Source organism: Gymnoscopelus braueri, assembly GCF_963280865.1.
Source record: "Gymnoscopelus braueri genome assembly, chromosome: 19".
NCBI lineage: Eukaryota > Metazoa > Chordata > Actinopteri > Myctophiformes > Myctophidae > Gymnoscopelus > Gymnoscopelus braueri.
Window position 1 is genome coordinate 48,737,734 of NC_137621.1, and position 72,089 is coordinate 48,809,822.

Below are 72,089 nucleotides of genomic sequence, written 5' to 3' on the forward strand. Positions count from 1 at the left end.
GTTACTGGTATGAAAAACAAGAACAAGAGATATGTACAATAAACAGTTCGAGTAGGGGGGGGGGGGGGGGGTTAGGTTAAGACTTTGACAAGGGGATCCCTCACCATTACCAATGATTTGCTGTACTCGCCACACGCAATGCTTTTCAATGGATAATATTGAAGGTCTGAATAATAACCTCAAATCATTAGGAACAAAGTATATACATACAGTATGTGGTGTATTTGTGTACTTACAGTATATATGTGATGTCACGTGTTTATGTATTAGTAGTTATAGAATTTGAGTAGTTTTAGTGTACTTCACGTGGGACACAGAGACACAAGGATGTCATTCATTCTTCTTTTTGTGTCCATCTGCTCACTGTGTCCATCTCTTAAAGGACAACCATGACCTGTTCTGACCTTTTAAAATGAGATCCCTTGACTACAGCTGTGTACCCACCTTTCCATGCTAAAATGCCCTATAATTAAAGCTAGTCTATTGTTTTGGAGTTCTGTTTCATTTCGCTGTTGTGGACGTTTCGGCCGGGATGGACTCCATCCATTCATTTTAGATGTTTTAAAATAAAAGCATTGATTGTGACAAAGAAAGACTGACTTGTAAATTTTTCTCTCCATCCGAAAAAATATATGACACATACTCTCAACAACAATGCAGAATTTTACCACAGAAGAAGCAAGGGCCCAGCTCTCTCAAACAGGGTTGGTCTGTATGTACCCTGAGAGAGATCATTATGACTCTCCCATATACTTCTGTTGTAAATTAAGACTATTCATAATAGGCCTGGAATTTCTTCATTTTAGGGGCAAGGCCACATGGCCTTTGGTGTTGTCCATTTGTTGAGGGCACAAAGGTCAAATGCCAGGGCAGGAAGGCCATCAAATAAAACAAGATTTTAGTCCACTGAAAGAATTAATTGAATTTAAGGTTAAGGATGATTTTAGATTTAATATGTAGACTATCTGCAGTGAAATAAATAAATTATGGTATTTACAATCTGATCCATGCTCAGCCCTGCACCAATCAAAGTCACTGGATTGGTTTCAAGATGGGGACTCAGGGGAGTTAAGAATTCAGAATCTCAACACAAGACACTGGTGTCTACATGAAAAGAAAGAGACAGAGGAGAAAGTGGTAGAGGCAGCTGGGGCATTAAGGCCACTGTGGCCTCAGGGCATGCCATTGTTTTGAGCGGCACAAGGCCAAACTGAGGCGCAACGACGGCCATGGCCTTCGTGGCCTCCCTGACATTCCTGCCCTAATTCATATAATAGGCAATATTCAATAATGTATTGCTAGCTTACAGTTAGTCCTGACCTACTGTAGACAGTGTGCCTTCTCTCTGTGTGCATTTGGACCTTCCTTTTGTCCTATGCACCTGTCGTCAACCTCTGAGGTGCGCATCAGTCTTTTTTCAAGTACAATATGCAAATAAGATAAGAAGGAAGAAACTAAAAAGGCACAAAAAACAGCAATAATAAATGAAAGTAATAAGAGAAAGATGAAAAATGGCGACGGGGACGGGGGGTTATTGTAGTATCTTAGTTTTAGGCTACTGTTGCATTTCATGTATTTCCATGACCTATTTACTCATGTTTCTTTCACATTCCTCTCAGCTTATGTTTGGCTCTTGAGCAATTGGCGAAAATAGTCACTATTTTCTCACACGGCAGTGCGTTGTGCGCTTGTAGGTTGGCAATGCATCTTCATCAGATTCATGAAGGAATAAAGCACTGGACTGGAGAATCTCAGACATCTTGAGTTACCTGACATTTTAAAATGGTTACACAATTAATTTGGTTTTATTGTACTTAAAATCAAACTTATGAACTTGTGAGCTCTGAATTAACTGAAGTAAAGTAACCCTTGACTTGACAGCTTAACTCTTCTAGGTGACAAAGCACAAATCTGGAAAAAAAACATTGCACAGTAAATACAATACTGATACATAAATATGATTTCTGTTGCCTTGCTCAATAAATCAATTCTTTCACATGAAGACGGAGTGCCTCAGTACCTTTTTCCCTACTGTGTGCCTCACCAGTAGCAGAACTTTGGGTTATTTTGCTTCTAAATTATAATAAATTTTTTGTTTCTCATTACAAACAAATATCTATCTTCAACCAATATCATTTCTTAAAGGTATAACTATCAACTTGACTTCCAACAGCAAGCTGGGATAAAGTCAAAGCCATGAATTGATGCATGAATGCTAGAATGTTGTTCAGCAGCCCTTCAAAAGTTTGCCCTGGTATGTGCAGGTATGTGGTTGGTAGTGTGTGCAGTTCTACAGATAAAGCGATATTAAACCAAGGTTACACCCACAAGGGTGCAGACTTTATACGGTGTCTTGAGATCAGCTGGTTTTAGAGATCTAGATGTTTTACATACAGTCCACATGGACACCGTTCACTGGACTTCCTAGGGCCGCGTGGATCACTAACAAGGACCCAATGAATATGCTGGATGGAAAAGTTATTTAGGAGCATTTACTGTAAGTATGCAGGCTTCCTTTAAATTATTCTACATGTGCAAACAGGTTATGGGCTTACTGTACCAAGTCACATTTTTAATCAACCTCAGTCCTGAACCAAGAATGCTGCAAGCAGCTCTATTGAGAGTCTATTGAGCCTATAGTATGTCTAAAAAGAATAAAATAATGCCAAGGCTCGACAATACAATACCTATATTTGGGGCCTGTATTGTTTTCATGGATAATTGATCTTTAAAATCTAAGAATGTTAATTCAGTTCATCACTTAAATAAAATGCTGAGCTGTTCCTACACAGTATAGCTTAAAGGGATAATTCACCCCAAAGTGACTTTTTTTCCTATCGATTCAAGTCTCCATGGGGTGACTAATCGATAGAAAAAAATACGTTTTGGGTGAACTATCCCTTTAAGTCAATTAAATGTAAGATGCCCACAAGTCAATAACAATTCTGTCCATTGCATAATGAACACCTTGTTCTATTGCCCATTGACTCATTAGTAGTTTTCAGACTGTGATATAAAGTACTGTATGCAAGGGAGGATTTTACGGCTTGATAGAGAGAAATGTTGCAACTTTAATTAAGATGAACATTTCTCCATAATGTCTTCACTATCCACCACTACAGTTATTTGGTGAAACGGTCCAAATTACTTTTATTACCCCATGAGAGCCCTGTATTTCTTCGGGCTAAATGTGTTTTTTGTCTAACTGAAAGTGAATCTATGCGACTGGATTAGGTTTTCATTGTTTGTGTTCTTCCTTGTTTGTCAGCCAAAAATACATGTTTGTCATATCTTTAAATACGTCAGGCTTGGTTATATCATTTGTTTGCTGTATGTGGTTTTGATTCTTGATCTTTTGACACCTAGCTACTTTGTAATTGTTTTCTTTAAAATATACTTCTGTGAGCATTTACACTTTTTTTTGTTGTCTAGTGTTCATGCCACTTACTCCGATCTGGCACTTTGTAAATCAGCGTATACTAAATTGTATTTGTAATAATGAGTATTTGAGTTTTGAGGTCCGATGACACACACTCTTGTGTCCTTACTGCTGCAATGCTTCATCTGTCATATCCTCACTGTCAGGCAGAAACCTATCTCCATTTGTATACCCTATGTTATACTTGTACATTATGACAGTGGATTTTTATTTATGTTTTTCTTTTTAAGTTTTGAAAAGCCGCAGGGTAAAGAAACTCTTCCTGAGTCTTGAGCCCCAGGCTTTGAGAATCCTCAGCCGCTTTCCAGTCCACATTGTCACAGTTATAGAAAAACTGCCAAAATGTTCAATAATAAATAAATAAATGCATTCTAAAAAGTTCAAAACGAGTGAAAATAGCTGATCTACAAGATGTAGAGCAGCTACTTTGGCAACTGTTCTTTTTACAAAACACTGTCTGACGTATAGTATAAAATATGCCGTTATATGAAAAATATATTTTTTAAAGCTGTCATATAAAGATACTGTCATGGTCTTGCCTTTTTTCGGCGAGGCGGTCGTACAACTCAATAGTGTAATGACCGGTGGGTTTATCGTGCCTGGAAGACTTTAATTCACAGCCTTATCATTTCATTTCATCTTTATTTATTCCAATTATGGTTTTATATGATTACATTCATGCACTTTTTTTCTCTTTTTTTCCTTTACATATTCCACAAATGAAAAGGAGCAGGAAGATTAATCGTATTATATACCTGCCCCTATCTTCAAATAAAAATCAAATAGATGATCTGTCCAATGGCTACCAACCAGTACATCACTACATACAGTATACCATACAATTTATACAATGATTCATCAAATAAAGAGGGGGAAAAAAACGAAATATGAGTGAACAAAAAATGTAATTAAGAATTAATTATCCAATTCATATTTTTTCCTGCATGTTTTAAACACTTTTTTTAAACTGAAACATTGTTGTACAACTCTTCAACTCCTTGCTTTGAGAACTCCATAACTTACCTGTAACATCTTCTGTGGTCCTCTGAACTAAACTGAAATAACTGTTCTGGTAATACTCTTGTACTTGTTTTATTTTCTTACATTTTATATCCCACAATTTTGTAACCCTTTTTTATTACCCGGTGCCAATTTAAGTGATCCTGGGCGCTACACTCCCCCCACAGCCTAGGTAGCCCAGGGCCGAGCTCATGCCTCCTTCAATGCATGAGAGCCAACGGACCTTCTTGTCACCTGACAGGGGGGAATTTCCCCGGTAGGACACATGGAAGGAACACGTTATTCCAACCAGTTCCCTTCCCCTCCAGCTGTCATTGGGGAGGCGGCATAGCGACCAGGATTACTACATGTTTTTGTGAGGGTATTAACTACCCTAGGAGACACAGGCAGAACATGCAAACTCCACACAGAGTAGGCCCGTTCGCCAACTCTTTGTACTTTGAACACAAATAATGTTGGTAGTTCAACTAAATTCATAATCTTCAATATAAACCTAACCTAACATAAAAAGTCTGTTGTAGATCATTCTTAAAAGTTTTTTTTGTAACAAAACCAAATTAATGATATATACGTGTTTCTCCCCTGAACAAGCAGACAGACTTTTAGCTCAGTAGTAAAATGTCACTTGCATGGGGGACCCAGGTTGGAATCCAGGGGGAGGATGTGAAAAGCACACGTAATAAATGTCATATCTTTCTTTCAAATTCAGATTACAGTTTCATTATCAGAATAAAAAAGAATAACATTGAATAAAAGTAACAGGAGAACATTAAGTTCAAAAGACTAAACACTTGAAATGTATCATTGAGTCAGTAGCAAAAGGATAGAATTACATTTACAGAACATGCACACACATTTGGCCTGATCCAAGCAAAATATATTTTAAGGCACGTATACCATGTGAAAAATTACAAGCTAGATTTTTAATGCTTACAAGGATAGCACTGGTGTTTCTTCACAATTATTTCCATTGATATAATCCATAACATCATAGGTAAGTAAAATAAAAGGTGATGAAATTATACATCATGGCCAATTGTTTTTGTTATGTCTATATAAATGTTGTGAGTTATATGGCAGATTAGTGCATCTTGTAACATTGTAAACTCTAATAACACGCATGTCTATTTATCAACATTATAAGTTTTGCCATTTAAATGTTTGAACACAATCATGTTTACAGGCTCGGGTGATGCTGATAAGAACCCAGCAGACCTTACGTGAAGTGGAATTGGAAATGTTGCACATTTTTGCCATGTAATGAAAAGAAAATATAAAAATACAATACTAGATAGAGATAGTCATTTAACCAAATGAACAATAGTGTCCCTGTTCTGGGCATGTCACAACAGACCAATGTCTGGCAAAAATTGATTTAGCGTTTAGCAAAAATGCATGAACATGAAAACAATAAATAGTCAAACATCTTCTTATGTTAAAATTGGCTTAAGCGAGGAACGGCGGGCCACCACGTTGTCACGCCCATGTCACTCAGCCATAACCATATAAAGAGTTCCAAAAGAAACTACGCCCAAATATGGAGTGTGTTCCATACATCCGGTTTTGAAAATGAAGTCCAAAATGAGATGCAGAATTGCCTACTGTAAGTTCTCATTAATGGCCTCGCAGGTGTCACTATTTCCCCTCCTGCTAACTGCAGAAGGATTACCGGGCCATTGATTAAGTTAAACTAGAAAATGTGCTCCTCGGAGCACAAGTCTCCGCCAGCAGACCCGTGCTATTTTAATCAAATGAAATCACTTACCCTAACTTTAACCATAGTTTTCTGGGAATGTTCTGTGACTTACCAACCTTTCCTCTAACAGGTGCAAATCCTGCGGTTCTCGGGGTATGGCGTCCAGTAATAAGTTGTTAGCCCAAGCCTGTGTAGGGAGTTCCCCTAGTTTAATGGAGCGATGACATGTGTGGCGTGTTCTCAGATGTGTAGGTGTTCTCAGAGGGACACACACACGCACGGACGGGTGATTTGTACTGGAAGGTACTGTTCCAATCAAGTCTGATAAATCCTGTCTTAAGTGACACACCTATTTATAGGATTTTATTTCGTCATGCGTCCCTCTAGCCAATCAAAAGCACTGGTGTCAACATATTGTCACGTGTCACGTGGAGCTTGACCAATGTTAGCTTGGCTAGGGGGGGGGGGGACACACAGCGGGACAGAACGAAAACATACTCTCCACCTCCGGCGGAGACAAATATAATAAGTGGGGAAGGAAAGTCTGAAGAGGTGGGTTTTGAGGATGCTTTTAAACAAGAAGGAGTTGGGAGAACTTTGTGTGTTGGGAGTGAGTTTCAGAGGGAGGGGGCGGCCACAAAAAAGGCCCGGTCACCCAAGGTTTGGCGCGTTGTCCTGGGGACCACCAGGAGGGAGGGGCATGGTGGTATTGGAGGTCAGATAGGTAGCTGGGGGCTAGGTCATTGAGGACCTTGTAGGTGGTGAGCAGTATCTTAAAATAAATTCTGTATTTGGCAAGATGCCAGTATAGGGCATGGAGGACTGGCCTGATGTGAACTCTAGGGCGGGTTCGGGTGAGCAGCCAGGCAGCTGAGTTTTGTAAATACTGTAGTTTCCTGAGGACATGGTAGTGGCACCGTAGAGGAGGCTATTGCAGATTACAGTCTCTTCAGCAGTGCTGGATAATGTGGGACAAGGTGGAGAATGTTGCGGAGGTGGAAAAGGGCGGTTCTAGTGATCTGGTTGACATGGGACTGGAAGGAGAGGGAAACCATCGTTAAGGACTTGGGTGGAGGAGGTGACAATGGAGCCATCAATGTAGAGGACCAAACGCCAAAAAGGTTGATTTTGCTGTTAACAATGCACTCCTGAACATAACTGGTTGCCTGAAGCCCACCCCTGTGTACTACCTGCCAGTCCTAGCGGGAATTCTCTCGAATCTGCACAAATCACACAAATGACTTATTTTGGATTCAAATAGGCGATTTTCACCAAAAAGCAATACATTTGCATGCCTGCAGACAGAGCAGCATGCAAGTGCAGGGAGCTTGAGCATACTGCCCACCATACAATCACAACCCCCCTGTATAGACCAACTTTGGAGATGACACTAAGATTGGATATCTGATGATGGTACACGAAAGAATACAGACAAAAGAAGAAAGGAGAGAAGTTTGTCTCAACATGGTGAACTGTCAGTGGTAGGTGTTCTCTCTTGTATGAATTTTCTGGTGAACTTTGAGTTGCCTGGTCCGGCTGAACGATTTCCCACACTGGTCACAGTGGTAGGGTTTCTCCACTGTGTGAATTATCTGATGATCTTTGAGATTATTGTTCCGGCTGAACGATTTCCCACACTGGTCACAGTGGTAGGGTTTCTCCCCTGTGTGAATTCGCTGGTGATCTTTGAGATGACTGCTCATGCTAAACCCTTTCCCACATTGGGCACAGTGGTACGGCTTCTCTCCTGTATGAATTCTCTGGTGAATTTTTAGACTACTCTTCAAACTGAATCCTTTCCCACACTGGGCACAGTGGTATGGCTTCTCTCCTGTATGATTTCTCTGATGTTGTATGAGTTGATCGTTTCTGCGGAACATTTTCCCACACTGGTGACAGTGGTAGGGCTTCTCTCCTGTATGAATTCTCAGGTGAGTTTTGTGATGATTGCTCTGGGTGAACCCTTTCCCACAATAGTCACAGTGGTAGGGGTTCTCCCCTGTATGAATTCTCTGGTGCTGTTTGAGGACACTCTTTCTGCTGAACCTCATCCCACACTGCTCACAGTGGTAAGGCTTCTCTGATGTATGAGTGCTCTGGTGCTCTTTGAGATTACTTCTGTAGTTGAACCCTTTCCCACACTGGTCACAGTGGTAAAGCATCCCTCCTGTATGAATTCTTTGATGACTTTTGAGATTGCTGCTGTGCGTGAACCCTTTCCCACACTGTTCGCAGTGATAGGGCTTCTCTCCTGTATGAATTCTCTGGTGATGTTTGAGATTAATCAGATGGCTGAACCTTGTCCCACACTTTTCACAGTGATATGGTTTCTCTCCTGTATGAATTCTCTGGTGAAGTGTGAGACAACTGCTTGTGCGGAACCCTTTTCCACACTGGTCACAGTGGTAGGGCTTCTCTCCTGTATGAATTCTCTGGTGATCTTTGAGATCACTACTGTCGTTGAAACCTTTCCCACACTGGTCACAGTGGTGGGACTTATCTCCTGTATGAATTATCTGATGACGTTTGAGATTACTGCTGATATTGAAACCTTTACCACACTGGGAACAGTGGTAGGGTTTCTCTCCTGTATGAATTCTCTGATGACTTTTGAAACTTTTACTAAAGCTGAACCGTTTCCCACACTTGTCACAACTATAGGGCTTCTCTCCTGTATGAATTCTCTGGTGTCCTTTTAGATCACTGCTGCTGTTGAAACGTTTACCACACTGGTCACAGTGGTAGGGCTTCTCTCCTGTATGAATTCTCTTGTGAACTTTGAGACTACTGCTGCGCTTGAAACGTTTACCACACTGCTCACAGTGGTAGGGCTTCTCTCCTCCATGATTTATCTGGTGACATTTGAGGTGACTGTTTTGGCTGAATGTTGTCCCACTCTGGTCACAGTGGTAGGGCTTCTCTGCTGTATGAATTCTCTTTTGTATTGTGAGTTTCTTGTTTCTGAGGTTTTTACCACCCTGGTTACAGTGGATAGATTTCTTCACTGGTAGTTGGGCAGGAAAGACATCTGGGATGGAGAATGAGGGGAGATAAAACAACCATAAAATATTTGATGATGATTCTCTCACTTAGGCTACTATAGTAGTATAGCATACTACCTAATGAAAAAGAGACATTTCTAATGACTTCCTATAAGCAAGCATGCCAGAGAAACAAGCATACTACATCACAGAAAGTGCTGGGAATTATTTAGTTCCTATAAATTTTTTCCCCTTTTACTTAATAAAGATAGCTCAAACATGGCATGGAGTCAAAAGAGTAAAAATAATCACACCCGGTGTGAAGTGAGCGGTGCTATTTATGAGTTATTAATTTCATCATGCATCTCGGTAGCCAATCACAGCACGTCCTGCGAAGTGACGTGCTTACATTTTTTACATTATTATTAATTTCATCATGCATCTCACTAGCCAATCACAGCGCGTCTGCGAAGTTTGAAGTTAATTTCATCATGTGTCTTGTTAGCCAATCACAGCACGTCCTGCAAAGCTTAGCCGTGTTTTCCACAGCATGGCGTCACAGCGAAAGACAAATGTTCACGACGGAAAGAAAAACTTTCACCACGGATGGGTCCTAAACCCTCTTATCCACCTGTTTCCTAGGCTTTTCACTGTGTTCCACTTCCTGTCTTTTGATCCAATGAAATCCAATGAAACCGGTCAGATGACTAATGATATCCAATGAAATCCGACAGAAAGTGGAAAACACACAGCCAAGAAACAGGTGAATAGGAGCGGTTGTACCGCTCAAAAATTAATAGATTCTTCCTGTTTCAGAAAAGTGAGTTAGCTATGCAAAACAGACATATTATTGTCTGCCTTTCATTATTTTCAAAGCAAAAAGCAACCCCTTGTCAACTCTCTGCCTTTCAATTATTGTGAGACGCAAGTATAATTATTAATGCATAATTATACATTTTACTTGCTTTAATATGCATATAGTCTTGATGCACATCATTTCTAAATGTCTTAATATTCTTGTATATTAATAAAATATACTGTACGTGAATGGAAAAACTGAAAGTAGCCCTACCTTTGAAATGGCATTAATATAAAAAGTGTACATGTAATAGAAATGTATTTCAGAGTATTTAAGTTTTAGAGCTGAGAAGTGAATGTTTTTTGTTGTTTGGTCATAATATTGTGTATGGAAACTGTGTCTTTTAGTTTTCACAGTGTTTGATGGTGCTCAGTGGTGTTTAGTGTTCGTTGGAGAAATAAATAGGGCTGTAACAATCATGGCATTTAATTGATGATTAATTGTCTGTCAAATAATTGTGTTTTTGTTATTGAACTTTGGAACAAATAAAGACCACATTTCTCTTTGCCCTATAGGCAGAGATAGGGACTCGAGTCAGGGACTCGTACTCGAGTCACCACAAATGAGACTCTAGACTCGACTCGGACTCGCCCCTCAAAGACTTGAGACTTGACTCGGACTCAAGCTCAAAGACTCAATCTTTATTTTGTGTTTTTTTTTTTACACATTAATGAATGAAATGCCCAAAAAAATCCCTGTCCCCTCCCTTTCCCCTCCTGCAAAGGAACCTCCGGTGCGCGCTGCGCGGAGCTGGCTTCCAACCGGCTTCAGTCAAGCTGCTTCATGCTGCTCATTAACGTAAACATGGAGAGGCGAGCGCAACAGTTGCTGCGTGTGTGGCCGCCGTGGCCTTTCATCATAAAGTTTAAATATAAAAACTTTGAAATTATGTTTAGCTCAGCATCAGCTATATAACCTCAGTTATCTTGACATATGCTTACATTTTTTATAAGATGATCGGATCAACACGCAATGACGCGGTGCGTTGATAGCTTGTATGTCTGCTATTTTGGGTAGGTGACGCACATCATTACGCGTCGTAGCAATGTATCTGGGTTTGAGAGACTATGATTGATGTACATTTACAATAGCCTACTAGATTATAGCTGGCAGTTGTCATATTATTGTAGCTCTGTTCGGGATTATTGAACAAAGGTGGATGATGAAAAAGTTGCACTTTGCGAAAGGGGAGAATACTTGGACGTAACTGCGTCACTTCAGAGGAAACTAAATGGAGCTACTTCAGAGATGTTTACACACCCCTGGAATCCATTAGAATGGTGGAAATGGAACGTTAACAATAACTGACAACGTGAGTACATAGTACCTTTCCTGAAACTGGCCATATTATCTACTGTATAATGTGACTGTGTACTACCGCCCGGCCCGGGGGTCGGTCGGGGGAGGTCCATGGCTGTAGTGCGTTCTCATTACGCTCTAGGGACAGCACAGCACTGCACACTAGATGTAGGCTATACCCAAACACGTTGACATGTCAATCTTCCTTAATAAAACATTATGTAGACTAACTAGCAGCAGTAGCCTTGGTTAGGCTGTGTGTGAGCCTGTGCCTTCCACAGTTGAGCTGCGCTATAAGATGCAAAGGACGGAGCCTAAATTAACGTATCCTACTATTTTGATAAACATTCATTCTGTGTATTTCTCATTTCGGATTGGGTTTGTGGACCATCATAACTGTATTTCAGTCTTAGGCCACATCGTATAAATAAATAATTAAATCAATTAAGAATAGAACCCCCAAAAAATTACAAATTTTTTAAGAGACTCGAGACTAAAGACTTGACTCGGACTCAACCCTCAAAGACTCGAGACTTGACTCGGACTCGAGGCCAAAGACTCGAGACTCGACTCGGACTCAGAGACTCGTGGGCATCTCTGCCTATACACGAATCCACGGAGCGCTGCCCTGGGCGCAGCCATTGCTGCGGTGTCAATGCTCCGCGGACGCGACACCGCAGCAATGGCCGCCTACAGGCAGCTACAGGCAGAGCGTCTGTGGATTTGTCTATAGGCATTGTAAACAAAGATTGCATAGGGCAGATATGACAAATAACATAAAAGAATACAAAATACAATATAAATACATAGATAAATGACTGAGATGTTGAGATGTTGACACACGTTGTGAAGATCTGCTGTTTGCACTATTCTTGGAAAATGTTTTGGAACACAGTTCTAATATGACGCGAGTTAAGGCAGCTTTCCACCGCACGGGTAGAGAAGAGGAGGGAGAGAGTGGGGTAAAGGTTTGATCCGAGCTGTCTTCGATGTTGCTAGATTCTGTGAGTGAAACCAGTGACCAGGTCTATGAAAACCTACATTCACTGTCTCTCTCAGAGTCAGAGTGAGTGAGTGAGACTACGTTTTCACTCACAATTGTTTGTCTGAAGATCCATTCTATATGTCAAGTTATGGTTTAAACTTTTAAGGACAGCACAGTTCAGACCGGCTCAGACCTGCGCTAGAGTGACAGCCTAATTGATATGACCTACTTTTGCGCTGTGCGCTGGAATGATTATTGGGAGCAGGTGTGTAAGAAGATTCCAATAGTATAAACATTTTAAATGTCTTTCATATACTCTTAATATATTTTTTCAAATGAGATTTGGCCTTATGGATCAAAATGTGCTCAGTTTTGGTTATTTTCTGGGTGTTAATTTCAATAAATGAATTAATGTATTTATTTTTGATTATTTGAATAACCGTTTTAAAAAATGTTGTGTACACGTCAGCAGTGGTGGAAAAAGTACTCAAATGTTACAAGTAAAAGTCGGGAATTAAAAAATGACTTGAGTAAAAGTACTAAAGTATTGGTATCAAAATGTACTTAAAGTACCAGAAGTAAAAAAAGTACTAAAATGTTTGAAAAAAGCAGAACAACAAGCTCACAACATGTCGCTATGCGACGCGTTGTGAGCTTGTAGATCGGCTATTTTCAAATATCCTAGGTATAAAATAGGGATAAAGTGGTTAATGTATGTTTTATAATACAATGATTTATATCTGCAAACTAGTTACTAAAATGTTCAAATAATTGTAGTGGAGTAAAAGTACAATAAATGCCTCTGAGATGTAGTGGAGTAGAAGTAAAAGTATATGCAACTGGAAATACTCCAGTAAAGTAAAAGTACAAAATAGACCAGTACTTGAGTAAATGTACATAGTTACTTTACACCACTGCACGTCAGTGAAAAGAAAAGCTGGGAACATCCCTATTTACAAGCGACTTTACAGGGAAACAAGCCCAAAGTCGCCTATAATAAGCAGACCTGGCAACACTGCACAACAATGGGCACATCGGTCGACAGTTTGTGCTGAACTAAATGCGAACTTTTGCCAACCGACTACCAGTCTGTAGTCTGTTCGGTGAGAAGCTACCTTTCAAAGACGTCTGGGATTTTGAATGAGAAAAACAATCCCATGACCAGGATTATTATAGTTAAAGGACCACTTCACCCATTTTCAACCTATCTTCATAAAATTGGTCATCACTAATGCTTATTATATTATAATATAATTTGTGTCTACTTGGTCTGTGTCTCAGAGGAGGGCTATGGAAAGTTCAGAAACCTGCCTACCAGTGACATCAGCAAGTAGGTTTGGTCATTTCAATGTTTTTTTAATATGCGAGAACAATGGTTTCAATTCTGTTCTATCATGTTCCACTTTCCAGGAATAGAAAGCCTGCAGTTTTTATATACCATATCATTATAAGCATAGTGAGAATCAATTATGTGAAGATAGGTTGAAAATTGGTCCGGGCACAAAAGTCACATCGCGTGATGACGAGATGTCAAACAGTATCAAATATATCAAACAGTACTTTGTTGACTGACTTTCCTTTCAGGAAAAACAAAACTTATGTTATAAACGAATATCCTTTCTTTATCTTCATGGAGAAAACTACCTTCACATCCCTCACTTCACTGTGCATTGCATGTGGTTTTGTTTTGGTTGTTCCAAATCTATCTATAAGGATTTTGCTAACTTGAACATGCCGTCTGTGGCCGATTCTGTCGAAAATTCACAATGGTAGCGGTAGTGACGAAGCACATCCGGAAATACAAAAAAAAAAGGAAGTTAACGAGGGGGGGAAAGGCAGCCGGCATTAAAACACTTCTTTATTGAAAGATATGGATTATTAGATGAGTTAACATTTTTAAGATCGTTGGAGACAAACAATTGCAACTTCTGGTCATATAGGTCAACAAGTTTCTTTATCTTTATCTTTATTATTTGGGGTGTGGGGGTAAGCACCTTTTTTTTGCATTTGCATATGTTTGGAGCCCATACGGGCTAGGAGCTGAAAGTCCATTTGTCCATGGGGGATATTCCCTACGGCTCTCCTAGATTGAAAACGTCAGAATCATAACTACGTCTATGAGAGTTGTATTCTACGGCTACATGATTCATGTTGCGTGTGGCCATGACACTATTATTCATTGACTCGTTCACTAAACCCCACTGTCTCTCCTCTCACTCAGGCTGGCACACCTGCAGCTGATCTGCAATTGCTGCCGCCCCAATCAAGGCTAGAGCCATATGAAATCCGTTTTATTTTTTTCCCAATTCCGTTTTATTTTTTCCCAAATTCTGTTTTTTCCATTTTAATATTTCTGAATTCTGTATTTTGCTTTTTATGCTCATTTTTACCATAAAAAAAGTGTCTGGTAAGTGGAAATGAATAAATGTCCACAATTTAATAAGATATAACAGTCCATACATGTCTCTGAAAGAATACGCAAAAATGTTACCCAAAAGAATTCGGTCTGAGCATGCGCAAAATGGCGTCGCCCATGTATTATTATCATTTCTATCGTCTTTTTAAGACGATTTCTACGTGGATTTTATTGTTATAAAGTAGGATGTGGCCATGCAAAATGGTGGTGTCCCGTGGATTTGTAAAAATTCGCATATTTTTTATATTCCAAATTCTGCAATATTCCGTTTTTTATTCCAATTCCATTTTTATTGGTCATTTCCGTGATTCCGTCCGCGATTCCGTTAACATGGATTTCATATGGCTCTAATCAAGGCACTATAAAACCAGCCAGCTTCAGTTCTTCTGGAGACACAGACCCAGCAAGACCTCAGTTCCCACACCTTGTTGATTTTGGCTAAAAAGCCTTTTTCTTTAAGTATTTAGTTTATTTAAGTTTGGCCTGGAGCTGGCCGGCAGTTCCCTCTTTTCGTTTACTTTTTAGTTCAGTAGTCCCTGGTTTTGTTAGGTAGGGAGGGGGGAGCAGCTTCGGCGTCCCTATAGGGGGTGGCCTGGTCCCCCCTCCATTCTCTTTAGTTTGCCGGCATCTCCAGGCCTCCTTTTCGTTCTTCATTTGGTAAAGTATTTTGTATTTAGTTTCCATGTTTGCTCCACAATCTCATATTTTGTATTGTGGGAAGTAAATAAAAATGATCTAAACCTTCGCCAATGTTTGTGGTGTCCATCCTTATGTTAGGGTCTCCAATTTGAGCCACTGATTGCGTAGTATTGTTTGGAGACCGTAACACATATGACAAGAGAATAATAAATAACAAAAGGATGTGGTTAATGAGTAACACGGTCCTCCAAACTGGATCGCCCATAAAAGCACAATGGCTTATCTAAAATGAGATCCCCACGCACTCAAATCATGATGACATTTAAGAAAACAGACAGATCTACAGTCTCACAACGCACAGCGCCACAATGTGAGCTTGTAGATCTGCTATTTCCCAAAATGTATGCCAAATGCATATTGATTTGGGGGTCCTTGACATGAATTCATGAAATTGAAAACCACTACCGTCAATAACCCCACCTGGTGTTTTTGGACCTTAGGTGACACCAGAAGATATGGAGGCCTGTTGGGGGTCGGAGGAGGTCTGTGAGGGGCTGAAAAAGCAGACACCAGTATATGCGGTGCACCTGATTCGAATGCTATCAATGCATTGAATGGGAGATTATCACGTTTTATCAGACCTTTGAATGGGCGAAGTAGGCGACCTACTTACCTACCCGCGATTTATCAGACCATTCATTGGGTGTTATCAAGACATACTGACCTACCAACTGACATGACTTAATAGTTCAGTTTAGGTTTCGCTTTTGGTTTCGGACCATGACGGAGGCGCGCAGTCACAGGCGAACTGTCACCCCGTGAAGGACCACCGAGGGAGTTAAGGCGACAGAGTTGCCGTCCTGAACGGTGTGACGTTCGCCTGTGCCTACTCAGCGCCGTTCGAGTTATGTACCGATAGGCACAGAATCGTAAATATTGTTGTGGGGACTGCTCCGCCTCCAAGTAGGTCAGTAGCTCCTGAATGAATGGTCTGATAAATCGCGGGTAGGTAAGTAGGTCGCCTACTTCGCCCATTCAAAGGTCTGATAAAACGTGATAATCTCCCATTCAATGCATTGATAGCATTCGAAGCCGGTGGTATATGAGGCTGTGCAGGGCAATGTCCTAAAACAACAAGACAGGGTCAGGAAGAGGAAGCTGGAGCAGGGCTGGGATGACAAGTTCACAGTTGGGGATGTGGTGTTAAAAAAACATCCGAGAAGAGCAGAGGAAGGGAGGGAAGCTGGCACCGGAGATGCTTGGCCCCTATTCCATCACCGAGATAAAGGGGAAAGTGGTGTACTTGGTTGGGGACAAAAATGAGAAGCTAATTGCTAATTTGTACCAGCTTAAACGCTACATAGAGCCAGAGGAGAGGATTCCAGCGAAGCTTTTAAAGCTAGCTGGAACCTTTCCTTTGGCTTGCCCCCCTCCACCACTTTCCCCTTTATCTCATCCTCCTGCTCTTCCCCCCCCCTCCCCAACTGTCACCCAGTCCCTCCAGCCCTCTTCTTGGCCGCCCTGCACAGCCATCATTCAGCCCCTTCGGGCCTCCTCCTGCCATCCACCACCCACCATCCTCGGGCCCCTCCACTGGCTCCCCACCTGCCAGAGGGAGATCAGCAGAGGACCAGATCACTGGTAAATCCCATTCACTAATGTGACATGAAGAATAATAATGCCATGTACAATTTTGAATGACTGAAAAAAGTAAGGATAATAGTTCCTTTTAAAAGTGCTGGTTACAGTCGCACCATGTTAACAAATTAAATTATCACTTAACTTGCAGATTGATGTCCTGGAATGGGAAGTTATAATGGGGGCAGTATGTAAAAATGGGCACTATACACTAGTAGTAAGTTTACTTTAAAGGGATTGTAGGCGATTCAGAGATAAACAAAGAAAAGAAATCCAGCAGTTCGTTTCCCCGACCACCAGGGGGTGTCGCACGTAGGACTTCCATAGAGTTAAGCAGACTTCTAAACCGTCCATGCCGAATATAGGTTACTTTATTCGGATACAATTCGCGGAACTGCCCGCCCCTGCCGGTTCTCTGAATTTTTATTTTTAAATAGGCTCTTTCATGACAAATTGACCACATATGAAGTTAAACAACTAAATTCTATCAAAACGCTGTCTGAAAAGTAAATTATGTGCATCAAAAACGAAGTTTGAGAGCATTTTAAAACCGAAAGTAAAAAGTCCACACGGACACGGACGAGCACGGATGCGCACATGCGTGCGTGAATTTACAGACCGGGTACCCGGATGTGTAACATAAATAGTAGGGAAAATACGGATTTCAGAAAGAGGAGTGTTTTTCAATGCAGGAAAACACCCCAGCATCATTATATAGTGGCTGATAGAGGGGAAAAAATGAAAAATATATATATAGAGGTATTTTTCAAATATAGGCTTAATGTTGCCAACTATACCTTTAATCAATGCAAATTATGCAACTATATTTACAACTAAGCTATGGAAGTATTAAAGTATTCCATCTGCCGAAGGTTATGTATCCACATGACCTACATTGTGTCTTTGTGGACCCGCTGAATGCTTCCCCAAACCAAGTCGACCATTGTCGTAATAGTACAAGGCAAGTAAATCATAGATTTATTGTGCTTCATTGCAAGTATGTTCAATGGTTTCTGATACGCAAGTAACCAACGGTTTCGTTTTTTCTTCAGAGCTTATATGCGGAGGATGAGGGACACAATCTCACAGTGGACCTGTGAGACTGTCTCTCATCCCCGCCAAATGGATACAACGTTGTGTGGGGTGATTGTGTGCAAAGTGAGATTATATAGCCTAGAATATCTATCCTAGTAACAATTTAATACATTCTAAAAGGACACTGCTAACACTAACCTGTATTTTAAGATAGCAGAGATGCTGGTGTTACGCACTGCTGGGGTGGAGCAGGGTCTGCTAGGCAACATTGATGTTGTACGGCAAAATATTGGCCGACAGCTATTGGAGGATTCTGGTAGGCTTCAATCAAATGTTTATCAGCCTCACCAAGACCAAAAAATTGGACTTCACTGAACTCAAAAATATGTTTTCATAGATGACCAGACACATCTGTGTCGCTCCTGTGGGGAGGTGAGCACTGGGTCAGGAAGGTCCGCATCCGTGGATGATTGGGTACGAAACCTTTAAAGTTCTTTACATGGAGGGCACATTTTTTCTGTAACTAACTAACTAAATACATAACATTGTATCCATCTTCTTTCAGATTGAATGCTAATCATGTGCATTGTGGTTCCACTGGGTGTGTGTAGGCAGGCCTAACACCAGTGAGGACTACTTGTGCCCAGCCTGCACATAACCCAGTGGAATCACAATGCACATGGATCTCCACACCTGAACCCTAAGTGTGATGCCAGGATCATCAGCACTTTTTTTTCTTTTTTTGTCGTTTTTTTTTACCTCATTGTTACTATAAAGTGAAGATGGACAGGAAAGATATGCAGCAAAGGTCGTCGGGTTGGAACCCACAACGTGCGGTCAGGCTGCATTAGAGCCAATGGTCTGCGCCTGGACTGGTATGGGAACTCTTTATGATTTGGTTTTGGAATCCTGTATGAGCATAGTTGTTTTTTTTAGCCCCAAAAAAAGATGACCTGTCTTGCTGCTCTTGACGTAGTCTGGATTCAAAGGTTAAATTGCAATTTAGATGGCATGATATTTAGACAGATGCTTATCTTTCTGCATTTGATGCATGTTTACCTTGCTTATTGTAAGTCACTCTGGATAAGAGCGTCTGCTAAATGCCTAAATTCAGTTCAACCTACCAAAGTCAATTATGGGGCATTTCTACACTGCCAACCAATGTCACCTGCTCCATCAGCATGCACAGGCAAGGTTACAAACCCATACACAGGACCATACGGGCAATGTATCACTGTTATTACTGTCCTGAGCTCAGTGGCCTTGTAACCTCCGTCCCAGCCTCACTCATCTGCAAAAAGAAGATGGTGGCCTTGTGGTTAGAGTGTCCTCCCTGAGACTGGGAAGTTGGGGTTTGATTTCCGGTCAGGTCATACCAAAGACTTTTAGAAGGGTACCCTGCCTCCCAGGTTAGAACTCAGCATCAAGGGTTGGATTGGGGTAAGTCCCTGTGACCTACTAGAGTCAGATCCAGAGGGTGTGCATCACGCTAAGGAAACAGGAGATGGGATCCTGCCCTATAGGGCTCGGCAAGGCCTACTTAACTGTATTGAGGTGATCAGGAGCAATCTGAAATCATACAATTTGCCAGTTTGTGCCCTTTTGTGACTAGTTATTGTTACACTAGAAGAGACGATAAAGCCAAGAATTTCACTCTTGTGTATGAGATGTGACAAATAAAAAAACTTGACTTTTAAATCATGTGGTTGGCTGATTTACTATGCCTCTTTCTTTGCTCTTTGTGTTAATGGTATGGGGGTGTTTCCCCTTGAGGGTGCCATGTTGTACACACAGAGATTTTAGGGCTGTCCTGAATATTAACTTGACTGCAAGTCTCTGTAAAATTGACTGGTCAATAATCACGTCAGTGTAACGTGGGTTCAGACACTTTGACATATTTTGTCTATGAGGTCATGTTATAAACAAAGTGTTTATGTAACCTATCATGCGTCATATTTACTATTACTAAGTAGCCTGTATAACATAATGAATAGATGATGATGATGGTGGTGAGAGATTTTAGAAACCAATCTGTATTAAACAGCCGTGTTGGAAATCAGTGTGGTGAATGAGGTCTCAAGGTAATCTAGAGACCATATCTGTTTTGTGTTTTAATGGCTGGTTTTATACTCCATGATTTGTTGATTTGTTTATGGATACGTGTGGGTAGAATGGTGCACCGGAGTATGCTCCAGACGGGTGTATTTCTGCCAACATTGCGAAGAGTTCGAATCCAGTGAAAAGCTAACAAAGTATTTATTATTTATTTAGAGCTTTAAATTGGCTGACTAGTGATTGTACCTTACACATGTTTACTCCGACGGCGAATAGCTGCATTTATAAAAATGTATTGTTCGAGATTGTACCAGGAAGAAGTGGTTGTCTTCTAATAAACTGTTGATCTAACCTATCATGTGTCATATTTACTATTTCTAAGTAGCCTCTAACATAATGAATATTAGATGATGATGATGGTGATGATAGATTTGAGAAACAAATCTGTAGTAAACAGCCGTGTTAGAGAGCAGTACAATAAAATCAGTGTGGTGACTGAGGTCTCAAGTTAAACTAGTGACCATGACTGTTTTGTTTTTTAATGGCTGGTTGTATACTCTATGAGTTGTTTATGGTACCCATTTGTTGTGAGAAGAAGGCACACCGGAGTAAGCGCCTGTCTGGTGTATTTATGCTGACATTGGGAAGAGTTCAAATCCCAGGAGGGAATGAACATTTATTTATATATTTATTAATTCCTTGATGTGTTTATTTGCACGCTTTCAATGGGCTGAATAGTGATTGTACCTTACACATGTTGACTCCGACGGCAAATAGTTGCATTTATAAAACATGTAAATCTATTGTTAGAGAGACTGACACAGGAAGTGGTTGTCTTCCTGTTTCTCAACAACAACAAAACCAACGGAGAGCCGTTAACATGAGTGTTTGCCTGTCTGGCGTTTCTTCATCCAAACAAGAATCAGATCGGTATGTTTTGGCATTGTGATATGGAAAAAACAAACGGCATTGACGAGGACAGCTACGCGTTCTATCACCGGGGACAACATCTAGACAACAGTCGATGCGGTCTATTTCACGAAAGCGGAATTAAATTATCCTGGTTTAAAAGGCAAATCCAGGTTTGACAAGCCTGCGCTGTTCAGCCTGGTTTATTCAGTTCCACGAACGCCAAGCCGGGCTGAGAAGGAGTGGCTTTGTCGAGCCAGGATCGTTAAACCAGGCTGAATGTGCGTTCACGTATTCCTATAAAAGACCATGAAAGTCGATAGCAGAATCCTTGAACTTGAACCCAAAACCAGAGCGGCGTTCTTCTCTGTGGCTGAACAGCAGCACTGCAGCAGCTCATGGAATCATACAAGGAAGTAAAATGTATAATAAGCAAGTAAGGAAACACAGCCGCAATAAATATAGATCCAGGGAGAAAGCGTGGCAAAGTATTGCCGACAAATTAAATGCACAAGTTGTCCAAAAATATTATTTGTTGTAGATCTTCAATTTTCGCATAAGAATTGAATAAGTGTGGAAAAAATTGGAGTCATTGGACTAACAGCTATTTCACAAAACTTGAAGAACAAGGCACTGGATTAATAAAGCTTGGCTGTTGAAATTGCCATGGTAAGTAAGGTAGGATTGCTTCCATTTTCTTCCGTGAAACCGAGTTATGGATAAAAATATCCAGGTTTACTGGCTAAGTTAATCTGCCGAGCTAACTCAGCTTTCGTGAAACCGATTCATGGTCCTGGATAATTTAAGCCAGGATAGCCGATTAAACCCGGTTTATCCCTAATCCAGGTTTCGTGAAACGGGCCCCTGGTCTCGTTTTAATCTTTGTCACCGGAAACATGCCCTCATGGCTTTTTATTTGATCCTTTAGCACGATTATATAATCCTGTACTTTTTTACAAACTGTTAATAAAGTAGGCTATTCAATCAATCGTGGGCTACATCGCTCTGCTTTGAATCTGTTTTTGTTAGGATTTTTGCTTCTCCTCGACATGTTTTCTTTTGTCTCAAGTGTTAAATCTCTTCTCCTTGACCCCCTCTTTCATCAACAATAGATCATTACCTATTCTGCGTAACTTGACCACAGGTTTCAGCATGGCTTCCAGCAGTCTGCGTCCATCATGGTAGATCTCTGACTGCTGTTCCTCCTCTGGCACCATTGTTGTTGAGAGGCTTTTAAAAACCCCAAATAGTTCATCTTCGGTCCATTTTGATAGTCGATGTTTGAGGCAAGGTTTTACCAGCTGGGATCTAAATGTAGGCCTATTTAGTGACATTGTGCTTCCGAGATCTCACACAAACACTATTTTCATGCTAAATGAAGAGACTCACTGTCCTCACGTGACAAGAAAGCCTGTGTTTTTATTGGTCGAAAGTGGACAATAAAGCCCGATTCTAACCATAGAGAGCAGTGTTGCCATGTCTGCTTATTATAAGCGACTTTGGGCTTCTTTTTATGTAAAGTTGCTTGTAAAAAAAATTGGTAGTTGCGGGGTTTTTTGGGCTTGTTTAAGTTTTTAAAGTGTAGTTGCTGATTTAGGCTTGCTTCCAAATGTTTTAATTATTATTTAAACCAGTGGTTCGTTCGCAAATATATTCATACATGTTTAGTGTCAGGGAGCATTTGTGTTGTTAGAATGTTTCAAAAACATTCCAAATATTCCACATTTTATTGCAAGCGTTTTTGAAAATAGTAGACCTACAAGCTCACAACGCGTCGCATGGCGACGCGTTGTGAGCTTGTAGATCTACTATTTTCAAGTCTAAAGTGCTCATGTAGCCTAGTTGCTTCTTTTGGACTTGTTTTCCTAGACCTGGTTGCTTATTTCTCTCACAACATATGGCAACACTGATACAGAGATTGGCAGATCTACAAGCTCACAATGAGCTGCGATGGTGACGCGGTGTGAGCTTGTAGCTCTGCTGTTTTCAACGCGCGACACGCTCGTACGACGGAGCATAAATTACGCTGAGCTTAATGTCCCAGAATGCAATGCGGCAGCAGCTGCGAGAACAGAATCAGAATTTATACCAGAATCAGAATTTAAATTATATGGCGCTCAACTCTATGGCAAAACCCCGTCGCACTTCTATTAAACACATGTAGATATTTGTTGAAACAGATTATGTAAAACAAACAACCTGCTATAATTACACTTCTATTGAACACATGTCGATAGTTATATGTAAAATAAACAACGTTAACTGCTTTATTTACAAAGTGATGAAACCATGACGAGAGAACATAATGCGTAGTACCTCTCTTTTGTCACAAGATGGGAAACTTTCCTAACATAACGTGTGGTCATTTTCTAAATGAAATGTAGTAGGCCTACTATCAACTAGTAGTCTTTTGATTGAATATGTTTGTTTGTTTGTTTGTTTGTTTGTTTGATTGATTGATTGATTGATTGAATACTTTATTTAGAAAAGACATGGAAACAGTACATGGAAGTACAATTCACAATACAAGGTCCTCTAAAATGGATCGCTCATAAAAGAACAATGGCTTATTTAAAATGAGATCCCCATGCACTCAAATCATGATGACATTTAAGAAACAAAACAGACAGATACACGTTACTATGTAGAACATCATACAGTCAGCTTACAGTACTGGTATGAAAAACAAGAAATATGTACAATAAACAGTTCAAGGAGGGGGGTGGGGGGCGGGGTTAGGTTAAGACTTTGACAGGGGCCAGTTTGGAATTGCAGCCTCCTTAAGGTGTTTTTTAGGGCACTTTTGAAAGTGAGTAGGGTTTTACACTCCTTTACTCCTTTTGGTAGGGCATTCCACATTGTTTTTGCCTGTTTTGTCTTTTGGTCGCAAAAAAAGACCTAGTCTACTTTGGATCTGATGGATAGGGTTCTGTGCCTCTGTGCAGACTGCAGTCCATTTGGAAACAATTGGTTGGACCCTACCTGGTCGTAGTGTCACTGTTGCCTGGTCCATTGCTCCTGACATTATCAGAATGGCAGCTGCTAAATCCTTTGATCTCTGATGACCGTAACATTCTCAGTGTCCTCCTCTTCAATACCTTCGGTTTTGGTCAAACTACCCCCCAACTTGGAAGCACCAGGAGGTTGTTTGTTTATAATTATTCACAACGAATCTTTGGATTGATGATAAACTCCCATGGTCGCTTGTTTGAGTCGTGGCGGGAGTCTATCACTTTCTGTTTCTTTTTCCTCGGTAGCTTTCACTGTTTTAAAATACTTGCTTAAATATGCACACAGCTATAGCACAGATAGCTCTTGTATCCTCTCATTATGTTGTTGAGCTCCTGATTATTTTTTTCCCCCAAATTCGACATGTAAACAACCCGGTGAATGAAATCACATGGTGGCCGGGATATAATACAAGAATGCCTCGTCCCAAAACACACTCGCCCCGGGTATATCCGGCGGCCTCGGTCGGCGAAAGAAATAGGGGCGAGTGTGTTTTGGGGCGAGTGTATTTTGGGGCTGTGTGCGTTTCTCGTTAATGAGTATTGCGGAAATAATATGAATACTATTATGGGGATATGATATAATCCTATAGCCTACGCTAATATATTGGAAAAAATATATAATAGCAGGTTTTTTTTTTTCTCTCTCGAATCTTTGATTCGCGGGACATTGTTCCGTTTGTGCGGGACGCGGGACAGACGGTCCAATTTCGGTACTGTCCCGCGAGATGCGGGACGGGTGGTCACTGGTCTCGACCCTGTGACATCACTAATCCCGACCCCTATAGATTCAGTTTTTACCTAGGTGTAATGATAGATAGTTAATCAGCGAGCCAGGTGCAGATTCTACCGAGTTAGCTAAGGGCTGTTTTTCAACCTGCAACTTGTCCCTGTCTGAGACCAGCAGAGCCGAGTCATGTCATTTACATATATTAGGAACAGTAAAGGCCCTAGTATGCTTCCTTGTGGAACGCCACAGCTCACTGGGAGGGGGGGGGGGGTGGATTACGTTCACCTCCAAGACAAAATTCAAAGAACACATCCTTTATGTCCACGCACACACGCACGCACGCACGCACGCACGCACGCACGCACGCACGCACACACACACACACACACACACACACACACACACACACACACACACACACACACACACACACACACACACACACACACACACACACACACACACACACACACTAAAAAAGAAAAGAGGGGGGAAAAATGATTTTTTTTTTGCATTGTTCTTCCACGCACTTCCTCCAGTCTGTATTCTAATGTGATTGTTGTTGTTATGCCTGATGAAGATGCCTATGCATCTTCATCAGATTCATGAAGGAATAAAGCACTGGACTGGAGCATCTCGGACATCTTAAGGTACCTGACATTTAAAAATTGTTACACAATTCATTTGGTTTTATTGTACTTAAAATCAAACGTATGAACTTGTGAGTTCTGAATTAGCTGAAGTAAAGTAACCCTTGACTTGACTGATTAACTCTTCTAGGTGACAAAGCACAAATCTGGAAAAAATAATTGCACAGTAAATACAATACTTATAAATACATATGATTTCTTCTCAGATTAGCTGTTGCCTTGCTCAATAATTCTATTTTTTCACATGAAGACGGAGTGCCTCAGTACCTTTTTCCCTACAGTCTGCCTCACCAGAAGCACGAATTTGGGTTCTTTTGCTTCTAAATTATAATACATTTTTTGTTTCTCATCTCATCTTCAACCAATATAATTTCTAAAGGTATAACTATCAACTTGACTTCCAAAAGCAAGCTGGGATAAAGTCAAACAATGAATTGATGCATGAATGCTAGAATGTTGCTCAGCAGCCCTTTAAAAGTTTGCCCTGGTATGTGCAGTGTGTGCAGTTCTACAGATAAAGCGATATTAAACCAAGGTTACACCCACAAGGGTGCAGGCTTTATACGGTGTCCTGAGATCAGCTGGTTTTAGAACTCTAGATGTTTTACATACAGTCCACCACATGGACACCGTTCACTGGACTTCCTAGGGCCGTGTGGATCACTAACAAGGACCTGATGAATATGCTGGATGGAAAAGCTATTTAGGAGCATTTACTGTAAGTGTGCAGGATTCCTTTTCATTATTCTACATGTGCAAACAGGTTATGGGCTTACTCTACCAAGTCAAATTTTAATTAACCTCAGTCCTGAACCAAGAATGCTGCGAGCAGCTCATTGTGGGAAGTATTTGTACACAAGTACAATGCAGAGTCTGCCTAACTCAATAAGACTTGAGTAAATGTACTTAGTTACTTTACCCCACTGCACGTGCCGGCCATACAGGCCGTTCTTCTATTGACATAATCGGCTATTTCTAGTGAAAATGACTTCACTGCCAAACTACGATGGTGCAATGTTGTGAGCTTGTAGATCGTCTATTTTCGGTGCGCGACCCTGTCGTATAACAAAGTATAAATACTTCCAAGTGTTGAAAGTATTTTTGAGCCACACACGGACCCCAGACCTGCATAGCATACGTCATAACTTTGCGCAGTGGGGCATGCTTAAAAAGAACAGATCTACAAGCTTCCTGTACATCGCACAGTGTTGATAGCTTGTAAATATGTTCTTTTTGTGCATGACACAGACACCGCTCATAGACCGAAACAGGGAGGAGAGAGAGAGAACAAAAACGGTTGGTTTGTGTTAATACATAATAATAACAATAACAATAATAATGATGATGATAACAATAATAATACATAATACATAATACATAATACATAATAATAGCAATATTAGCAATATTAGCAATACTATCAATAATAGCAATAATAACAATAATACTAATATAGGATAATAATAATAATAATAATAATAATAATAATAATTAATAATAATATTAACAGTAAACAATAATAATGTATGGAGTATCTGCTGTAGGCTATTTGTTTCAATGAAGTTGACAGGCCTAGAGTTGCCCTACGTTTGGCTACCTGCATATTTAAACAAATACAGGTTATGATGATTAAGCTATATGATGATAATAATTGGAGAGACTGCGTCGTGCACCACTGGTGCTGCCGTGTGCGCACGAGGCACTCCATGGTCGGAATATTATAGGATGGCGGAATTATGGGTTTTAAATGGCACGATCGGAACATTGGGATTTCGGGATTATGGGTTTAATATAGTCGAGAAAACGGCATGTCAGACCTATGGGATGTCGGTAATATGGGCATTTTTCGGAATTATGGGAGGTTGGAGTATGGAGAGGTCGGAATAATGACATGGCACCCCAAAGGCTCGACAAAACAATACCTATATTTGGGGCCTGTATTGTTTTCATGGATGATTGATCTTTAAAACCTAAGAATGTTCAGTTCATCGCTTAAATAGAATGCTGGGCTGTTCCTTCACAGTATAACTTAAAGGACAACTTTGTTTTTTTACAACCAAGGTTTATGTTTTAGATTGTAATTAAAGTAAATAAAAGATGAGTGTTAAAACATTTTAATTTACTGCTTTCTATAGTTTAGCGATCTTTTTTTACAGTGGGTGGGGGCATTCTGTCCGGTGGCTAGATATGTCTTTTTTTACACAATAACCCGGCGTTTTCTTTATTATTATTTACAGTAGCTCTTCTAGCCCCCAATAACTCACATCTGGCCATCAAATACCACAGGACCTTTTTTATTGTGTAAAAAAGGCATATTTAGCCACCGGACAGAATGCCCCCGCCCACTGTAAAAATATCGCTAAAATTGCTAAAACTATAGAAAGCAGTAAATGAAAAAAAAATAACACTCATCTTTTATTTACTTTAATTACAAGCTAAAATATAAACCTTGGTTGTAAAAAAACTAAGTTGTCCTTTAAGTCAATTAAATGTAAGATGCCCACAAGTCAATAACAATTCTGTCCATTGCATAATGAACACTGTGTTCTATTGCCCATTGACTCATTAGTAGTTTCAGACTGTGATGGGGAAAGTACTGTATGCAAGGGAGGATCTTACGGCTTGATAGAGAGAAATGTTGCAACTTTAATTACGATGAACATTACTCCATAATGTCTTGACTATGAGATCCACCACTACAGTTATTTGGTATAATGGTCCAAATGACTTCGGGGTAAATGACTTTACTCCATGAGAGCCCTGTATTTCTTCAGGCTAAATGTGTGTTTTGTCTAACTGAAAGTGAATCTATGTGACTTGATTATGTTTTCATTGTTTGTGTTCTTCCTTGTTTGTCAGCCAAAAATACATGTTTGTCATATCTTTAAATGCGTCAGGCTCGGTTAAATTATTTGTTTGCTGTATGCAGTTTTGATTCTTGTTGTTTTGACACCTAGCTACTTTGTAGCTGGGGTAATTGTTTTCTTTACAATCTACTTCTGTGAGCATTAACCCTGTTTTTTGTTGTCTATAGTGTTCATGCCACTTGCTCCGATCTGGCACTTTGTAACTCTGGATAACAACGTATATTAAATTGTATTTGTAATAATGAGCACTTGAGTTCCAATGTAACGAGAAACATTTATGTAGGTAACAGTCTGGGAACAAACACATGTATTCCCTCTATTATTGACAGGTAATATAAAAAGATGTTTCAGCCACTTGCACCTGTATGACAAGGGTCCATGGAACTTCACATTATGTAATCAAATGCAATAAAATGCTTATTTTTCTTCCATTTTGCTTCTATTTTCCACTGAAATGGAAGCTAACATTGGACCTTGTTTCTGTCTTTTGGGAAATTCAGGAAAGCAAGAAAAAAATGATGAAAAATAAATGATGTGGATACTATTTTTTATTTCGGGTTTAGCGTCAACAGGTGAGTGTGCAACATAATTACTATTGTTGATCATTTTTATTTATGGATGATTGAAAAATATGCTTCTAAAATCAGTTTCATAAGTGTGAATTAAGCTTAGTACCATAAAAAACTATAAAATAATACAATCTTTGAAATCCAGATTTGTGCTTACCGTGTACTTTATCCCAAGTGGTTGATGTCTAAACTGAACTATTTAACACGGATGTTATGATTGTACTAATCTTACCTTTTCAGATTCCCGGTCTTTGGATTTCCGTTCTTTTGGGATTAAAGTGGCTTTTGGTCAAATGCATATTAGGGAGCAGATATTATTTGATGGAGTCCCTGTTTCGTATTGTGACAGCTTCAAAAAAGACAGTACACTATTTGGAATTTGTGAAAAAACATATGCATTTTTGTATTATTCTTTCAATGATATTCAACAATTGGTCAACATAACAGTCGGTGAGTTGTCAAATTCCTTTATTGATAAAAAATCACACAATACTTTTTGATAACAAATCACACAATACTTTTGAAGGACAGTATTAAATGATTTTTAAATAACATAATTACACTTTTCAGTGTACTGTAGGCTACTGTGTTTTACTCAAAAACAAGTTATATTCCATCCAGTAATTCAAGCTATAGTTACTGTGTACAAAAATCATGGGGTGAATAGATAATGTCATCTTGTTTTGTAGATGTTATCCAGCGACAGCGTGGATGTGTCAATTCAACTAATGGAACCATCTCTGCTTTTGAAAAATGGGCTGTGAGTGGGATAGAGTTCTTAACCTTTGAACCTGACTCGCTCAAATGGACGTCCCAGTCTCCATCTGCAAACCCAGTTGAACAGAACTGGAACAAAAGAGAATGGAATCATGAATTTAGTAACTTTCTCAAGGAGCAATGTCCCTCAATGATGCAGGGCATGAAATTAACATCAACAGACCAAAATACAGGTAGGTAAGAATGACAAGCATAGTTCAGGTGCTGTCTGGAGAAAATGCGCACACACACACACACACACACACACACACACACACACACACACACACACACACACACACACACACACACACACACACACACACACACACACACACACACACACACACACACACACACACACACACGCACACACACGCACACACACACACAGAAAACCCAAGAGTTGTCATATGGTTGAAGCTGCTGTGTGAGCTCCCCCTATGTCTCCCCAACCACTTCCCAACCACAGATATATTTTGTCCATGTTTGCACTCAGACACTTGGTTTATTTCTTGATCACTCCATTTTACTATTGTATTTGTCTTGCAGACGTGCGCATCTTCGCAAAGCCCATTCCTAACACAGCAAAGGTGTCACTGAGGTGTCACGTGACAAGCACTGACAGAGCACTGAAAGTCTATCTGACTGGAGACGGGGCTCCCATGGTGAACCAGGTTGGACCGCTGCCAACTGCAGATGGAGCTGTGATCTTCAGACGAACTGCAGAGATCTTCACCAACCAAAACAGGAAATATGTCTGTACAGTGCAGACACGAAATAACAACTTCTCAACTTTCTGGGGTGAGAGCTTTTCAGGTTAAAACTGTTGCACAGATGTGTTGATAATTATTTGGATGGATACATCATTATTTACATGATCTATTCTTTCCCATTGCAGATGGCCACACCCTTGATGGCAGCCGCATTACCATCCAAGTCGTTGCCCCGGAGAAATGGATTTCACTTCCAAACCTTACAATGATGGTCCTTAGTTTCGGTGCCGTGGCGCTTATCATCGTTGGATTATGTTGTTGCATGAATCTGCTGATCAAGATGGGTGAGACGTTTTAATTGTTTTAACAGACGTTTTTTAAGTAGCCTATACTACTAGCAATTTTTATTATACTATCATTTTTATTATTATATTTTTATATACTGGCAAAATGTTTTCCTGTTGTAATTTTTATCACTATTTCTTTGTTTGTTTATAGTGAAGGTGAAGCGCACACCTGTTCCATCAGTTGATCCACGTTTGAGAGAACAGTTTATCAGTATAATTAGGGATGAAATCAACCCTGAATTAAGAAATGTTATTGCTGCGTTACTGTTTGGTTCAAACCTGCCAGAGGAACATGAAGAGGCTCATCAGCATTGGGTGGAAATGGTTGAGATTATCTGACTCTATGTGAGATACAACCCAAAAAGGTTGTTAAATTATTTATAGCATTTACTTATTATATCAGGACACCAAAGAGAGAGAGGAAGGTGATTTCAGAGAGGAGGGTCGTGATGCAACACAGGTCTAGAGCTGGGAATCGACCCAAGATGAATCAGTTATGTCTGACGCATCAGATCACCCTATAGCAAAAGTTCTTAATCTGCAACACGTTCAGGTTTTATTGATTTTACAGTACCCTACAAAAGTACACAAAACCCTACTTGGTTTAATATGGACTGATAATTATCATAATGATCACGCCCCCAGCATGTAATTTGCCCAGGGTGAGAAGACTAATTAAAAGATATGTGCACTGCCACTTGCCAGGGTAGTTCTGCATTTTCAAATTAAAATTTATTTCAGCCAACATTGCAACTGTCCAGTATGTTTTTATACACACACTCTATTGTACCAAAAGATTAGAGTACTTTACCATTTACAAGTTATAAGTGGGTTGTAATTGCTTTTGTTTTGTTACACACATGCAGAAATGTGATGTTGTTATTGTCTTCTATTGTACATTGGTTGATTATTAATTGTTTAGCATTTTTATCTATGATCACGTTTGACAAATCCATATCTGGCATTTGATGATGTAATCATCAGTGCTGAGGAGGCTGTAGTTGAACTGCATTCCACAGAAGTTTGCTTGCAGTTGTTGTGATGCATTCTCAACAGTTTGTAAATGAATCTCAATGCCTGTTTGCTATGAAAGTAGCTTGAAATCAGGTGTTGCCCCTGTCTGTCTGTCTGTCTGTCTGTCTGTCTGTCTGTCTTCATCCGTTTTCCAGTCCACATTGTCACATTTTTAAATGCATTCTGACATTTTTAAAATCAGTGAAAATAGCTGATCTGCTAAATGTAATGCGGCTATTTTCTCATTATTATTTTTTTACAAAACACTGTTGTACGAAGTATAGAATAGGGCATTATTTATGAATAAAATAAAAAGCCGATGTATAAGGATACTGTCATGGTCTTGCCATTTGGGTCCTAATTGCTGCTACTCACTCGTAACAGATAAAAGATGTTTGCCCGACAGCAATGATGCTGGTCTACCAGATGTAGGTCAGAAGTGCAGCATAACAACACATCTGCACAACAGGCTAGATCACTGATCAGGGACCTGATAGCATGTTTGGCTGTCTGTCCCTCTCTTGTTGTTCTCTTACTGTTTCTCAATTGAAAATCATTATCTTTTGAGGGCGAGGCGGTCGTACAACTAAATAATGTAATTACCGGTGGGTTTAATGTGCCAGAAACACTTTAATTCACAGCCTTATCGCAGTTTGTTACCAACAAACTCTTTACATCTTTACAATTTTTTTTGTAAAGATCCATATTCCTGAATTCCAAACCATTCAAGTGAAGACAATTGCATTTCTAATCATTTGTACTTTGAAATAAATATCTCTCTTTGCAGTTGAAAGGTTTGAAATGCAATGAAGTAAATAACATGAATGTAAAAGAAGTTAAAGCCACACTATTTAACTTTTTTGTGTTTAAAATACTATTTTGGTGGAGGGTACAATTTCATGTATTTATGATGAGATCTGTTGTCTACGGCCTGAGTCCTTGAACTCTATAAAAGCTCGTTGGGAGGTGGACTTGGGGGAAGAAATAACTGAAGAGGTTTGGGATGCAATTCTGCGGCGTGTACATGGGTCCTCTATTTGCGCGAGGCATGCTCTCATTCAATGTAAGCTATTACACCGTATCTATTACACTAAGGCCCGGTTGTCAAGGATTTATGATACTGTATCTCCTGATTGTGATAGATGTCAACGATCTCCGGCAGACCTCATTCATATGTTCTGCCTTTGCCCCTCTATGCACAAATATTGGACAGAGGTCTTTCATTCTATATCAGGGATAGTGGGGAGCAGGGTGGAGCCTCCTCCTTTGGGTGCACTGTTTGGGGTTCTCCCCTCACTGCCCTCGCTTTCTGAACTGGAAAAGGATGTTTTGGCTTTTGTCACTCTATTGGCAAGGAGACTCATTTTAACACAATAACCGCCAAGGTATTAAACATCGTTTGTTATCCCCTTGCCAGCGTAATTACCTTCATCCGACGAATTTTGAAACGCCGTGGAGGCGACATTGTATTCCAAAAAAAACAAAAAAGGCGGAGGGAAGGGGTAAGAGGAGGGATCTGTGTATTCAGACGGACCACAACATTCCAACCGCGATCAGCCATTTTGGGGCTGGGGCTCGCTGAAAACAGTGGTTTTCAATGCAAAAAACAGCAGATTTTCTGAAAATCCCATAGTCAGGGCGGGCGGAAGTGATTTTTTTTGGAATGAGCTCACATCCACATACTTCTTCTCTCATTGACGATGGATCATCCCAGAGCTGTGTTACGGTGCCTAAAACAGCGTGCCTAATTTTTTTAATAGAACGCATTTATGCGATTTGGCGGACAAGTGCGCTATTTAATAGAACGCATTTAAGCGCGATTGGCAGGAAATTAGTTAATTAATTGGAAATCACCTTCGTCCCCCTCTCACACTCATTGGATAAGAGACATCTTGCACTGTCTAAAATTAGAAGAGATAAGATTCTCATTGAGTGGCTTGGGAAGGTATGGGGTCCATTCTTTCAATTTGTCCAGAATTTGAATCCATCTCTGATTGGGGATACGTGAGGTCTGGTAGATCGTTGATATGATGGGCTTGCTGTGGCACAGTGGTGGGGGTGTTGTGCTGTATTGCGGATTTTAAATGTGTCATGGATATGTACTGTTTGACAGATTCTTTTTTTGTTTGGTTCTGCCTGTGTTTATCGGTTTAATCTGTTTTTATTTTATTTTGTACCTGTATTTCCTGTATGTTTTGGGGTGATAATTCAATGTGTTTACTGATTTTTTTTGTATTTGATGGATTGCACTGGAGGAAGATTTTAAGTGTCTGTTCATGTGCCGACTTTCTGATGCTGAATGCTTCTGTGGAACATTCAATAAACAAAGTTTAAAAGAAAAATAATAATACTATTTTGATCCATCTACATGGCAGAGTATGTTAACCCATTAAGACCTGAGGCGATTCTACAAATGTCTTCTAAATCCTTATGTTGCGACAGTATATCAGTTGTTCTAAAACTTTTTAGAACCACTTCGGACCCCCGAAATTATATGTATTTGGCCGCTGACCCCCATCTCAAAAATATTTTGTTCCAGTGACCCCCAGAAGCAAAGATTTGAGTTAAAAAAAATATATGATCAAAGATGCACATATTTCACAAATTTTCAAAAATAGCAGATTTTACTATACAAGCACATAGTGCAGCACAAAGTGGTGCACTATGAGCTTGTATAACTGCTATTTTTCTATATAAAATAAAGTGGTTAAAATTATTGTGATGCTATATTAACTACTTTTGCTGGGGACCCCCTATTATAACTCTATGATCAAGACCCAAAGAGTGAGTGGGGCGCATGGGGAAGGAGTTTACTTCCTGAAGAACACTAAAGTTAGGGTAAGTTGTATTTCTTTTATATAAAAAAAAGTGTTATGTTAAAAGGTTAAAGCTTTATATTCTGATAGTAATCGCCGCTAGTGTGTTTGTGCAGTAGTAACAGGGGTGTCTCCCCGTCTCTCCAGCAATTTAATAAACAGAAAATAAATTTCAGTTGGGTGGCAAATTTCAGCCAATCAGGAAAGAGTACCCATTTAGCAGCCTAAACGTTTTAATAGTGTTCCAGTTCCAACTTGTTTTCTACTCACGTCTTTGTGCATCACCTACAATGTCACTTGTTTAATCTGTATCCTGTGTGAGTTCTCTCTCCTGCATTCTGTTTACTAAAGAGCATGAGCGGGGAGACTCCTGTCAATGAACAAACACTATAGCAATGAGTACTGTCAGAATAACACACACACACACACACACACACACACACACACACGCACACGCACACGCACACACACACACACAGTGGTGTAAAGCATCTAAGTACATTTACTTTTAGGAAAGTGTCACCATCACAGGTTTACAGGAGTAAAGAAGTGGCTGAAAGCTGTGCAAGCTCCAGAGGGGGCAGAAAGAGGGAGAGAAAGGAGAAACCATAGGAAAGAAATGGGTAAAAAGAACGAAAGAAAAAACGAATGTTCATTTGTATAGACCTAGCCTAAAAAGTAGTCGTTATTTACAGAGGTTAGACAGAAGGTGCTTAAAGTAGCAGGTTATACATGAGGTTAGACAAAAGGTTCAAACATAGCAGGTATGTACAGGTTAGACATAAGGTGCAAAGCAGGTGCAGTACATGAGGTAGGCCTACAGCACTAGAACGGTATTAAAGTACAGTGTTATGTGTTAGCCTATACTCCACATGAGGTTAACAAAAAAAGAAAAGAAGAATTAATCGGTGAATGCACATAGGAAGGTAAAATCCACATGGTAAATCTACATACCGTAGGAAAGTAGTCCAACAAATCCACACGATGGCAATCCAACGTACTGCAAAAACAGCCGGTCAAAGGAAAGTGTGGCAGGCCAGCCTGGTGACAGGTGATGTTCAGGCCTTGTTCACCAGTGATCATAGCCGGACGGGGTTGGGATCTTAGCATTTAGATTCCATAAAAAATGTTTATTTATTTATTTAACTAAAATTTGCCATTTATTTTTAACCCATTTTCTCCCCAATTTAGTCGTCATGCCAATTAATCCCTCCCCACACACACTCATGTGTTGTCACTGCTGTTGTATCCTACTGACTCACATGCCAAGGGAGGACTTAGGGCCTTCGTCCTACTCCTCCCGCCCAACACTCCCTGCTGACAGGTGCCGCACAAGCCTGTAGGAATACATGCCAAATGTGACAAATATCACTGTCTATCAGTGCGTGTGTGCGTGCGTGTGTATGTTTGTTTTTCTGGAAAATCTCTTAATACAATCTAACGTACACAATTGGGGAGGTAGCATTTGGTCTGCCTGCTCCTCTATTGAGAAATGTATATCCTGTGGTCTGGTTTGACAACTACCAGTTGACAAATGGTACTGCCTGAAGGTCAAAATAAAATATATCCCCTGAACAAGCAGGCAGGCTCTTTTAGCTCAGAGGTAAAAATGTCAGTACTTGACCCAGGTTCGAATCCAGGGGGAGGATGTGAAACGAATAGTATGTATAGTATAGATTTAACGTAAGAAAATGTCTTATCATTCTTTCAAATTCAGGTTACAGGTTAAGTATCAGAATAAAAAAACCCTACAAGAATAGGATGAAAATAACAATAATAAAATATAAGATGAAAAAGAGTAGGTGTACTAAGTTCAAAAGACTAAACACTTGAAACGTATCTTTGAGTCGGTAGCAAAAGGATAGAATTACATTTACAGCACATGCACACGCATTTGGCCTGATCCAAGGCAAACCCTATTTTAAAGCACGTACACCAAACAGATAATATATAGTTAAATAATTTTTGATGCTGACAAGGATCGCACAGGCATTTCTTCACCTTCTCTTTTACCCCATGAGAGTCCTGTATTTCTTCAGGCTTAATGTGTTTTTTGTCTAACTGAAAGTAGATCCATGTGACTTGATTATGTTTTCATTGTTTGTGTTCTTCCTTGTTTGTCAGCCAAAAATACATGTTTGTCATATCTTTAAATGCGTCAGGCTCGGTTATGACATAATTTGATTGCTGCGTGCGGTTTTGATTCTTTGTTTGTTGTTTTGACACAATTATAGCTACTTTGTAGCTGGGGTAATTGTTTTCTTTGCACTACTTTTGTGAGCATACTAGAGTCTCGGGGGGCTACCCCCCCCTCGACCCCAGCCGCGCACGGGGCTTTGCGTTTGTTGGTCCCTCCGTGTCCCTGTCTCTGTGTCCGTGTCGCTGCAGCACAGAGTGGGCAGTAGAGATGGGAATTATGGCTCTTTTAAGGGAGGCGGATCGTGGGGTTGCGTTCCTTGCAAAGAGGCATTGTGAATACTGGCTCATTTATGGCTCAGGTATTATAGATACGGAAAAATATATATAAATATGTATGTATTGATATGTCATAATAGTATGTATGTTTGTATTGTAGGTATCATTTATATGTGACTGTAAGTATGTGTTATTGTGTACTATAATACAGCATATGACATGATATAATAATATATTATTATATGTAATAATATATAATAATAATATATAACATCATTAATACAATATTTATTATTGTATAACATATAATATACTTAATAATACATATTATTGTAATGTGTAATATTATGATATGGAACAGTTTATTGCAATAATAATTGTAGTGTGTAATTTATTTATATATAATAACATATATGGAATATATATAAATAGCCATATAATATTCATATGCTTGTTTCTCGCGCACAATCTGGCAACACTGAATGTGCGCGCGCGCGCACGCACGCACTCTCTCACACACACAGAGTAAGGGTAGCTTGTTTACTCTGTGACGCGATGGGAAGCAACTTCGGCACGCCAGCATACACCCACAAAGCAAACAGGCTCACGCACGCGCGCGCACGCGCACACACACACACACACACACACACACACACACACACACACACACACACACACACACACACACACACACACACACACACACACACACACACACACACACACACACACACACACACACAGTTTTGCGAGCGAAGACCGCTGATTTCAATGGCCGCCGCTTCGTGTTGTTTCGGCTGTGGCGGCGGCGTTCGGTTGTGCTGACGGTAAACGGTGCGAAAGTGTTTCCCCGTCCGGTGTGGTCGTAATGTGGTGAGTAGAATTAATTATGTTGCGAGGTGGAAAATGTGTAGTGAGAAGTACCCTACGCCACCCGTACATTTTGCGTGCACGTTGTGGCTGGTGTTGTGGTGAGATGTCAGATGTAGTTGTTGTGTTTAGTCGAAATCAATGCTGTGGGTATGGCGTCAGCAGGCGAGAGGTCCAAATGAATGGAATGGCTGTGGGCGTCAGCGGCGAAAGTAGCAATTCTCCCTTTATATAAGTAGATACCCTGTTTTTTTGTTGTCTAGTGTTCATGCCACTTGCTCCGATCTTGCACTTTGTAAATCACTCTGGATAACAGCGTAGACGTAGAGTATACTAAATTGTATTTGTAATTATGAGCACTTGAGTTTTGAGGTCCGATGACAGAAACTCTCCATTTGTCTACCCTATTTTATACTTGTACATTATGACAGTGGATTTTTATTTATGTATTCTTTAAGTTTTGAAAAGCTGCAGGGTAAAGAAACTCTTCTTGAGTGTTGAGCCCAAGGCTTTGAGAATCCTCAGCCGCTTTCCAGTCCGCATTATCACAACATTGTTATAAAAAATGCCAAAATGTTTAAAAATAAAGAAATAAATGCATTCTGAAACTAGTGAAAATAGCTCATCTACAAGATGTAGAGTGGCTGCTTTTTTTTTACAAAACACTGTCTGACGTATAGTATAAAATACGGCGTTATATGAAAAGAATATTTGAAAAAAGCTGTCATATAAGGATACTGTCATGGTCTTGCCATTTGGGTCCTGCTTGCTACTCACTACAAAGATGTTTGCCCGACAGCAATGATGGTAGTCAAGCAGAATGCTACCAGTTGTAGGTCAGAAGTGCAGCATAACAACACATCTGCACAACAGGCTAGATCACTGATCAGGGACCTGATAGCATGTTTGGCTGTCTGTCCCTCTTTTGTTGTTCTCTTATTGTTTCTCTGTTGAAAATCATTATCTTTTGTGGGCGAGGCGGTCGCACAACTAAATATTGTAATTACCGGTGGGTTTATCGTGCAAGGAACGATTTAATTCACAGACTTATCATTTAATAATAATCTTCATTTATTCCACTTATGGTTTTACATGATTACATTCATTCACTTTTTCTTTTCTTTTCTCCTCATCCTCTGAACTAAACTGAAATAACTGTTCTGGTAACACTCTTTGTACTTTGTACACAAATAATGTTCGTAGTTCCACTAAATCCATAATCTTCAATAAACCTGATAACATAAAAGGTCTGTTAGTATGTGCTCTAAAATCCTCTTTGTAATTAATTCTTAAAGCTCTTTTTTGCAACATAACCAAAGGAATGATATTACTCTTATACGTGTTTCTCCCCTGAACAAGCAGGCAGGCTCATTTAGTTCAGTGGTAAAACGTCCTTGCATGGGGGACCCAGGTTAGAATCCAGGATGAGGAAGTGAAAAGTACCGTACATACCGGTAGTATTATAGCTTAAATGTAAGAAAATGTCATATCATTCTTTCAAATTCAGGTTACAGTTCAATTATCAGAATGAAAAAGTATAGAATAAAAATAACAATAAAAAAAAGAAAATAGGTGTGTAAGTTCAAGAGACTAAACACTTTACCATTTAAATGTACAAACATAATCATGTGCAAATGATTATGAATTTGTGTTTACAGGCTCGGGTGATGCTGATAAGAACCCAGCAGACCTTACGTGAAATGGAATTGGAAATGTTGCACTTTTTCGCCATGTAATGAAAAGAAAATATAAAAATGCAATACTATATAGAGATAGACTTTTAACTACATGAACGATAGTGTCCCTGTTCTGGACATGTCACAACAGACCAATATCTGGCAAAAATGTATTGAACATTTAACAAAAAGGCATGAACATGAAAAGAAAAAAAAATAGTCAAACATCTTCTTACATTAAAATTGAGGTGTTGCTATTTCCCCTCCTGCTGGCTGCAGAAGGATTATCAGGCCATCGATTACAAGTTAAAATATAATAAGTGGGGAAGGAAGGTCTGAAGAGGTGGGTTTTGAGGACAGGTTTAAACGAGGGTGGAAGAACTTTGATGTGTGTTGGGTGTGAGTTTCAGAGGGAGGGGGCAGCAACAGAAAAGGCCCCGTCACCCCAGGTTCGGCGCGTTGTCCTGGGGACCACCAGGAGGTCGGCATCACCAGACCTGAGGAAACGGGAGGGGGCATGGTGGTATTAGAGGTCAGAGAGGTAGCTGGGAGATAGGTTATTGTAGGTGGTGAGCAGTATCTTGAAATAAATTCTGTATTTGGTAGGATGCCGGTGAAGGTCATGGACTGGACTGATGTGGTCTCTAGGGCGGGTTCTGGTGAGCAGCCGGGCAGCAGAGTTATGTACATACTGTAGTTTCCTGAGGACATAGTAGTGGCACCTCAGGAAACCGTAGAGGAGGCTATTGCAGTAATCGAGTCTGGATATGATGACGCCGTGAATTAGTGTCTCTTCAGCAGTGTGGGATAATGTGGGACAAAGGTGGGCAATGTTGCGGAGGTGGAAAAAGGTGGTTCTAGTGATCTGGTTGACATGGGACTGGAAGGAGAGGGTGGGATTCAGGATGACACCATGGTTACGGACTTGGGTGGAGGGGGTGACAATGGAGCCATCAATGTAGGAGACCACATGCCAAAAAGGTTTATTTTGTCATTAACAATCCACTCAAATCCACCGTGGTGCATCCGGCTTTGTCGAGTGTCTACGCGAACACAATTGGCCCGTGTTCGGGGGAGGGAAGCCGGGCAGGAAGGGTGATGTCTGTCATTGCACGTACTCCTACGGGCTGGGGCGGCAGCTGTCAGCGGGGAGTGTTGGGTGGGAGGAGTAGGACTCTACGTCCTCCTAGTGGGGGCTCCTCACTGGCAGGTGAGTCAGTAGAATACAACAGCAGCGACAACACAGAAATGTGTGTGGGGAGGAATCAAATTTAGGAAAAAAAAACAGGAAGTAAACAAAACAAAACAAAACAAAACAGTGCACTCCAGATCATACCTAGTTGCCTGAAGCCCACCCCTGTGTTCTACCTGTCAGTCCTAACGGGAATAGCCACTGCCAGCCTTTTCTCCTCTAATCTGCACAAATCATACAAATAACCTATTTTGGATTCAAAAGGGCAATTTTCACAATAAAGCGATACGTTTGCATGCCGTTCAGTAGTGCTTACGGTTCGGGCCACTATATGCATGCAACTGCATGTGTGCATCTGATCCCACTGACATGACTGCACAGTCTGCACAGAAACACAGCACTGTCATTCACAATCTAATTGCACCATCTTCTTTGTAATATGATAATGTGTAGAAGTAATAAATAACTAAAATGTATAATGTAAAGTTATTTTATCGATAATTATTTCCACAAATGCAATATTTGATACAAAGCAGTATTAGTCAGTACACTCACATGACTATCGATTGTTGGAAATTGATAGTCATGAGTGAGTCTTTAACTTAATGTAGTTCATGAATAGTAGCTGTAGCATACTACTTATTTGCATCTTCTATTCAAACTAAAACATGTTAATTGACCAGTACATCTGCACGCACACGTTAGGCCCGGAAACAGGCCCTCGTGGCGTTTTGTGTTATCGTTGTATAATCCTACCGCTGTACTTTTTCACAAACTGTTAATAAAGTATTCAATCAATCGTGGGCTACATCGCTCTGCTTTGAATCTGATTTTGTTAGGATTTTCCTTCTCCGTTTTTTTGTCTCTAGTGTTTAATCTATTCTCCTTGCCCCCCTCTTTGCATGTCCTGAAACCTTGCTGCACAAAAACTAATTTCACCCACTTCTTCACCCTGTGAAGTAAACATGTATTAAATGTGACAATAAGGATGATTCTGATTCTCAAACAGCTCATCATTACCTATTCTGTGTAGTTTGACCACAGGTTTCAGCATGGCTTCCAGCAGTCTGCGTCAGCAGTGTTCAGTCAGCAAATATAACGGAGCAAATATAAGACTTCCGGTGGACGATCTCTTCAGAATAAGAGTACCCTCTAGAGCAAAAAGGAGCCATTCAAAAACGGTTAATTTGCACATTAAAACTATAAATTAAGCATTTAAACGACAAATTATGTTTCTACACAACACATATTATGTTTCTGTGTAACAAAAACGTTTTTTTAAACATTAATAATTTATTTAAATGGATAAATGGTCAGAAAAGGTCAGAAAAGTGCCGTTTTCAGACAACAGTGGACACTGGACAGGCGCCGGCGGACACTTCTGACATACGCACGCGTGCGGGGACACCTCCCCTACAACGCCACACTCTCGGATAAGCCCGAGAGGTTTAAAAAAAAGTGTGGCGGACCGTCCAGTGAGGTCAGAGGTCAGAAAAGTGCCGTTTTCAGACAACAGTGGACACTGGACAGGCGCCGGCGGACACTGCCGACACTTCTGACATACGCACGCGTGCGGGGACACCTCCCCTACAACGCCACACTCTCGGATAAGCCCGAGAGGTGTAAAAAAAAGTGTGGCGGACCGTCCAGTGAGGTCAGAGGTCAGAAAAGTGCCGTTTTCAGACAACAGTGGACACTGGACAGGCGCCGGCGGACACTGCCGACACTTCTGACATACGCACGCGTGCGGGGACACCTCCCCTACAACGCCACACTCTCGGATAAGCCCGAGAGGTGTAAAAAAAAGTGTGGCGGACCGTCCAGTGAGGTCAGAGGTCAGAAAAGTGCCGTTTTCAGACAACAGTGGACACTGGACAGGCGCCGGCGGACACTGCCGACACTTCTGACATACGCACGCGTGCGGGGACACCTCCCCTACAACGCCACACTCTCGGATAAGCCCGAGAGGTGTAAAAAAAAGTGTGGCGGACCGTCCAGTGAGGTCAGAGGTCAGAAAAGTGCCGTTTTCAGACAACAGTGGACACTGGACAGGCGCCGGCGGACACTGCCGACACTTCTGACATACGCACGCGTGCGGGGACACCTCCCCTACAACGCCACACTCTCGGATAAGCCCGAGAGGTGTAAAAAAAAGTGTGGCGGACCGTCCAGTGAGGTCAGAGGTCAGAAAAGTGCCGTTTTCAGACAACAGTGGACACTGGACAGGCACCGGTGGACACTGCCGACACTTCTGACATACGCACGCGTGCGGGTACACCTCCCCTACAACGCCACACTCTCGGATAAGCCCGAGAAGTGTAAAAAAAAGTGTGGCGGACCGTCCAGTGAGGTCAGAGGTCAGAAAAGTGCCGTTTTCAGACAACAGTGGACACTGGACAGGCGTCGGCGGACACTGCCGACACTTCTGACATACGCACGCGTGCGGGGACACCTCCCCTACAACGCCACACTCTCGGATAAGCCCGAGAGGTGTAAAAAAAAGTGTGGCGGACCGTCCAGTGAGGTCAGAGGTCAGAAAAGTGCCGTTTTCAGACAACAGTGGACACTGGACAGGCGCCGGCGGACACTGCCGACACTTCTGACATACGCACGCGTGCGGGGACACCTCCCCTACAACGCCACACTCTCGGATAAGCCCGAGAGGTGTAAAAAAAAGTGTGGCGGACCGTCCAGTGAGGTCAGAGGTCAGAAAAGTGCCGTTTTCAGACAACAGTGGACACTGGACAGGCGCCGGCGGACACTGCCGACACTTCTGACATACGCACGCGTGCGGGGACACCTCCCCTACAACGCCACACTCTCGGATAAGCCCGAGAGGTGTAAAGAAAAGTGTGGCGGACCGTCCAGTGAGGTCAGAGGTCAGAAAAGTGCAGTTTTCAGACAACGGTGGACACTGGACCGGCGCCGGCGGACACTGCCGACACTTCTGACATACGCACGCGTGCGGGGACACCTCCCCTACAACGCCACACTCTCGGATAAGCCCGAGAGGTGTAAATAAAAGTGTGGCGGACCGTCCAGTGAGGTCAGAGGTCAGAAAAGTGCAGTTTTCAGACAACGGTGGACACTGGACCGGCGCCGGCGGACACTGCCGACACTTCTGACATACGCACGCGTGCGGGGACACCCGAGAGGTGTAAAAAAAGTGTGGCGGACCGTCCAGTGAGGTCAGAGGTCAGAAAAGTGCCGTTTTCAGACAACAGTGGACACTGGACAGGCGCCGGCGGACACTGCCGACACTTCTGACATACGCACGCGTGCGGGGACACCTCCCCTACAACGCCACACTCTCGGATAAGCCCGAGAGGTGTAAAAAAAAGTGTGGCGGACCGTCCAGTGAGGTCAGAGGTCAGAAAAGTGCCGTTTTCAGACAACAGTGGACACTGGACAGGCGCCGGCGGACACTGCCGACACTTCTGACATACGCACGCGTGCGGGGACACCTCCCCTACAACGCCACACTCTCGGATAAGCCCGAGAGGTGTAAAAAAAAGTGTGGCGGACCGTCCAGTGAGGTCAGAGGTCAGAAAAGTGCCGTTTTCAGACAACAGTGGACACTGGACAGGCGCCGGCGGACACTGCCGACACTTCTGACATACGCACGCGTGCGGGGACACCTCCCCTACAACGCCACACTCTCGGATAAGCCCGAGAGGTGTAAAGAAAAGTGTGGCGGACCGTCCAGTGAGGTCAGAGGTCAGAAAAGTGCAGTTTTCAGACAACGGTGGACACTGGACCGGCGCCGGCGGACACTGCCGACACTTCTGACATACGCACGCGTGCGGGGACACCTCCCCTACAACGCCACACTCTCGGATAAGCCCGAGAGGTGTAAATAAAAGTGTGGCGGACCGTCCAGTGAGGTCAGAGGTCAGAAAAGTGCAGTTTTCAGACAACGGTGGACACTGGACCGGCGCCGGCGGACACTGCCGACACTTCTGACATACGCACGCGTGCGGGGACACCTCCCCTACAACGCCACACTCTCGGATAAGCCCGAGAGGTGTAAAAAAAAGTGTGGCGGACCGTCCAGTGAGGTCAGAGGTCAGAAAAGTGCCGTTTTCAGACAACAGTGGACACTGGACAGGCACCGGTGGACACTGCCGACACTTCTGACATACGCACGCGTGCGGGTACACCTCCCCTACAACGCCACACTCTCGGATAAGCCCGAGAGGTGTAAAAAAAAGTGTGGCGGACCGTCCAGTGAGGTCAGAGGTCAGAAAAGTGCCGTTTTCAGACAACAGTGGACACTGGACAGGCGCCGGCGGACACTGCCGACACTTCTGACATACGCACGCGTGCGGGGACACCTCCCCTACAACGCCACACTCTCGGATAAGCCCGAGAGGTGTAAAAAAAAGTGTGGCGGACCGTCCAGTGAGGTCAGAGGTCAGAAAAGTGCCGTTTTCAGACAACAGTGGACACTGGACAGGCGCCGGCGGACACTGCCGACACTTCTGACATACGCACGCGTGCGGGGACACCTCCCCTACAACGCCACACTCTCGGATAAGCCCGAGAGGTGTAAAAAAAAGTGTGGCGGACCGTCCAGTGAGGTCAGAGGTCAGAAAAGTGCCGTTTTCAGACAACAGTGGACACTGGACAGGCGCCGGCGGACACTGCCGACACTTCTGACATACGCACGCGTGCGGGGACACCTCCCCTACAACGCCACACTCTCGGATAAGCCCGAGAGGTGTAAAGAAAAGTGTGGCGGACCGTCCAGTGAGGTCAGAGGTCAGAAAAGTGCAGTTTTCAGACAACGGTGGACACTGGACCGGCGCCGGCGGACACTGCCGACACTTCTGACATACGCACGCGTGCGGGGACACCTCCCCTACAACGCCACACTCTCGGATAATTCCGAGAGATGTAAAAAAAAGTGTGGCGGACCGTCCAGTGAGGTCAGAGGTCAGAAAAGTGCAGTTTTCAGACAACGGTGGACACTGGACCGGCGCCGGCGGACACTGCCGACACTTCTGACATACGCACGCGTGCGGGGACACCTCCCCTACAACGCCACACTCTCGGATAAGCCCGAGAGGTGTAAAAAAAAGTGTGGCGGACCGTCCAGTGAGGTCAGAGGTCAGAAAAGTGCCGTTTTCAGACAACAGTGGACACTGGACAGGCACCGGTGGACACTGCCGACACTTCTGACATACGCACGCGTGCGGGGACACCTCCCCTACAACGCCACACTCTCGAATAAGCCCGATAGGTGTAAAGAAAAGTGTGGCGGACCGTCCAGTGAGGTCAGAGGTCAGAAAAGTGCAGTTTTCAGACAACGGTGGACACTGGACCGGCGCCGGCGGACACTGCCGACACTTTTGACATACGCACGCGTGCGGGGACACCTCCCCTACAACGCCAGACTCTCGGATAAGCCCGAGAGGTGTAAAGAAAAGTGTGGCGGACCGTCCAGTGAGGTCAGAGGTCAGAAAAGTGCAGTTTTCAGACAACGGTGGACACTGGACCGGCGCCGGCGGACACTGCCGACACTTCTGACATACGCACGCGTGCGGGGACACCTCCCCTACAACGCCACACTCTCGGATAAGCCCGAGAGATGTAAAAAAAAGTGTGGCGGACCGTCCAGTGAGGTCAGAGGTCAGAAAAGTGCAGTTTTCAGACAACGGTGGACACTGGACCGGCGCCGGCGGACACTGCCGACACTTCTGACATACGCACGCGTGCGGGGACACCTCCCCTACAACGCCACACTCTCGGATAAGCCCGAGAGATGTAAAAAAAAGTGTGGCGGACCGTCCAGTGAGGTCAGAGGTCAGAAAAGTGCAGTTTTCAGACAACGGTGGACACTGGACCGGCGCCGGCGGACACTGCCGAAACTTCTGACATACGCACGCGTGCGGGGACACCTCCCCTACAACGCCACACTCTCGGATAAGCCCGAGAGGTGTAAAAAAAAGTGTGGCGGACCGTCCAGTGAGGTCAGAGGTCAGAAAAGTGCCGTTTTCAGACAACAGTGGACACTGGACAGGCACCGGTGGACACTGCCGACACTTCTGACATACGCACGCGTGCGGGGACACCTCCCCTACAACGCCACACTCTCGGATAAGCCCGAGAGGTGTAAAGAAAAGTGTGGCGGACCGTCCAGTGAGGTCAGAGGTCAGAAAAGTGCAGTTTTCAGACAACGGTGGACACTGGACCGGCGCCGGCGGACACTGCCGACACTTCTGACATACGCACGCGTGCGGGGACACCTCCCCTACAACGCCAGACTCTCGGATAAGCCCGAGAGGTGTAAAGAAAAGTGTGGCGGACCGTCCAGTGAGGTCAGAGGTCAGAAAAGTGCAGTTTTCAGACAACGGTGGACACTGGACCGGCGCCGGCGGACACCGCCGACACTTCTGACATACGCACGCGTGCGGGGACACCTCCCCTACAACGCCACACTCTCGGATAAGCCCGAGAGATGTAAAAAAAAGTGTGGCGGACCGTCCAGTGAGGTCAGAGGTCAGAAAAGTGCAGTTTTCAGACAACGGTGGACACTGGACCGGCGCCGGCGGACACTGCCGACACTGCTGACATACGCACGCGTGCGGGGACACCTCCCCTACAACGCCACACTCTCGGATAAGCCCGAGAGATGTAAAAAAAAGTGTGGCGGACCGTCCAGTGAGGTCAGAGGTCAGAAAAGTGCAGTTTTCAGACAACGGTGGACACTGGACCGGCGCCGGCGGACACTGCCGACACTTCTGACATACGCACGCGTGCGGGGACACCTCCCCTACAACGCCAGACTCTCGGATAAGCCCGAGAGGTGTAAAGAAAAGTGTGGCGGACCGTCCAGTGAGGTCAGAGGTCAGAAAAGTGCAGTTTTCAGACAACGGTGGACACTGGACCGGCGCCGGCGGACACTGCCGACACTTCTGACATACGCACGCGTGCGGGGACACCTCCCCTACAACGCCACACTCTCGGATAAGCCCGAGAGATGTAAAAAAAAAGTGTGGCGGACCGTCCAGTGAGGTCAGAGGTCAGAAAAGTGCAGTTTTCAGACAACGGTGGACACTGGACCGGCGCCGGCGGACACTGCCGACACTTCTGACATACGCACGCGTGCGGGGACACCTCCCCTACAACGCCAGACTCTCGGATAAGCCCGAGAGGTGTAAAGAAAAGTGTGGCGGACCGTCCAGTGAGGTCAGAGGTCAGAAAAGTGCAGTTTTCAGACAACGGTGGACACTGGACCGGCGCCGGCGGACACTGCCGACACTTCTGACATACGCACGCGTGCGGGGACACCTCCCCTACAACGCCACACTCTCGGATAAGCCCGAGAGATGTAAAAAAAAGTGTGGCGGACCGTCCAGTGAGGTCAGAGGTCAGAAAAGTGCAGTTTTCAGACAACGGTGGACACTGGACCGGCGCCGGCGGACACTGCCGACACTTCTGACATACGCACGCGTGCGGGGACACCTCCCCTACAACGCCAGACTCTCGGATAAGCCCGAGAGGTGTAAAGAAAAGTGTGGCGGACCGTCCAGTGAGGTCAGAGGTCAGAAAAGTGCAGTTTTCAGACAACGGTGGACACTGGACCGGCGCCGGGGGACAATGCCGACACTTCTGACATACGCACGCGTGCGGGGACACCTCCCCTACAACGCCAAACTCTCGGATAAGCCCGAGAGATGTAAAAAAAAGTGTGGCGGACCGTCCAGTGAGGTCAGAGGTCAGAAAAGTGCAGTTTTCAGACAACGGTGGACACTGGACCGGCGCCGGCGGACACTGCCGACACTTTTGACATACGCACGCGTGCGGGGACACCTCCCCTACAACGCCATTCTCTCGGATAAGCCCGAGAGGTGTAAAAAAAAGTGTGGCGGACCGTCCAGTGAGGTCAGAGGTCAGAAAAGTGCCGTTTTCAGACAACAGTGGACACTGGACAGGCACCGGTGGACACTGCCGACACTTCTGACATACGCACGCGTGCGGGGACACCTCCCCTACAACGCCACACTCTCGGATAAGCCCGAGAGGTGTAAAGAAAAGTGTGGCGGACCGTCCAGTGAGGTCAGAGGTCAGAAAAGTGCAGTTTTCAGACAACGGTGGACACTGGACCGGCGCCGGCGGACACTGCCGACACTTCTGACATACGCACGCGTGCGGGGACACCTCCCCTACAACGCCAGACTCTCGGATAAGCCCGAGAGGTGTAAAGAAAAGTGTGGCGGACCGTCCAGTGAGGTCAGAGGTCAGAAAAGTGCAGTTTTCAGACAACGGTGGACACTGGACCGGCGCCGGGGGACAATGCCGACACTTCTGACATACGCACGCGTGCGGGGACACCTCCCCTACAACGCCAAACTCTCGGATAAGCCCGAGAGATGTAAAAAAAAGTGTGGCGGACCGTCCAGTGAGGTCAGAGGTCAGAAAAGTGCAGTTTTCAGACAACGGTGGACACTGGACCGGCGCCGGCGGACACTGCCGACACTTCTGACATACGCACGCGTGCGGGGACACCTCCCCTACAACGCCACACTCTCGGATAAGCCCGAGAGATGTAAAAAAAAGTGTGGCGGACCGTCCAGTGAGGTCAGAGGTCAGAAAAGTGCAGTTTTCAGACAACGGTGGACACTGGACCGGCGCCGGCGGACACTGCCGACACTTCTGACATACGCACGCGTGCGGGGTCACCTCCCCTACAACGCCACACTCTCGGATAAGCCCGAGAGGTGTAAAAAAAAGTGTGGCGGACCGTCCAGTGAGGTCAGAGGTCAGAAAAGTGCCGTTTTCAGACAACAGTGGACACTGGACAGGCACCGGTGGACACTGCCGACACTTCTGACATACGCACGCGTGCGGGGACACCTCCCCTACAACGCCAGACTCTCGGATAAGCCCGAGAGGTGTATAGAAAAGTGTGGCGGACCGTCCAGTGAGGTCAGAGGTCAGAAAAGTGCAGTTTTCAGACAACGGTGGACACTGGACCGGCGCCGGCGGACACTGCCGACACTTCTGACATACGCACGCGTGCGGGGACACCTCCCCTACAACGCCAGACTCTCGGATAAGCCCGAGAGGTGTAAAGAAAAGTGTGGCGGACCGTCCAGTGAGGTCAGAGTTCAGAAAAGTGCAGTTTTCAGACAACGGTGGTCACTGGACCGGCGCCGGCGGACACTGCCGACACTTCTGACATACGCACGCGTGCGGGGACACCTCCCCTACAACGCCACACTCTCGGATAAGCCCGAGAGATGTAAAAAAAAGTGTGGCGGACCGTCCAGTGAGGTCAGAGGTCAGAAAAGTGCAGTTTTCAGACAACGGTGGACACTGGACCGGCGCCGGCGGACACTGCCGTCACTTCTGACATACGCACGCGTGCGGGGACACCTCCCCTACAACGCCACACTCTCGGATAAGCCCGAGAGGTGTAAAGAAAAGTGTGGCGGACCGTCCAGTGAGGTCAGAGGTCAGAAAAGTGCAGTTTTCAGACAACGGTGGACACTGGACCGGCGCCGGCGGACACTGCCGACACTTCTGACATACGCACACGTGCGGGGACACCTCCCCTACAACGCCACACTCTCGGATAATTCCGAGAGATGTAAAAAAAAGTGTGGCGGACCGTCCAGTGAGGTCAGAGGTCAGAAAAGTGCAGTTTTCAGACAACGGTGGACACTGGACCGGCGCCGGTGGACACTGCCGACACTTCTGACATACGCACGCGTGCGGGGACACCTCCCCTACAACGCCACACTCTCGGATAAGCCCGAGAGGTGTAAAAAAAAGTGTGGCGGACCGTCCAGTGAGGTCAGAGGTCAGAAAAGTGCCGTTTTCAGACAACAGTGGACACTGGACAGGCACCGGTGGACACTGCCGACACTTCTGACATACGCACGCGTGCGGGGACACCTAAGCCCAAGAGATGTAAAAAAAAGTGTGGCGGACCGTCCAGTGAGGTCAGAGGTCAGAAAAGTGCAGTTTTCAGACAACGGTGGACACTGGACCGGCGCCGGCGGACACTGCCGACACTTCTGACATACGCACGCGTGCGGGGTCACCTCCCCTACAACGCCACACTCTCGGATAAGCCCGAGAGGTGTAAAGAAAAGTGTGGCGGACCGTCCAGTGAGGTCAGAGGTCAGAAAAGTGCAGTTTTCAGACAACGGTGGACACTGGACCGGCGCCGGCGGACACTGCCGACACTTCTGACATACGCACGCGTGCGGGGACACCTCCCCTACAACGCCACACTCTCGGATAAGCCCGAGAGATGTAAAAAAAACGTGTGGCGGACCGTCCAGTGAGGTCAGAGGTCAGAAAAGTGCAGTTTTCAGACAACGGTGGACACTGGACCGGCGCCGGTGGACACTGCCGACACTTCTGACATACGCACGCGTGCGGGGACACCTCCCCTACAACGCCACACTCTCGGATAAGCCCGAGAGGTGTAAAAAAAAGTGTGGCGGACCGTCCAGTGAGGTCAGAGGTCAGAAAAGTGCCGTTTTCAGACAACAGTGGACACTGGACAGGCACCGGTGGACACTGCCGACACTTCTGACATACGCACGCGTGCGGGGACACCTCCCCTACAACGCCAGACTCTCGGATAAGCCCGAGAGGTGTAAAGAAAAGTGTGGCGGACCGTCCAGTGAGGTCAGAGGTCAGAAAAGTGCAGTTTTCAGACAACGGTGGACACTGGACCGGCGCCGGCGGACACTGCCGACACTTCTGACATACGCACGCGTGCGGGGACACCTCCCCTACAACGCCACACTCTCGGATAAGCCCGAGAGATGTAAAAAAAACGTGTGGCGGACCGTCCAGTGAGGTCAGAGGTCAGAAAAGTGCAGTTTTCAGACAACGGTGGACACTGGACCGGCGCCGGCGGACACTGCCGACACTTCTGACATACGCACGCGTGCGGGGACACCTCCCCTACAACGCCACACTCTCGGATAAGCCCAAGAGATGTAAAAAAAAGTGTGGCGGACCGTCCAGTGAGGTCAGAGGTCAGAAAAGTGCAGTTTTCAGACAACGGTGGACACTGGACCGGCGCCGGCGGACACTGCCGACACTTCTGACATACGCACGCGTGCGGGGTCACCTCCCCTACAACGCCACACTCTCGGATAAGCCCGAGAGGTGTAAAAAAAAGTGTGGCGGACCGTCCAGTGAGGTCAGAGGTCAGAAAAGTGCCGTTTTCAGACAACAGTGGACACTGGACAGGCACCGGTGGACACTGCCGACACTTCTGACATACGCACGCGTGCGGGTACACCTCCCCTACAACGCCAGACTCTCGGATAAGCCCGAGAGGTGTAAAGAAAAGTGTGGCGGACCGTCCAGTGAGGTCAGAGGTCAGAAAAGTGCAGTTTTCAGACAACGGTGGACACTGGACCGGCGCCGGCGGACACTGCCGACACTTCTGACATACGCACGCGTGCGGGGACACCTCCCCTACAACGCCAGACTCTCGGATAAGCCCGAGAGGTGTAAAAAAAAGTGTGGCGGACCGTCCAGTGAGGTCAGAGTTCAGAAAAGTGCAGTTTTCAGACAACGGTGGACACTGGACCGGCGCCGGCGGACACTGCCGACACTTCTGACATACGCACGCGTGCGGGGACACCTCCCCTACAACGCCACACTCTCGGATAAGCCCGAGAGATGTAAAAAAAAGTGTGGCGGACCGTCCAGTGAGGTCAGAGGTCAGAAAAGTGCAGTTTTCAGACAACGGTGGACACTGGACCGGCGCCGGCGGACACTGCCGTCACTTCTGACATACGCACGCGTGCGGGGACACCTCCCCTACAACGCCACACTCTCGGATAAGCCCGAGAGGTGTAAAGAAAAGTGTGGCGGACCGTCCAGTGAGGTCAGAGGTCAGAAAAGTGCAGTTTTCAGACAACGGTGGACACTGGACCGGCGCCGGCGGACACTGCCGACACTTCTGACATACGCACACGTGCGGGGACACCTCCCCTACAACGCCACACTCTCGGATAATTCCGAGAGATGTAAAAAAAAGTGTGGCGGACCGTCCAGTGAGGTCAGAGGTCAGAAAAGTGCAGTTTTCAGACAACGGTGGACACTGGACCGGCGCCGGCGGACACTGCCGACACTTCTGACATACGCACGCGTGCGGGGACACCTCCCCTACAACGCCACACTCTCGGATAAGCCTGAGAGGTGTAAAAAAAAGTGTGGCGGACCGTCCAGTGAGGTCAGAGGTCAGAAAAGTGCCGTTTTCAGACAACAGTGGACACTGGACAGGCACCGGTGGACACTGCCGACACTTCTGACATACGCACGCGTGCGGGGACACCTCCCCTACAACGCCACACTCTCGGATAAGCCCGATAGGTGTAAAGAAAAGTGTGGCGGACCGTCCAGTGAGGTCAGAGGTCAGAAAAGTGCAGTTTTCAGACAACGGTGGACACTGGACCGGCGCCGGCGGACACTGCCGACACTTCTGACATACGCACGCGTGCGGGGACACCTCCCCTACAACGCCAGACTCTCGGATAAGCCCGAGAGGTGTAAAGAAAAGTGTGGCGGACCGTCCAGTGAGGTCAGAGGTCAGAAAAGTGCAGTTTTCAGACAACGGTGGACACTGGACCGGCGCCGGCGGACACTGCCGACACTTCTGACATACGCACGCGTGCGGGGACACCTCCCCTACAACGCCACACTCTCGGATAAGCCCGAGAGATGTAAAAAAAAGTGTGGCGGACCGTCCAGTGAGGTCAGAGGTCAGAAAAGTGCAGTTTTCAGACAACGGTGGACACTGGACCGGCGCCGGCGGACACTGCCGACACTTCTGACATACGCACGCGTGCGGGGACACCTCCCCTACAACGCCACACTCTCGGATAAGCCCGAGAGATGTAAAAAAAAGTGTGGCGGACCGTCCAGTGAGGTCAGAGGTCAGAAAAGTGCAGTTTTCAGACAACGGTGGACACTGGACCGGCGCCGGCGGACACTGCCGAAACTTCTGACATACGCACGCATGCGGGGACACCTCCCCTACAACGCCACACTCTCGGATAAGCCCGAGAGGTGTAAATAAAAGTGTGGCGGACCGTCCAGTGAGGTCAGAGGTCAGAAAAGTGCCGTTTTCAGACAACAGTGGACACTGGACAGGCACCGGTGGACACTGCCGACACTTCTGACATACGCACGCGTGCGGGGACACCTCCCCTACAACGCCACACTCTCGGATAAGCCCGAGAGGTGTAAAGAAAAGTGTGGCGGACCGTCCAGTGAGGTCAGAGGTCAGAAAAGTGCAGTTTTCAGACAACGGTGGACACTGGACCGGCGCCGGCGGACACTGCCGACACTTCTGACATACGCACGCGTGCGGGGACACCTCCCCTACAACGCCAGACTCTCGGATAAGCCCGAGAGGTGTAAAGAAAAGTGTGGCGGACCGTCCAGTGAGGTCAGAGGTCAGAAAAGTGCAGTTTTCAGACAACGGTGGACACTGGACCGGCGCCGGCGGACACCGCCGACACTTCTGACATACGCACGCGTGCGGGGACACCTCCCCTACAACGCCACACTCTCGGATAAGCCCGAGAGATGTAAAAAAAAGTGTGGCGGACCGTCCAGTGAGGTCAGAGGTCAGAAAAGTGCAGTTTTCAGACAACGGTGGACACTGGACCGGCGCCGGCGGACACTGCCGACACTTCTGACATACGCACGCGTGCGGGGACACCTCCCCTACAACGCCACACTCTCGGATAAGCCCGAGAGATGTAAAAAAAAGTGTGGCGGACCGTCCAGTGAGGTCAGAGGTCAGAAAAGTGCAGTTTTCAGACAACGGTGGACACTGGACCGGCGCCGGCGGACACTGCCGACACTTCTGACATACGCACGCGTGCGGGGACACCTCCCCTACAACGCCACACTCTCGGATAAGCCCGAGAGATGTAAAAAAAAGTGTGGCGGACCGTCCAGTGAGGTCAGAGGTCAGAAAAGTGCAGTTTTCAGACAACGGTGGACACTGGACCGGCGCCGGCGGACACTGCCGTCACTTCTGACATACGCACGCGTGCGGGGACACCTCCCCTACAACGCCACACTCTCGGATAAGCCCGAGAGGTGTAAAGAAAAGTGTGGCGGACCGTCCAGTGAGGTCAGAGGTCAGAAAAGTGCAGTTTTCAGACAACGGTGGACACTGGACCGGCGCCGGCGGACACTGCCGACACTTCTGACATACGCACACGTGCGGGGACACCTCCCCTACAACGCCACACTCTCGGATAATTCCGAGAGATGTAAAAAAAAGTGTGGCGGACCGTCCAGTGAGGTCAGAGGTCAGAAAAGTGCAGTTTTCAGACAACGGTGGACACTGGACCGGCGCCGGCGGACACTGCCGTCACTTCTGACATACGCACGCGTGCGGGGACACCTCCCCTACAACGCCACACTCTCGGATAAGCCCGAGAGGTGTAAAGAAAAGTGTGGCGGACCGTCCAGTGAGGTCAGAGGTCAGAAAAGTGCAGTTTTCAGACAACGGTGGACACTGGACCGGCGCCGGCGGACACTGCCGACACTTCTGACATACGCACACGTGCGGGGACACCTCCCCTACAACGCCACACTCTCGGATAATTCCGAGAGATGTAAAAAAAAGTGTGGCGGACCGTCCAGTGAGGTCAGAGGTCAGAAAAGTGCAGTTTTCAGACAACGGTGGACACTGGACCGGCGCCGGCGGACACTGCCGACACTTCTGACATACGCACGCGTGCGGGGACACCTCCCCTACAACGCCACACTCTCGGATAAGCCCGAGAGGTGTAAAAAAAAGTGTGGCGGACCGTCCAGTGAGGTCAGAGGTCAGAAAAGTGCCGTTTTCAGACAACAGTGGACACTGGACAGGCACCGGTGGACACTGCCGACACTTCTGACATACGCACGCGTGCGGGGACACCTCCCCTACAACGCCACACTCTCGGATAAGCCCGATAGGTGTAAAGAAAAGTGTGGCGGACCGTCCAGTGAGGTCAGAGGTCAGAAAAGTGCAGTTTTCAGACAACGGTGGACACTGGACCGGCGCCGGCGGACACTGCCGTCACTTCTGACATACGCACGCGTGCGGGGACACCTCCCCTACAACGCCACACTCTCGGATAAGCCCGAGAGGTGTAAAGAAAAGTGTGGCGGACCGTCCAGTGAGGTCAGAGGTCAGAAAAGTGCAGTTTTCAGACAACGGTGGACACTGGACCGGCGCCGGCGGACACTGCCGACACTTCTGACATACGCACACGTGCGGGGACACCTCCCCTACAACGCCACACTCTCGGATAATTCCGAGAGATGTAAAAAAAAGTGTGGCGGACCGTCCAGTGAGGTCAGAGGTCAGAAAAGTGCAGTTTTCAGACAACGGTGGACACTGGACCGGCGCCGGCGGACACTGCCGACACTTCTGACATACGCACGCGTGCGGGGACACCTCCCCTACAACGCCACACTCTCGGATAAGCCCGAGAGGTGTAAAAAAAAGTGTGGCGGACCGTCCAGTGAGGTCAGAGGTCAGAAAAGTGCCGTTTTCAGACAACAGTGGACACTGGACAGGCACCGGTGGACACTGCCGACACTTCTGACATACGCACGCGTGCGGGGACACCTCCCCTACAACGCCACACTCTCGGATAAGCCCGATAGGTGTAAAGAAAAGTGTGGCGGACCGTCCAGTGAGGTCAGAGGTCAGAAAAGTGCAGTTTTCAGACAACGGTGGACACTGGACCGGCGCCGGCGGACACTGCCGACACTTCTGACATACGCACGCGTGCGGGGACACCTCCCCTACAACGCCAGACTCTCGGATAAGCCCGAGAGGTGTAAAGAAAAGTGTGGCGGACCGTCCAGTGAGGTCAGAGGTCAGAAAAGTGCAGTTTTCAGACAACGGTGGACACTGGACCGGCGCCGGCGGACACTGCCGACACTCCTGACATACGCACGCGTGCGGGGACACCTCCCCTACAACGCCACACTCTCGGATAAGCCCGAGAGATGTAAAAAAAAGTGTGGCGGACCGTCCAGTGAGGTCAGAGGTCAGAAAAGTGCAGTTTTCAGACAACGGTGGACACTGGACCGGCGCCGGCGGACACTGCCGACACTTCTGACATACGCACGCGTGCGGGGACACCTCCCCTACAACGCCACACTCTCGGATAAGCCCGAGAGATGTAAAAAAAAGTGTGGCGGACCGTCCAGTGAGGTCAGAGGTCAGAAAAGTGCAGTTTTCAGACAACGGTGGACACTGGACCGGCGCCGGCGGACACTGCCGAAACTTCTGACATACGCACGCGTGCGGGGACACCTCCCCTACAACGCCACACTCTCGGATAAGCCCGAGAGGTGTAAAAAAAAGTGTGGCGGACCGTCCAGTGAGGTCAGAGGTCAGAAAAGTGCCGTTTTCAGACAACAGTGGACACTGGACAGGCACCGGTGGACACTGCCGACACTTCTGACATACGCACGCGTGCGGGGACACCTCCCCTACAACGCCACACTCTCGGATAAGCCCGAGAGGTGTAAAGAAAAGTGTGGCGGACCGTCCAGTGAGGTCAGAGGTCAGAAAAGTGCAGTTTTCAGACAACGGTGGACACTGGACCGGCGCCGGCGGACACTGCCGACACTTCTGACATACGCACGCGTGCGGGGTCACCTCCCCTACAACGCCACACTCTCGGATAAGCCTGAGAGGTGTAAAGAAAAGTGTGGCGGACCGTCCAGTGAGGTCAGAGGTCAGAAAAGTGCCGTTTTCAGACAACAGTGGACACTGGACAGGCACCGGTGGACACTGCCGACACTTCTGACATACGCACGCGTGCGGGGACACCTCCCCTACAACGCCAGACTCTCGGATAAGCCCGAGAGGTGTAAAGAAAAGTGTGGCGGACCGTCCAGTGAGGTCAGAGGTCAGAAAAGTGCAGTTTTCAGACAACGGTGGACACTGGACCGGCGCCGGCGGACACTGCCGAAACTTCTGACATACGCACGCGTGCGGGGACACCTCCCCTACAACGCCACACTCTCGGATAAGCCCGAGAGATGTAAAAAAAAGTGTGGCGGACCGTCCAGTGAGGTCAGAGGTCAGAAAAGTGCAGTTTTCAGACAACGGTGGACACTGGACCGGCGCCGGCGGACACTGCCGACACTTCTGACATACGCACGCGTGCGGGGACACCTCCCCTACAACGCCACACTCTCGGATAAGCCCGAGAGATGTAAAAAAAAGTGTGGCGGACCGTCCAGTGAGGTCAGAGGTCAGAAAAGTGCCGTTTTCAGACAACAGTGGACACTGGACAGGCACCGGTGGACACTGCCGACACTTCTGACATACGCACGCGTGCGGGGACACCTCCCCTACAACGCCACACTCTCGGATAAGCCCGAGAGGTGTAAAGAAAAGTGTGGCGGACCGTCCAGTGAGGTCAGAGGTCAGAAAAGTGCAGTTTTCAGACAACGGTGGACACTGGACCGGCGCCGGCGGACACTGCCGACACTTCTGACATACGCACGCGTGCGGGGACACCTCCCCTACAACGCCAGACTCTCGGATAAGCCCGAGAAGTGTGGCGGACCGTCCAGTGAGGTCAGAGGTCAGAAAAGTGCAGTTTTCAGACAACGGTGGACACTGGACCGGCGCCGGCGGACACCGCCGACACTTCTGACATACGCACGCGTGCGGGGACACCTCCCCTACAACGCCACACTCTCGGATAAGCCCGAGAGATGTAAAAAAAAGTGTGGCGGACCGTCCAGTGAGGTCAGAGGTCAGAAAAGTGCAGTTTTCAGACAACGGTGGACACTGGACCGGCGCCGGCGGACACTGCCGACACTTCTGACATACGCACGCGTGCGGGGACACCTCCCCTACAACGCCACACTCTCGGATAAGCCCGAGAGATGTAAAAAAAAGTGTGGCGGACCGTCCAGTGAGGTCAGAGGTCAGAAAAGTGCAGTTTTCAGACAACGGTGGACACTGGACCGGCGCCGGCGGACACTGCCGACACTTCTGACATACGCACGCGTGCGGGGACACCTCCCCTACAACGCCACACTCTCGGATAAGCCCGAGAGATGTAAAAAAAAGTGTGGCGGACCGTCCAGTGAGGTCAGAGGTCAGAAAAGTGCAGTTTTCAGACAACGGTGGACACTGGACCGGCGCCGGCGGACACTGCCGAAACTTCTGACATACGCACGCGTGCGGGGACACCTCCCCTACAACGCCACACTCTCGGATAAGCCCGAGAGATGTAAAAAAAAGTGTGGCGGACCGTCCAGTGAGGTCAGAGGTCAGAAAAGTGCAGTTTTCAGACAACGGTGGACACTGGACCGGCGCCGGCGGACACTGCCGACACTTCTGACATACGCACGCGTGCGGGGACACCTCCCCTACAACGCCACACTCTCGGATAAGCCCGAGAGATGTAAAAAAAAGTGTGGCGGACCGTCCAGTGAGGTCAGAGGTCAGAAAAGTGCCGTTTTCAGACAACAGTGGACACTGGACAGGCACCGGTGGACACTGCCGACACTTCTGACATACGCACGCGTGCGGGGACACCTCCCCTACAACGCCACACTCTCGGATAAGCCCGAGAGGTGTAAAGAAAAGTGTGGCGGACCGTCCAGTGAGGTCAGAGGTCAGAAAAGTGCAGTTTTCAGACAACGGTGGACACTGGACCGGCGCCGGCGGACACTGCCGACACTTCTGACATACGCACGCGTGCGGGGACACCTCCCCTACAACGCCAGACTCTCGGATAAGCCCGAGAGGTGTAAAGAAAAGTGTGGCGGACCGTCCAGTGAGGTCAGAGGTCAGAAAAGTGCAGTTTTCAGACAACGGTGGACACTGGACCGGCGCCGGCGGACACCGCCGACACTTCTGACATACGCACGCGTGCGGGGACACCTCCCCTACAACGCCACACTCTCGGATAAGCCCGAGAGATGTAAAAAAAAGTGTGGCGGACCGTCCAGTGAGGTCAGAGGTCAGAAAAGTGCAGTTTTCAGACAACGGTGGACACTGGACCGGCGCCGGCGGACACTGCCGACACTTCTGACATACGCACGCGTGCGGGGACACCTCCCCTACAACGCCACACTCTCGGATAAGCCCGAGAGATGTAAAAAAAAGTGTGGCGGACCGTCCAGTGAGGTCAGAGGTCAGAAAAGTGCAGTTTTCAGACAACGGTGGACACTGGACCGGCGCCGGCGGACACTGCCGACACTTCTGACATACGCACGCGTGCGGGGACACCTCCCCTACAACGCCACACTCTCGGATAAGCCCGAGAGATGTAAAAAAAAGTGTGGCGGACCGTCCAGTGAGGTCAGAGGTCAGAAAAGTGCAGTTTTCAGACAACGGTGGACACTGGACCGGCGCCGGCGGACACTGCCGTCACTTCTGACATACGCACGCGTGCGGGGACACCTCCCCTACAACGCCACACTCTCGGATAAGCCCGAGAGGTGTAAAGAAAAGTGTGGCGGACCGTCCAGTGAGGTCAGAGGTCAGAAAAGTGCAGTTTTCAGACAACGGTGGACACTGGACCGGCGCCGGCGGACACTGCCGACACTTCTGACATACGCACACGTGCGGGGACACCTCCCCTACAACGCCACACTCTCGGATAATTCCGAGAGATGTAAAAAAAAGTGTGGCGGACCGTCCAGTGAGGTCAGAGGTCAGAAAAGTGCAGTTTTCAGACAACGGTGGACACTGGACCGGCGCCGGCGGACACTGCCGACACTTCTGACATACGCACGCGTGCGGGGACACCTCCCCTACAACGCCACACTCTCGGATAAGCCCGAGAGGTGTAAAAAAAAGTGTGGCGGACCGTCCAGTGAGGTCAGAGGTCAGAAAAGTGCCGTTTTCAGACAACAGTGGACACTGGACAGGCACCGGTGGACACTGCCGACACTTCTGACATACGCACGCGTGCGGGGACACCTCCCCTACAACGCCACACTCTCGGATAAGCCCGATAGGTGTAAAGAAAAGTGTGGCGGACCGTCCAGTGAGGTCAGAGGTCAGAAAAGTGCAGTTTTCAGACAACGGTGGACACTGGACCGGCGCCGGCGGACACTGCCGTCACTTCTGACATACGCACGCGTGCGGGGACACCTCCCCTACAACGCCACACTCTCGGATAAGCCCGAGAGGTGTAAAGAAAAGTGTGGCGGACCGTCCAGTGAGGTCAGAGGTCAGAAAAGTGCAGTTTTCAGACAACGGTGGACACTGGACCGGCGCCGGCGGACACTGCCGACACTTCTGACATACGCACACGTGCGGGGACACCTCCCCTACAACGCCACACTCTCGGATAATTCCGAGAGATGTAAAAAAAAGTGTGGCGGACCGTCCAGTGAGGTCAGAGGTCAGAAAAGTGCAGTTTTCAGACAACGGTGGACACTGGACCGGCGCCGGCGGACACTGCCGACACTTCTGACATACGCACGCGTGCGGGGACACCTCCCCTACAACGCCACACTCTCGGATAAGCCCGAGAGGTGTAAAAAAAAGTGTGGCGGACCGTCCAGTGAGGTCAGAGGTCAGAAAAGTGCCGTTTTCAGACAACAGTGGACACTGGACAGGCACCGGTGGACACTGCCGACACTTCTGACATACGCACGCGTGCGGGGACACCTCCCCTACAACGCCACACTCTCGGATAAGCCCGATAGGTGTAAAGAAAAGTGTGGCGGACCGTCCAGTGAGGTCAGAGGTCAGAAAAGTGCAGTTTTCAGACAACGGTGGACACTGGACCGGCGCCGGCGGACACTGCCGACACTTCTGACATACGCACGCGTGCGGGGACACCTCCCCTACAACGCCAGACTCTCGGATAAGCCCGAGAGGTGTAAAGAAAAGTGTGGCGGACCGTCCAGTGAGGTCAGAGGTCAGAAAAGTGCAGTTTTCAGACAACGGTGGACACTGGACCGGCGCCGGCGGACACTGCCGACACTCCTGACATACGCACGCGTGCGGGGACACCTCCCCTACAACGCCACACTCTCGGATAAGCCCGAGAGATGTAAAAAAAAGTGTGGCGGACCGTCCAGTGAGGTCAGAGGTCAGAAAAGTGCAGTTTTCAGACAACGGTGGACACTGGACCGGCGCCGGCGGACACTGCCGACACTTCTGACATACGCACGCGTGCGGGGACACCTCCCCTACAACGCCACACTCTCGGATAAGCCCGAGAGATGTAAAAAAAAGTGTGGCGGACCGTCCAGTGAGGTCAGAGGTCAGAAAAGTGCAGTTTTCAGACAACGGTGGACACTGGACCGGCGCCGGCGGACACTGCCGAAACTTCTGACATACGCACGCGTGCGGGGACACCTCCCCTACAACGCCACACTCTCGGATAAGCCCGAGAGGTGTAAAAAAAAGTGTGGCGGACCGTCCAGTGAGGTCAGAGGTCAGAAAAGTGCCGTTTTCAGACAACAGTGGACACTGGACAGGCACCGGTGGACACTGCCGACACTTCTGACATACGCACGCGTGCGGGGACACCTCCCCTACAACGCCACACTCTCGGATAAGCCCGAGAGGTGTAAAGAAAAGTGTGGCGGACCGTCCAGTGAGGTCAGAGGTCAGAAAAGTGCAGTTTTCAGACAACGGTGGACACTGGACCGGCGCCGGCGGACACTGCCGACACTTCTGACATACGCACGCGTGCGGGGACACCTCCCCTACAACGCCAGACTCTCGGATAAGCCCGAGAGGTGTAAAGAAAAGTGTGGCGGACCGTCCAGTGAGGTCAGAGGTCAGAAAAGTGCAGTTTTCAGACAACGGTGGACACTGGACCGGCGCCGGCGGACACCGCCGACACTTCTGACATACGCACGCGTGCGGGGACACCTCCCCTACAACGCCACACTCTCGGATAAGCCCGAGAGATGTAAAAAAAAGTGTGGCGGACCGTCCAGTGAGGTCAGAGGTCAGAAAAGTGCAGTTTTCAGACAACGGTGGACACTGGACCGGCGCCGGCGGACACTGCCGACACTTCTGACATACGCACGCGTGCGGGGACACCTCCCCTACAACGCCACACTCTCGGATAAGCCCGAGAGATGTAAAAAAAAGTGTGGCGGACCGTCCAGTGAGGTCAGAGGTCAGAAAAGTGCAGTTTTCAGACAACGGTGGACACTGGACCGGCGCCGGCGGACACTGCCGAAACTTCTGACATACGCACGCGTGCGGGGACACCTCCCCTACAACGCCACACTCTCGGATAAGCCCGAGAGGTGTAAAAAAAAGTGTGGCGGACCGTCCAGTGAGGTCAGAGGTCAGAAAAGTGCCGTTTTCAGACAACAGTGGACACTGGACAGGCACCGGTGGACACTGCCGACACTTCTGACATACGCACGCGTGCGGGGACACCTCCCCTACAACGCCACACTCTCGGATAAGCCCGAGAGGTGTAAAGAAAAGTGTGGCGGACCGTCCAGTGAGGTCAGAGGTCAGAAAAGTGCAGTTTTCAGACAACGGTGGACACTGGACCGGCGCCGGCGGACACTGCCGACACTTCTGACATACGCACGCGTGCGGGGACACCTCCCCTACAACGCCAGACTCTCGGATAAGCCCGAGAGGTGTAAAGAAAAGTGTGGCGGACCGTCCAGTGAGGTCAGAGGTCAGAAAAGTGCAGTTTTCAGACAACGGTGGACACTGGACCGGCGCCGGCGGACACCGCCGACACTTCTGACATACGCACGCGTGCGGGGACACCTCCCCTACAACGCCACACTCTCGGATAAGCCCGAGAGATGTAAAAAAAAGTGTGGCGGACCGTCCAGTGAGGTCAGAGGTCAGAAAAGTGCAGTTTTCAGACAACGGTGGACACTGGACCGGCGCCGGCGGACACTGCCGACACTTCTGACATACGCACGCGTGCGGGGACACCTCCCCTACAACGCCACACTCTCGGATAAGCCCGAGAGATGTAAAAAAAAGTGTGGCGGACCGTCCAGTGAGGTCAGAGGTCAGAAAAGTGCAGTTTTCAGACAACGGTGGACACTGGACCGGCGCCGGCGGACACTGCCGACACTTCTGACATACGCACGCGTGCGGGGACACCTCCCCTACAACGCCAGACTCTCGGATAAGCCCGAGAGGTGTAAAGAAAAGTGTGGCGGACCGTCCAGTGAGGTCAGAGGTCAGAAAAGTGCAGTTTTCAGACAACGGTGGACACTGGACCGGCGCCGGCGGACACTGCCGACACTTCTGACATACGCACGCGTGCGGGGACACCTCCCCTACAACGCCACACTCTCGGATAAGCCCGAGAGATGTAAAAAAAAGTGTGGCGGACCGTCCAGTGAGGTCAGAGGTCAGAAAAGTGCAGTTTTCAGACAACGGTGGACACTGGACCGGCGCCGGCGGACACCGCCGACACTTCTGACATACGCACGCGTGCGGGGACACCTCCCCTACAACGCCACACTCTCGGATAAGCCCGAGAGATGTAAAAAAAAGTGTGGCGGACCGTCCAGTGAGGTCAGAGGTCAGAAAAGTGCAGTTTTCAGACAACGGTGGACACTGGACCGGCGCCGGCGGACACTGCCGACACTTCTGACATACGCACGCGTGCGGGGACACCTCCCCTACAACGCCACACTCTCGGATAAGCCCGAGAGATGTAAAAAAAAGTGTGGCGGACCGTCCAGTGAGGTCAGAGGTCAGAAAAGTGCAGTTTTCAGACAACGGTGGACACTGGACCGGCGCCGGCGGACACTGCCGAAACTTCTGACATACGCACGCGTGCGGGGACACCTCCCCTACAACGCCACACTCTCGGATAAGCCCGAGAGGTGTAAAAAAAAGTGTGGCGGACCGTCCAGTGAGGTCAGAGGTCAGAAAAGTGCCGTTTTCAGACAACAGTGGACACTGGACAGGCACCGGTGGACACTGCCGACACTTCTGACATACGCACGCGTGCGGGGACACCTCCCCTACAACGCCACACTCTCGGATAAGCCCGAGAGGTGTAAAGAAAAGTGTGGCGGACCGTCCAGTGAGGTCAGAGGTCAGAAAAGTGCAGTTTTCAGACAACGGTGGACACTGGACCGGCGCCGGCGGACACTGCCGACACTTCTGACATACGCACGCGTGCGGGGACACCTCCCCTACAACGCCAGACTCTCGGATAAGCCCGAGAGGTGTAAAGAAAAGTGTGGCGGACCGTCCAGTGAGGTCAGAGGTCAGAAAAGTGCAGTTTTCAGACAACGGTGGACACTGGACCGGCGCCGGCGGACACCGCCGACACTTCTGACATACGCACGCGTGCGGGGACACCTCCCCTACAACGCCACACTCTCGGATAAGCCCGAGAGATGTAAAAAAAAGTGTGGCGGACCGTCCAGTGAGGTCAGAGGTCAGAAAAGTGCAGTTTTCAGACAACGGTGGACACTGGACCGGCGCCGGCGGACACTGCCGACACTTCTGACATACGCACGCGTGCGGGGACACCTCCCCTACAACGCCACACTCTCGGATAAGCCCGAGAGATGTAAAAAAAAGTGTGGCGGACCGTCCAGTGAGGTCAGAGGTCAGAAAAGTGCAGTTTTCAGACAACGGTGGACACTGGACCGGCGCCGGCGGACACTGCCGACACTTCTGACATACGCACGCGTGCGGGGACACCTCCCCTACAACGCCAGACTCTCGGATAAGCCCGAGAGGTGTAAAGAAAAGTGTGGCGGACCGTCCAGTGAGGTCAGAGGTCAGAAAAGTGCAGTTTTCAGACAACGGTGGACACTGGACCGGCGCCGGCGGACACTGCCGACACTTCTGACATACGCACGCGTGCGGGGACACCTCCCCTACAACGCCACACTCTCGGATAAGCCCGAGAGATGTAAAAAAAAGTGTGGCGGACCGTCCAGTGAGGTCAGAGGTCAGAAAAGTGCAGTTTTCAGACAACGGTGGACACTGGACCGGCGCCGGCGGACACCGCCGACACTTCTGACATACGCACGCGTGCGGGGACACCTCCCCTACAACGCCACACTCTCGGATAAGCCCGAGAGATGTAAAAAAAAGTGTGGCGGACCGTCCAGTGAGGTCAGAGGTCAGAAAAGTGCAGTTTTCAGACAACGGTGGACACTGGACCGGCGCCGGCGGACACTGCCGACACTTCTGACATACGCACGCGTGCGGGGACACCTCCCCTACAACGCCACACTCTCGGATAAGCCCGAGAGATGTAAAAAAAAGTGTGGCGGACCGTCCAGTGAGGTCAGAGGTCAGAAAAGTGCAGTTTTCAGACAACGGTGGACACTGGACCGGCGCCGGCGGACACTGCCGAAACTTCTGACATACGCACGCGTGCGGGGACACCTCCCCTACAACGCCACACTCTCGGATAAGCCCGAGAGGTGTAAAAAAAAGTGTGGCGGACCGTCCAGTGAGGTCAGAGGTCAGAAAAGTGCAGTTTTCAGACAACGGTGGACACTGGACCGGCGCCGGCGGACACTGCCGACACTTCTGACATACGCACGCGTGCGGGGTCACCTCCCCTACAACGCCACACTCTCGGATAAGCCCGAGAGGTGTAAAGAAAAGTGTGGCGGACCGTCCAGTGAGGTCAGAGGTCAGAAAAGTGCCGTTTTCAGACAACAGTGGACACTGGACAGGCACCGGTGGACACTGCCGACACTTCTGACATACGCACGCGTGCGGGGACACCTCCCCTACAACGCCAGACTCTCGGATAAGCCCGAGAGGTGTAAAGAAAAGTGTGGCGGACCGTCCAGTGAGGTCAGAGGTCAGAAAAGTGCAGTTTTCAGACAACGGTGGACACTGGACCGGCGCCGGCGGACACTGCCGACACTTCTGACATACGCACGCGTGCGGGGACACCTCCCCTACAACGCCAGACTCTCGGATAAGCCCGAGAGGTGTAAAAAAAAGTGTGGCGGACCGTCCAGTGAGGTCAGAGTTCAGAAAAGTGCAGTTTTCAGACAACGGTGGACACTGGACCGGCGCCGGCGGACACTGCCGACACTTCTGACATACGCACGCGTGCGGGGACACCTCCCCTACAACGCCACACTCTCGGATAAGCCCGAGAGATGTAAAAAAAAGTGTGGCGGACCGTCCAGTGAGGTCAGAGGTCAGAAAAGTGCAGTTTTCAGACAACGGTGGACACTGGACCGGCGCCGGCGGACACTGCCGTCACTTCTGACATACGCACGCGTGCGGGGACACCTCCCCTACAACGGCACACTCTCGGATAAGCCCGAGAGGTGTAAAGAAAAGTGTGGCGGACCGTCCAGTGAGGTCAGAGGTCAGAAAAGTGCAGTTTTCAGACAACGGTGGACACTGGACCGGCGCCGGCGGACACTGCCGACACTTCTGACATACGCACACGTGCGGGGACACCTCCCCTACAACGCCACACTCTCGGATAATTCCGAGAGATGTAAAAAAAAGTGTGGCGGACCGTCCAGTGAGGTCAGAGGTCAGAAAAGTGCAGTTTTCAGACAACGGTGGACACTGGACCGGCGCCGGCGGACACTGCCGACACTTCTGACATACGCACGCGTGCGGGGACACCTCCCCTACAACGCCACACTCTCGGATAAGCCCGAGAGGTGTAAAGAAAAGTGTGGCGGACCGTCCAGTGAGGTCAGAGGTCAGAAAAGTGCCGTTTTCAGACAACAGTGGACACTGGACAGGCACCGGTGGACACTGCCGACACTTCTGACATACGCACGCGTGCGGGGACACCTCCCCTACAACGCCACACTCTCGGATAAGCCCGAGAGGTGTAAAGAAAAGTGTGGCGGACCGTCCAGTGAGGTCAGAGGTCAGAAAAGTGCCGTTTTCAGACAACAGTGGACACTGGACAGGCACCGGTGGACACTGCCGACACTTCTGACATACGCACGCGTGCGGGGACACCTCCCCTACAACGCCACACTCTCGGATAAGCCCGAGAGGTGTAAAGAAAAGTGTGGCGGACCGTCCAGTGAGGTCAGAGGTCAGAAAAGTGCAGTTTTCAGACAACGGTGGACACTGGACCGGCGCCGGCGGACACTGCCGACACTACTGACATACGCACGCGTGCGGGGACACCTCCCCTACAACGCCAGACTCTCGGATAAGCCCGAGAGGTGTAAAGAAAAGTGTGGCGGACCGTCCAGTGAGGTCAGAGGTCAGAAAAGTGCAGTTTTCAGACAACGGTGGACACTGGACCGGCGCCGGCGGACACCGCCGACACTTCTGACATACGCACGCGTGCGGGGACACCTCCCCTACAACGCCACACTCTCGGATAAGCCCGAGAGATGTAAAAAAAAGTGTGGCGGACCGTCCAGTGAGGTCAGAGGTCAGAAAAGTGCAGTTTTCAGACAACGGTGGACACTGGACCGGCGCCGGCGGACACTGCCGACACTTCTGACATACGCACGCGTGCGGGGACACCTCCCCTACAACGCCACACTCTCGGATAAGCCCGAGAGATGTAAAAAAAAGTGTGGCGGACCGTCCAGTGAGGTCAGAGGTCAGAAAAGTGCAGTTTTCAGACAACGGTGGACACTGGACCGGCGCCGGCGGACACTGCCGTCACTTCTGACATACGCACGCGTGCGGGGACACCTCCCCTACAACGCCACACTCTCGGATAAGCCCGAGAGGTGTAAAGAAAAGTGTGGCGGACCGTCCAGTGAGGTCAGAGGTCAGAAAAGTGCAGTTTTCAGACAACGGTGGACACTGGACCGGCGCCGGCGGACACTGCCGACACTTCTGACATACGCACACGTGCGGGGACACCTCCCCTACAACGCCACACTCTCGGATAATTCCGAGAGATGTAAAAAAAAGTGTGGCGGACCGTCCAGTGAGGTCAGAGGTCAGAAAAGTGCAGTTTTCAGACAACGGTGGACACTGGACCGGCGCCGGCGGACACTGCCGACACTTCTGACATACGCACGCGTGCGGGGACACCTCCCCTACAACGCCACACTCTCGGATAAGCCCGAGAGATGTAAAAAAAAGTGTGGCGGACCGTCCAGTGAGGTCAGAGGTCAGAAAAGTGCAGTTTTCAGACAACGGTGGACACTGGACCGGCGCCGGCGGACACTGCCGAAACTTCTGACATACGCACGCGTGCGGGGACACCTCCCCTACAACGCCACACTCTCGGATAAGCCCGAGAGGTGTAAAAAAAAGTGTGGCGGACCGTCCAGTGAGGTCAGAGGTCAGAAAAATGCCGTTTTCAGACAACAGTGGACACTGGACAGGCACCGGTGGACACTGCCGACACTTCTGACATACGCACGCGTGCGGGGACACCTCCCCTACAACGCCACACTCTCGGATAAGCCCGAGAGGTGTAAAGAAAAGTGTGGCGGACCGTCCAGTGAGGTCAGAGGTCAGAAAAGTGCAGTTTTCAGACAACGGTGGACACTGGACCGGCGCCGGCGGACACTGCCGACACTTCTGACATACGCACGCGTGCGGGGACACCTCCCCTACAACGCCAGACTCTCGGATAAGCCCGAGAGGTGTAAAGAAAAGTGTGGCGGACCGTCCAGTGAGGTCAGAGGTCAGAAAAGTGCAGTTTTCAGACAACGGTGGACACTGGACCGGCGCCGGCGGACACCGCCGACACTTCTGACATACGCACGCGTGCGGGGACACCTCCCCTACAACGCCACACTCTCGGATAAGCCCGAGAGATGTAAAAAAAAGTGTGGCGGACCGTCCAGTGAGGTCAGAGGTCAGAAAAGTGCAGTTTTCAGACAACGGTGGACACTGGACCGGCGCCGGCGGACACTGCCGACACTTCTGACATACGCACGCGTGCGGGGACACCTCCCCTACAACGCCACACTCTCGGATAAGCCCGAGAGATGTAAAAAAAAGTGTGGCGGACCGTCCAGTGAGGTCAGAGGTCAGAAAAGTGCAGTTTTCAGACAACGGTGGACACTGGACCGGCGCCGGCGGACACTGCCGACACTTCTGACATACGCACGCGTGCGGGGACACCTCCCCTACAACGCCAGACTCTCGGATAAGCCCGAGAGGTGTAAAGAAAAGTGTGGCGGACCGTCCAGTGAGGTCAGAGGTCAGAAAAGTGCAGTTTTCAGACAACGGTGGACACTGGACCGGCGCCGGCGGACACTGCCGACACTTCTGACATACGCACGCGTGCGGGGACACCTCCCCTACAACGCCACACTCTCGGATAAGCCCGAGAGATGTAAAAAAAAGTGTGGCGGACCGTCCAGTGAGGTCAGAGGTCAGAAAAGTGCAGTTTTCAGACAACGGTGGACACTGGACCGGCGCCGGCGGACACTGCCGACACTTCTGACATACGCACGCGTGCGGGGACACCTCCCCTACAACGCCACACTCTCGGATAAGCCCGAGAGATGTAAAAAAAAGTGTGGCGGACCGTCCAGTGAGGTCAGAGGTCAGAAAAGTGCAGTTTTCAGACAACGGTGGACACTGGACCGGCGCCGGCGGACACTGCCGAAACTTCTGACATACGCACGCGTGCGGGGACACCTCCCCTACAACGCCACACTCTCGGATAAGCCCGAGAGGTGTAAAAAAAAGTGTGGCGGACCGTCCAGTGAGGTCAGAGGTCAGAAAAGTGCCGTTTTCAGACAACAGTGGACACTGGACAGGCACCGGTGGACACTGCCGACACTTCTGACATACGCACGCGTGCGGGGACACCTCCCCTACAACGCCACACTCTCGGATAAGCCCGAGAGGTGTAAAGAAAAGTGTGGCGGACCGTCCAGTGAGGTCAGAGGTCAGAAAAGTGCCGTTTTCAGACAACAGTGGACACTGGACAGGCACCGGTGGACACTGCCGACACTTCTGACATACGCACGCGTGCGGGGACACCTCCCCTACAACGCCACACTCTCGGATAAGCCCGAGAGGTGTAAAGAAAAGTGTGGCGGACCGTCCAGTGAGGTCAGAGGTCAGAAAAGTGCAGTTTTCAGACAACGGTGGACACTGGACCGGCGCCGGCGGACACTGCCGACACTACTGACATACGCACGCGTGCGGGGACACCTCCCCTACAACGCCAGACTCTCGGATAAGCCCGAGAGGTGTAAAGAAAAGTGTGGCGGACCGTCCAGTGAGGTCAGAGGTCAGAAAAGTGCAGTTTTCAGACAACGGTGGACACTGGACCGGCGCCGGCGGACACCGCCGACACTTCTGACATACGCACGCGTGCGGGGACACCTCCCCTACAACGCCACACTCTCGGATAAGCCCGAGAGATGTAAAAAAAAGTGTGGCGGACCGTCCAGTGAGGTCAGAGGTCAGAAAAGTGCAGTTTTCAGACAACGGTGGACACTGGACCGGCGCCGGCGGACACTGCCGACACTTCTGACATACGCACGCGTGCGGGGACACCTCCCCTACAACGCCACACTCTCGGATAAGCCCGAGAGATGTAAAAAAAAGTGTGGCGGACCGTCCAGTGAGGTCAGAGGTCAGAAAAGTGCAGTTTTCAGACAACGGTGGACACTGGACCGGCGCCGGCGGACACTGCCGAAACTTCTGACATACGCACGCGTGCGGGGACACCTCCCCTACAACGCCACACTCTCGGATAAGCCCGAGAGGTGTAAAAAAAAGTGTGGCGGACCGTCCAGTGAGGTCAGAGGTCAGAAAAGTGCAGTTTTCAGACAACGGTGGACACTGGACCGGCGCCGGCGGACACTGCCGACACTTCTGACATACGCACGCGTGCGGGGTCACCTCCCCTACAACGCCACACTCTCGGATAAGCCCGAGAGGTGTAAAGAAAAGTGTGGCGGACCGTCCAGTGAGGTCAGAGGTCAGAAAAGTGCCGTTTTCAGACAACAGTGGACACTGGACAGGCACCGGTGGACACTGCCGACACTTCTGACATACGCACGCGTGCGGGGACACCTCCCCTACAACGCCAGACTCTCGGATAAGCCCGAGAGGTGTAAAGAAAAGTGTGGCGGACCGTCCAGTGAGGTCAGAGGTCAGAAAAGTGCAGTTTTCAGACAACGGTGGACACTGGACCGGCGCCGGCGGACACTGCCGACACTTCTGACATACGCACGCGTGCGGGGACACCTCCCCTACAACGCCAGACTCTCGGATAAGCCCGAGAGGTGTAAAAAAAAGTGTGGCGGACCGTCCAGTGAGGTCAGAGTTCAGAAAAGTGCAGTTTTCAGACAACGGTGGACACTGGACCGGCGCCGGCGGACACTGCCGACACTTCTGACATACGCACGCGTGCGGGGACACCTCCCCTACAACGCCACACTCTCGGATAAGCCCGAGAGATGTAAAAAAAAGTGTGGCGGACCGTCCAGTGAGGTCAGAGGTCAGAAAAGTGCAGTTTTCAGACAACGGTGGACACTGGACCGGCGCCGGCGGACACTGCCGTCACTTCTGACATACGCACGCGTGCGGGGACACCTCCCCTACAACGGCACACTCTCGGATAAGCCCGAGAGGTGTAAAGAA

The 72,089-nt window shown here is 47.6% G+C and overlaps 2 protein-coding genes across 4 annotated transcripts; one reads left to right on the plus strand and one right to left on the minus strand.

Moving 5' to 3' along the window:
- Positions 1 to 6,668: 6,668 nt before the first annotated feature.
- On the minus strand, positions 6,669 to 22,289 carry LOC308074305 (uncharacterized protein). Its single transcript, XM_080413706.1, has 2 exons — positions 22,092 to 22,289; positions 6,669 to 9,183 (listed from the first exon to the last, which is right to left on the minus strand). The coding sequence occupies exons 1-2, from the start codon at positions 22,186 to 22,188 to the stop codon at positions 7,631 to 7,633; spliced, it is 1,650 nt and encodes a 549-aa protein (XP_080269832.1). The 5' UTR covers positions 22,189 to 22,289; the 3' UTR covers positions 6,669 to 7,630.
- Positions 22,290 to 25,962: 3,673 nt separating this feature from the next.
- On the plus strand, positions 25,963 to 33,908 carry LOC308074608 (uncharacterized protein). 3 transcript variants are annotated; one of them, XM_080414114.1, is made up of 7 exons: positions 25,963 to 26,077; positions 28,727 to 28,798; positions 29,036 to 29,245; positions 29,485 to 29,745; positions 30,104 to 30,355; positions 30,453 to 30,611; positions 30,766 to 33,908. In XM_080414114.1, the coding sequence occupies exons 2-7, from the start codon at positions 28,756 to 28,758 to the stop codon at positions 30,951 to 30,953; spliced, it is 1,113 nt and encodes a 370-aa protein (XP_080270240.1). In that variant the 5' UTR covers positions 25,963 to 26,077; positions 28,727 to 28,755; the 3' UTR covers positions 30,954 to 33,908. The 3 variants fall into 3 exon arrangements, with proteins under 3 accessions (XP_080270240.1, XP_080270241.1, XP_080270242.1); XM_080414115.1 differs by having other exon boundaries at positions 25,970 to 26,077; positions 28,736 to 28,798; XM_080414116.1 differs by having other exon boundaries at positions 26,035 to 26,083; positions 28,732 to 28,798.
- Positions 33,909 to 72,089: the final 38,181 nt, after the last annotated feature.

Bases quoted from the DNA above. Each gene is read 5' to 3' on its own strand.
- LOC308074305 (XM_080413706.1), bottom strand. From the start codon at position 22,188: ATGGTGCCAGAGGAGGAACAGCAGTCAGAGATCTACCATGATGGACGC. The intron at 9,184-22,091 runs GTAATGATCTAT...TCTCCATCCCAG, and splicing joins GGTCAAGTTACGCAGAATAG to ATGTCTTTCCTGCCCAACTA.
- LOC308074608 (XM_080414114.1), top strand. From the start codon at position 28,756: ATGATGTGGATACTATTTTTTATTTCGGGTTTAGCGTCAACAG. The intron at 28,799-29,035 runs GTGAGTGTGCAA...TTACCTTTTCAG, and splicing joins TTCGGGTTTAGCGTCAACAG to ATTCCCGGTCTTTGGATTTC. The intron at 30,356-30,452 runs GTGAGAGCTTTT...TTCCCATTGCAG, and splicing joins CAACTTCTCAACTTTCTGGG to ATGGCCACACCCTTGATGGC.